The 72,089-nt window shown below is 35.1% G+C and overlaps 6 protein-coding genes across 10 annotated transcripts in view; 3 read left to right on the forward strand and 3 right to left on the reverse strand.

Moving 5' to 3' along the window:
• The first annotated feature begins 4,255 nt into the window (after nt 1–4,255).
• On the forward strand, nt 4,256–10,497 carry LOC130053258 (uncharacterized). The gene is made up of 3 exons (XM_056160164.1): nt 4,256–4,580; nt 5,075–5,333; nt 10,053–10,497. Exons 1-3 carry the CDS (start codon nt 4,538–4,540, stop codon nt 10,054–10,056), a joined length of 306 nt encoding a protein of 101 aa, XP_056016139.1. The 5' UTR covers nt 4,256–4,537; the 3' UTR covers nt 10,057–10,497.
• Nucleotides 10,498–13,693: 3,196 nt separating this feature from the next.
• LOC130053259 (uncharacterized) lies at nt 13,694–15,127 on the forward strand. The gene is made up of 3 exons (XM_056160165.1): nt 13,694–14,157; nt 14,667–14,895; nt 15,022–15,127. The coding sequence occupies exons 1-3, from the start codon at nt 14,115–14,117 to the stop codon at nt 15,104–15,106; spliced, it is 357 nt and encodes a 118-aa protein (XP_056016140.1). The 5' UTR covers nt 13,694–14,114; the 3' UTR covers nt 15,107–15,127.
• A 5,585-nt stretch (nt 15,128–20,712) lies between these two features.
• LOC130052876 (uncharacterized) lies at nt 20,713–22,132 on the reverse strand. Its single transcript, XM_056159025.1, has 2 exons — nt 22,031–22,132; nt 20,713–21,117 (listed from the first exon to the last, which is right to left on the reverse strand). The coding sequence occupies exons 1-2, from the start codon at nt 22,130–22,132 to the stop codon at nt 20,713–20,715; spliced, it is 507 nt and encodes a 168-aa protein (XP_056015000.1).
• Nucleotides 22,133–27,519: 5,387 nt separating this feature from the next.
• Nucleotides 27,520–42,753, forward strand: LOC125677446 (uncharacterized). 3 transcript variants are annotated; one of them, XM_056160167.1, is made up of 6 exons: nt 27,520–27,627; nt 28,117–28,380; nt 35,037–35,283; nt 35,436–36,384; nt 36,823–36,973; nt 37,513–42,753. In XM_056160167.1, the coding sequence occupies exons 4-6, from the start codon at nt 36,102–36,104 to the stop codon at nt 37,760–37,762; spliced, it is 684 nt and encodes a 227-aa protein (XP_056016142.1). In that variant the 5' UTR covers nt 27,520–27,627; nt 28,117–28,380; nt 35,037–35,283; nt 35,436–36,101; the 3' UTR covers nt 37,763–42,753. The 3 variants fall into 3 exon arrangements, with proteins under 3 accessions (XP_056016142.1, XP_048771470.2, XP_056016144.1); XM_056160169.1 differs by lacking the exons at nt 27,520–27,627; nt 28,117–28,380 and adding an exon at nt 34,095–34,258; XM_048915513.2 differs by lacking the exons at nt 36,823–36,973; nt 37,513–42,753 and having other exon boundaries at nt 35,436–35,692.
• LOC130053261 (putative nuclease HARBI1) lies at nt 37,384–42,626 on the reverse strand. Its single transcript, XM_056160166.1, has 3 exons — nt 41,893–42,626; nt 40,268–40,573; nt 37,384–37,640 (listed from the first exon to the last, which is right to left on the reverse strand). The coding sequence occupies exons 1-2, from the start codon at nt 42,624–42,626 to the stop codon at nt 40,285–40,287; spliced, it is 1,023 nt and encodes a 340-aa protein (XP_056016141.1). The 3' UTR covers nt 37,384–37,640; nt 40,268–40,284.
• Nucleotides 42,754–55,715: 12,962 nt separating the features above from the next.
• LOC125676693 (uncharacterized) overlaps nt 55,716–72,089 on the reverse strand; it is a 16,576-nt gene continuing 202 nt past the window's right edge. Inside the window, exons 1-4 of one of the 3 annotated variants that reach the window (XM_048914519.2) lie at nt 71,080–72,089; nt 61,998–62,066; nt 59,784–59,873; nt 55,716–56,448 (exon numbers count right to left, since the gene is read on the reverse strand). The exon at nt 71,080–72,089 is cut by the window's right edge and continues 202 nt beyond it. In XM_048914519.2, the coding sequence (XP_048770476.2) occupies nt 56,350–56,448; nt 59,784–59,873; nt 61,998–62,066; nt 71,080–72,066 (1,245 nt within the window). In that variant the 5' untranslated portion in view covers nt 72,067–72,089 and the 3' untranslated portion in view covers nt 55,716–56,349. Of the gene's footprint in view, nt 56,449–59,783; nt 59,874–61,997; nt 62,067–64,981; nt 66,176–71,079 lie in introns of those variants that run through there. The other 2 variants (XM_056160170.1, XM_056160171.1) reach the window with 2 other exon arrangements.

Consider the following 72,089-nt stretch of genomic DNA (forward strand, 5'->3'; position numbering starts at 1 on the left):
AGTATCACTTTTTAGTACATACGCTGAGCCTTTATCAAAAATATGTTGAAAATTATTTTAGTGTATTTAAGACATATCTGATTGTGTAAACCAGTGGCTGGTAAAAAAAAAAAAAAAAAAAACAGCTTCTGACAGACTCGGGCAACTGATTCCATAAAATTGTGGAGGATACCTTAAAAGATCGTTTATAATATTCAGTTCGAACTTTTGGTAAATATAAAATGCCACTATCGCTACTTCTTGTTGTTCTGGGACTAACTTGGCTGACAAAACTAAAAACGTTCATATATTCTGGTGTCATGCTATTAAGAATCCTAAAAGCAAGCACTAGTTTTCTATATACAAAATAATCATGAACATGAATCATGAACATATGAATGAAAATTCTTATTGTTAATAGATAATAGTCGTCGATATATTTAAATGTAGAATTGAAGGCCACCCACAGAAAGAGATTTTTTCTTCTCAAGTAGAAGTGCTTTTAAAAAAATTTGCTTCATAAGAATAATCAATAAGACAGCTAACAAAGGAGCACAATTCGGGCCCCTGGAAATTTCAAAATACTGTTGGTACACCTGATCACCAAAGACCACGAACAATTTGTCAATGAGGAACTCCAGCATATTTGTTATTCAACTTCAGAGTACTTGTGCGTGGAATCAGAGTGGCGTTTAACAAAGCAATTTTTGGATGACTGATCACTAGATGAAAGGTGAAGATAACGAACAGTGATTAATCTCATAACTCCTACAAACAATACAAAAAAGATAGTTGGGCAAACACGGACCCCTGGACACACTAGAGGTAGGATCAGATGCCTAGGAGGAGTAAGCATTCCCTGTCGACCGGTCACACCCACTGTGAGCCCTATATCCTGTTCAGGTAAACGGAGTTATCCGCAGTCAAAATCAGTGTACCAAGAACGGCTTAACAATCGGTATGAAACATGTCAGACAGCATTTAACCTAATGATAGGTTGTATTGACGAACTAGATATAAATATTTCCGTTTTCCATTTTTGTTGAACAATCAACTGTCTATAACGTCTAGTTTTTAATCTATCGAGAGGAATAGTTGTGTAAAGTGTTGAAAAGTCAGGTTTTGGTGTTTTTGATTTGAGAAAAGTTTTGCGTTTTCAAATTTACTAAAAGTTCTTTAGCATTCTTTCCAAATCCACATTTGATTTACACCACCTCTGGCATATGTAGACGTACAGTACGTTTGAATTTTCTCCTTCTCTAACGCCATCTCCATTATCACCTACATCACTCCATTATTAAATACATCACCATCTTCTGCACGTTCAACTTCACCACCGCCTTCACCACGCTCACTTACACCATATACTTCACCACGGTCACCAACATCACCGCCTTTACCACGCTCTCCTACACCATCGTTATAAGCACACTGACCTACACAATCGCCTTCACCACTCTCACATAAACCTCCGCTTTAAGAACGCTCACCCACACCATCCCCTTCACCACACTCACTTACACCATCGACTTCGTCACGGTCACCAACAGCACCGCCTTCATCACGCCCACTTTCACCACTGCATTCACCACCGTCACTAATGTCACCGCTTTCACCACGCTTATCCACACCACCGCTATAAGCAAACTGACATACATCACCGCCTTCACCACGCTCACCTACACCACCACCTTCACCACACTCACTTACACCACCGCCTTCACCACACTCACCTACACCACCACCTTCACCACGCTCACCTACACCACCACCTTCACCACACTCACCTACACCACCGCCTTCACCACGCTTACCCACACCACCGCTATAAGCAAACTGACATACACCACCGCCTTCACCACGCTCACTTACACCACCACCTTCACCACGCTCTCCTACACCACTGCCTTCACCACGCTCATTTACACCACTGCATTCACCACACTCACCTACACCACCACCTTCACCACACTCACCGAACGCCACCTGCTATCAGCAGACAAGGAACAACACATAAGAAAACAAAGGTACACAAAGTTTCAAGTTTACAACAGATGAATATCAGATGACCCTATGTACATTTTCCCCTGAAGGATGAGAGCAACTCTGACAACTTTTTTCTTCAACACCGTTTCATATTTTATTGGTTTTATAAAGGTGTCAATTATTCATATTTTCTGAAATCCTTGATTCCTTATGAACACCACTTGCACACTTATGAACACGAATTTGATAACATTACCACAAACACTTGACACAAGTTTGTTTTTTTCATACATGTTTAATAATGGTCATGTCTATATGGGAAAAACAACTTGTGTCAAGTGTTTTATATATAAACAAAGTGAATTCACAGAGGATGCAGTGTTAAAAACCTGAAGTAATGTGCATAGTCCTTTCAGATTGAACTTATGATAGTTTGCAGAAATTGGGGTAATCCGAAGACAAACATTTCAAATTCTAACGTTTGCTAAACTTAGATATGAAAATCACACTTGACACAAGTTTGTTTTTTATAAAAGCAATATAATGGCCATCTTTTGTGTTGAGTGTTTTATATATAAACGAAGTGAAATCGCAGAGGAGGTAGTGCTTAAACATTGAAGAAATATGCATACGCCTTTGAACTTATGATAATTTGCAGAAGACAAACATCTCAAATTCTTAAGTCTGCTAATCTTGGATATCAAAAATAGGTTGCATCAGTTTGAGACAATTTTCATACGATAATGGAAACATTCCTCTACTTTTTTTATTCTATTGATTCACGCACCCCCTTCCCCGAATTGAAATTTATGGGAAGACTGTTTAATGAATATAAATGGATGATCAGATCGATTGTATGTAACATAGATTGTATTCATGTTTTGGAGAGAGCATTTGCTTGAATATAATGTTGTGTTTCTAATCTTTCTATTCAATGTAATGCTGGCATATCTTTAAACTAATCATGACCTTAAGAAGGGACATTTTAAATTTCTCTTCCTACGAAGCGATCTCTTCTAGTTATCTCTGGAAATACAATAGAATGATCGGCGGGACCTCGGCGCTTATGGTCATTGAGCGTAGAAGAATCATTATCGTGTCACACGTGCTGTGACACAGGGCCTCGGGTTTTGCAGTGTCACCTAAAAGACCACCCATTTTTTGCCTCCTACGACAAGCAAGGTGTACGTGAAAACAAGTTGGTGTTGGGTTTGGTGGCTCTATCTTTAAAAACATTAACATCGTATTGTTAATTCATTGATTGATTAAATATTGATTAATGTTCCACTCGATAATATTTCACTCATACTGAGCCGTCAGCATTGCCGGTGAAGGACTGCAAAAGTTAGCCCTATGCTGGGCGCTTATGGCCATTGAACAGGGAGGGATCTTTATCGTGCCACACCTGCTGTGACACGGGACCTCGGTTTTTGCAGTCTCATCCGAAGGACCGCCCCATTTAGTCGCCCCTTACGACAAGCCAGGGGGTACTGAGGACCTATTCTAGCCCGGATCCTCACATAATTATTCGTATAGTTGACAGAAGGATTGGAACACGTGCTAGCTGAAAGAAGGTATGGAACACGTGCTTCTATGAATTCCTTATTGGCTTTGTATTTTTCAATCCGACACCTTACGAAAGTAGGATGTTAACGTTAGATATAAAAAGCACTAAAATGACCAATGCTACGAACACAGTGAAATGACAAATTTTCGGGATTACGAATATCCTGTCACAGTTTATATGTTGAAGATAACGAAGTGATAAATTCCATTACTCCTATAAGCAATACAAAATAAAGATTTGGGCAAACACTGACCCCTTGATATACCAGAGTCAAGGTTAGGTGCCTAAGAGTAGAAAGTATCTCCTGTCGACCGGTAACTCCCGCCGTGAGCCCTATATATTTATCAGGTGTTCGGAATTATCCGTAGTCAAAATCAATGTGCCAAGAACGGCTTAGCAATCGGCATGAAACACATCAGACAGCAACCCAGTGATAGGTTGTATTGGCAAACTAGATCATTATAACGACCATAGGATTTGCGAAATGCTGATTTCTAAGGAGACTGTTGGAACCCTTGCAAACCTCAAAAGCGCAAGAGCTAACTTCCTTAAAAAACGATTAGCAAATGAATCATGCACAGTATATATGAGATTGATCACTGTTCGTTATCGTCACCTTTCATATAATAGATAAGTATATTGTATATATTTTAAGTTTTACATAACATTAGTCATTCTACATTGGGCCCTTTTGTATATGCATGGAAATACGTGATTGTGGATGAAAGTTCACTGTGTTTAATACTAAATTGTGTCAATGTAAAAGAATGTATAAAAAAGACATGATGTTTGAATACATACTTTGCTGTAATTCACAAGTATCATATACAAAGTATTTTATTTTGTGCCATATTGCCCATTCAGATGTGATGGGTTTTCCAAAATATGGAAGACTACTTCCTGCTTTAGAATAGAACTTGTTGATTATTGGGAAATTGATATATAAAGACTATTGTCACAACTATATCAATGTGTCTTACCCATAAACAAAACTAGACAGAAAACATGTCTACCACATTCCTCCTCCTTTTGTGGATTATTTGTGCAAGTAAGTATCATTAGACATTTATCATTCCTTTATCTTTATTTGATTTTCCATACGTGTACTCATATGTTTATTATTTCATAATACATTCAAAGAAGACACCAACAACACGGACAACAAACAGGTGTTTCAGTATTGGGGGCGGGGGTGTTGTAAAAACAATTGCAAAATTATACAAATATTTATTCATATATGAAACTCCTGATATATATTCAATAATTTAAAAATTTACTGACCATAAATAACAAAATTATTGAATTAAAATAACAATATTATGGAATCTGAATAACAAGAAATCGAGATTCATCGGCGCATATAAATCAAAATATTCGAATACAAATATCAAGATTATTGAATATAAATCAACTTTTCGCATAAATAACAAAATTATTGAATAAAATCATGATTTTTGCTGATAAATCAAGATTTATGTAATATATGAACGTTTTACAAGCTATACTCAAACTCATGAAAGAAAAATGTATATATTTATACAGTTTTAGACATTGGCAGCGCAAAACAATGGTCACAAAGAAGAAGAAAATACAAAAATGTCCGGTACAATAGCTTTAACCGAGGTAAAGGCTTCCTTTACAGCAGTTACAGCAGCGACAGCGGCGACAACAGTCATGGCAGCGACAGCGACCGCGACCAATTTGGCAACGACAACCACAGCGCCGACGACGACAGAAGCGACGATAACGACAGAAATAATGGTGGTGACAGAGGCGACAAAAGCGGCATCGACAAGAAGAAGTAAGAAAGTTTTATTTAAGTTATATTCTAAACGTTTATTAGACGAAATACTTTTTAAAATTATATGTTCATGTCATTCCCCATTTCGTTATTTCTTCATCTATTTCTTTATTCATCTTTTTACAGATTGATAATTATTGCAGTGGTGGTGTTGTTTTTGTAATTATATATCCTCGCGGTGGTTTGTTGTATTTATTGAGGATTCTGCAGAAAACATTTTTTAAAAACTGTCAACAATACCTGGGGGGTTTTTTGTTTTTGTTTTTTTTTTTTGTTTTTTTTTTTTTTGTTATATTTTGTTTGGTTTTTTTTTTTTTTTTTTTTTTTTGTTTGTTTTTTTTTTTTTTGTTCTTGTGAAGTGGCTGGGGGTGCTGCAGTGATGAAGCTAACGGTTTCACTATGTTTCCGCACCATTTTTGATTATGAATACATATACAAAAAATAATTATTAAATTGTTGAAGGATTTTTACCGATACATTGACTATTCTATACACCATATAACGCCCGGATAAGAATACATTGCATTTCGTTAAGGTTCTGTATGATTACTTAAGATATGAATTATACAAACATTACAAAATAGATATATGTGTCAAAGAGTCATATAGAACAAACCATCGCAATGTTTTATAAAGTTTACTTTGACGGACATGTTCGGAAATGAAGTAACTTGCGAGGTTAAACAATGAAACAAAAACCTACATGATATCAGATGAACTGACAACAAACCCTAGACAATTAATTATAGATCGAGTACAAGAAGAAAATCAAATTTAATTTAGTGTTTGGTATGGTTGTAATTGTCTCAATAACGTAGGATAAACTAATCTCATGTTATATACTTGTTATTGAGAACCATTTCATACACAAACATATCTTTTTTATGTCTAGGCTCCAACTCAGTTTCACACTCTTCGCCAGAAATCAAACACTTTTACTAATTTCAAATACCCGGATTACTTTTCCAGCTAGTCTTCTATTGTGGCTAAAAAAAATACTAGGGATTCGCATGAAGTAAAGATGATCTACACAAGGCATTGTATGGTTCAGACAATTCCGAAAAAAGATATTTGAAAAACGCAATGGAGTGACAAAACTACAGATTGATATTTCAGAGAATGTCAGTCTTGATCCAAACATATATATATTGTTGAAATTCTACCAATTACGAAAGCCTAGTGAAACCAAATTGAAAGTGTTAAAAGGTAGAAAAGTTGTTATTACGAAATAAGTCCTAGTTATAACATAAAAGGTCGTTATGTTGATGCAATGAATAACTAAGACTGGCAGTTTTTATTATGGATTTAAAATCAAAATCAAATGATTCACTGAACATTGATATCTATGGCATGTCAAACGTTGCAATATTTGATTTTTTCCATTTGTATTGTATAATTTTCCATTTATATTCTATATTTTCCATTTGCATTATATAATTTTTCATTTGCATTGTATAAATTCCATTTGTATTGTATAATTTTCAATTTGTATTCTATATTTTCCATTTGTATTGTATAATTTTCCATTTATATTCTATATTTTCCATTTGCATTGTATAATTTTTCATTTGCATTGTATAAATTCCATTTGTATTGTATAATTTTCCATTTGTATTCTATATTTTCCATTTGTATTGTATAATTTTCCATTTGTATTCTATATTTTCCATTTGTATTATATAATTTTTTCGTTTGTATTGTATAATTTCCATTTGCATTGCAACATCTTTCATTTATATTGCATACGAGGGATTGTTTATTTTGATTTGTTACGAAGGATTTCATTAGTTTAGGTCCCACTTATATTTAGCCGTCACCAGCTGCAGGTGACGTACCACAAATAGACTTACTATACTACATGTACGCGCACAATGGCAGCAGTGGGTTTTTTTAACGTGTCAACGCCTGTCGCAACACGGGATGTCTGCTTTTAAGGTCACATTATCCGAAAGATCTGTGATTCTCACTTTTAGATAGCAATGCGTATGGGAAAATAATAACTGGTTTGATGCAGCCATGACACGAGTAGAACTCGAACATGCGACCTCACGGTTACGAACCAAAGGGTATATCACTGAACTACCGCGATCGGTTCCATATAAGGACTAGTAGTTGAACATACATGTAGCTAGCAATGTGGAATCTTGTGCCGGGAGACCCCCCCCCCTTCCTTCACAAATATGATATTTTATATATAGATGTCGAAAAAAAGCATGCATGTACGTTTTATTTTGTCAAAACGCACTTGTTCCGGAGGGGGGGATGGGGGGGTCCAGGAATTGTGGTTACGGGGGCGGCACTTTATGAGGCAGGGGGTCGCAGAGAGAGGGGGCGCCTTGAGGTGGCCCCCAGTGTGTCCAGGGGACGAAGCTTCTGGATTTTACAGATTTTATAGGGCTGGAAATATGTCATTTTTAATAATGTAAAATTAATAAAATGACGCAAATTTTAAGGGTTTCTAGAAAAATTAAGTTCTTTCAATAAAGTAATTCAAGAAATCAAAAGATTTTGTTAATCATTTCTCCGAGAATGGAAGAAATTATTGCTTCTTTTATCTTTTAAATACATTTTTCTAAACAAGATACCAAGATTTACCTTAAATTTAAATTGGGGGGGGGGGACAGGGCGGGTGCGCCCCTCTTAAATCCGCCACTGACTTCGCCCTCCCCCTGTAGGCCCCCACCCCCTCCGCCAAGGCTTTGCACTGGACTAAATAAGGATCTTAAGACAGTCCCCAGACATCCAGCAGTTTACTGCATCCTTTCGTTCAGAATTATCTAGATCAGCCAGTGGTTAAATAGGAGACTAGTTTGAATATGCTGATCACATTAGATGCATAAAAGCGATCAATTAATTGGGGGGGGGGTGTACGCCATTCCACTTAGCATTCCTGCGAAACGTGGCTCCTGAACTTTACCTCTTCAACATCTCGCGCATTACCAAATTCGATAAATGATAACTTAAGATTAATCTATTGAATAGTTGTAACAAGCCAAACTCGATGTTAACAATTGGTGGGGATCCAAGGGCCGAATTAAGTCCCCCGAATCTACTGAATTCTGACTAAATAAAAATGTGCACGCTTTTTTGGACAGTTCTATTTTTAAAAAAAATAATCAGGGGGGGGGTCGCCATTACTATAGCTAGCTACGTATTTTTAAAAATAACTAGTCCTGCATGGACCTGGTCGCGGTAGCTCAGTAATATATCGCTTGGTTTGTGGGCGAGAGGTCGTGAGTTCGAGAACCGTTACTGCCATTGCCGCATCAAAAATAAGACATAAACAAAGACAGTGATTGCTCCTTTGCCAAACACTCGGCATTTAAAAGTGAGAATCACGGGTCTTTCCGTAATGACCTTAAAAACAGATATTCCGTATCGCTGCACAGGCGTTGGCACGATAAAGAACCGTCATTGCTACGGCCCTGTGTGCTAAGCACGTCTACAGATGTGGTATATCAGTGTCGTTAACCAATGAAATCCTTCGTAACAAATCAAAATAAACATTCCCTGGATACAATACAAATGAAAAATTATACAATGCAAATGCAAAATATAGAATACAAATGGAAAATTATACAATACAAATGGAAATTATACAATGCAAATGAAAAATTATACAATGCAAATGGAAAATATAGAATACAAATGGAAAATTATACAATACAAATGGAAAAGATCAAATATTGCAACGTTTGACATGCCATAGATATCAACTGTTAGGGAAACTGAATATACATTGAAAAGAATGTGACATTTGGAAGAGTGAAGGAGTGACTGAGTTTGGCTATGGATGACTCCGTTTCTCTGATCAAGATATTGGGCTCACGGCGGATGTGACCGATCGACAGGGGATGCTTACTCCTCCTACACATATAATCCCACCTCTGGTGTGTCCAGGGGTCCGTGTTTGCCCAACTATATATTTTGTATTGCTTATGGGATTTATGATTTTAATCACTGTCATCTTCACCTTTCATTGATGCATTCTGATGAGTTAAAATCAAATAATTGGTTACTCGCACCATGATAAAGATACACAATGACAATGATCTACACCGATAGTGTATAGCGTAGTAAGTTCACTGAAAATGATAAAATGATACAAGTCCAATTATTGCCCCTGATCCTCGAAAACAACAGGAATTTGGGTCAGATTTCATAGATCAAAATGTGGCCATATGTCAACAGTGCCTGCTCTGGAGTAAGGTGGATGGAGAAATCCGACACATCCGGCAAAGTTGGCCCAATACCATGACAAACTGCCAATTGATTAATCAACTAACCTTAATTGAATTTTTGATCTGGAAAATGTGCACCTTCCCTGAGAATAGTATAATGACCTCCTTGAATGGCATTTGGTGCAGGGGTTTCAACACTCTCGTTTAAAGTCAGCATATCGCAAATTCTATTGTCGTTATAACGATCTAGTTTGCCAATACAACTTATCATTGGATCAAATGCTGTCTGAGGTGTTTTACATCGATTTTTAGACCGTTCTTGGCACACTAATTTAGATTACGGATAAATCCGTTTACCTGATCAAGATATAGGGCTCATGGTGGGTGTGACCGGTTGACAGAGTATGCTTACTCCTCCTAAACACCTGATCCCACCTCTGGGTTTTCCAAGGGTCTGTGTTTGCCCAACTCTCTATTTTGTATTGCTTGTGGGAGTTTTTAGATTAATCACTGTTCGTTGTTTTCACCTTTCATGCAGGTAATAACGGAATACTGGTACAGAAATATGAGAAGTTGACAATGGAGAAACGTGTGGGAAAACCAACTTGTGTCAAGTGTTTTATATTTAAACGGAGTGAGGTCGCAGAAGAGGCAGTGCTTAAAAACTGAAGAAATACCTATACGCCTTTGAGTGTGAACTTATCATCGTTCGCAGAAATGGGGGTAATCCGAAAACAAAAATTCTAAATTCTTAAGTCTGCTGATTTTAGATATGAAAATAACTTGCATCAGTTTGAGACAATTTTCATACGATAATTACAACATTTCTCCGCTTTTTATTCCACTGATTCATGAATCCCCTTCCCCGAATTGAAATTGATGGCTAGACTGTTTTATGAATATTAATGGATGATCATTTCAATTCCATGTAACATAAATTGTATTCATGTTTTGGAGAGAATGTGCTTGAATGTGATGTGATTTACCATTGTTCTGTTTTTAATTTTTTTTTTATTTAATGTAATGGTGGCATATTTTCAAAACAAAAAGTCCATGGCCCTTAAAAGGGTCGGTTTTAAACTACAATATAGTCTTCATAAGAGTTGATTTCTTCTAGTTTCCTCTAGAAATACTATATATATTTTCTTAGAAATCACTCTCATCCAAACAACTGCTTTGCATTGTCACCAAGGTGTATGCATACCGGCTCAATTCTGAAATTGTACTCTATGTATTTTCTGCACATCTCGGGGTCACATTTTCTTCCCAGATATGATAGATGAATTGGATACCTCATCTTCTGTCCAGGGTCCAATGGTACCAATAAGACCAAAACAATATTTTTTATATCTTGCGTCGTAAATTTGAGATTTTAATGACAAACAGTGTCGTGGTTTTTTCAGTATATTGTATCATTGACCATGACATTCGATGGTAATCAGTATAGTTTTTACTATGAGTGAGTTTTGGATGTGTATTGTTTAAGGTCTTGCTTGAGAATTTTTCTCTCATATGGAGAAAGGGTTGCAAAATTCAGTTATATGTTCAGTGCTTACGGCCTTTGAGCAGATTAATTTTTATCGTGCCACACCTACTGTGACAGGGGGCCTCGGGTTTTGCGGTCTCATCCGAAGGACCATCCCATTTAATCGCCTCTTACGACAAACAAGGGGTACGTGAAAGCGTGCTGGTGTTGGATTTGGTGGCTGTACATTTTACAAACATAAAGGTTGTATAGCTGAAAGAAGGAATGTAAAACGTGCTTCTATGAATTTCTTATTGGCTTTGTACATTTTTAGATCCGACACTTTTAGAAAGCAGGATGTTGCTGAATTTACCTATGTATCTAGTTTTATCTAAACTAGGGTACAAACAGGCATAACACTGAACATATATAATTTAAATTGCAAATACAGGACACCCCCCCCCCCCCGTTATAACACTTATGCAATTTTGGTCTTATAACAGAGGTGGCATTATATCGGGGGAAGGGGGTGTACAGCTCTCACAAGAAATCAAACTTTATCAACTACATCAATGTGCTATTAGATTTCAGTGTGTCCTCCATGCTCAGATTTCAAAACAATATTGCATATTTGAATTAGAACTCAGATGATTATCGTTTACGTAACTTATTATCGGCTCCAAACTTTGATATCTGGAGGACTAATTCATTATTACGGTGGATAATCGGTTAAGCCTGCTCACTGAAATTTTCCTGCCGTTGATTGGTGATAATTAGCGGGTGTGATTATAACGGTGATTACCAAATCGCACCTGTAAATAGGTTAGTGGATGGCGGTATGTGGGGGATGGCAATATAACGGGGTTTTATATAGCGAAGAAAACAGGACTTTGAACTTTTTCGCGATATGCAGGGGTGGAATTATAACGGGGGGGGGGGCGGGGGGGCGGGCAATATAGGGGGATCACTGTAGATATGTACAACACAGGGCGGCTGGGTTCCAATACACAAACAAAAGTCAATTCAGGTCAAATGTTACGTAATACTGCATGTACAATGACATGGAGAGAATAAGTGATCTTTATTCTGTCAATAACGATTACATAACAGCGTTTAAGAAATACTATCCTTATCGATCAAAACTGCATGAAATTGTGTAACAATACTAAACACTTTTATATTTCTATCTCTTTATATATTTCTACTTGTTCGCATGAAATACGCCGAAATTACTAACGGTCATAAAAGTCGTGATTTATTCATCAGCAGTTTTTCTAAACCAAAAAAAGCTACACAACATTGTTCCATCTTACAAAGCAATGGAGAATATGCAGAACGAAATGATTCTAAACATGAGCACCTTGTTCTTCATGGCATAAAAAACATGGTTTTGCAAGCACTGACCAATATCTATATGAAAAGGTCACATGACCTACAGGGTGTTACAAAACATTTTGTAAACTTGATGTAGATTAATAAGTCAATCTTCCACTCTTAACATTCTATCATCGATTTATCATGTTTGTAGACTGTAAAATGTAAGTAGCTTTCAAACGAATTTTCACACTTTTCTCGGACATGTTGCATACTTGCTACAAATCCAGATATATCCAATATTTACTTTCGTTTGATATATACATTTCTAGGTTTCCTAAATATACAATTGTGCTAATGAGCGCTTTCGGAAATAATATCCATATTTCAGTTCATCAATAGACGTTTTGCTTACTGTAACCAATGCTTACTTTCAAGCTCCAAATGATTGGAGTTCCCAATTCTCATACTGGAGCCTCAAATATATATTGTTTTAAGCCAGTGTCACCTTATCTATCGTATGACTACTTTCCTTCTACAAGTTTTTGTGATATGTCTTGCACTAGCCCAATCATTATGGAACATATAAAATTGCCCAGTTGATGAAACATTTTAAGGATTTTAACCTGGTATTTACTAAAACAGCTATCGGTAAGCTGTGGTCAAAATTTGAAAAACTTAGAATAATTCTATAATCAACGGAAGCAGAACAAGCACGTACATGTAGCATATATGTTTTAAGTGTGTGTATATGGGAGTAAGAATAACTTTTCTAAAATTTGTAATATTCTTGACAAGCAAAATTGAATGAATACATGAAGGGTAATAAAAAAAAGCACAACATTGTTTTCACAAAACTTTCATAATCCTAAATCTTTCGGGAGCTAGGTATCAAGCCAGAAGACAACTTGCCCAAGTTTCGACTTACATTCTAAATTCGGGGGGGGGGGGGGTCGTCCTCCAATAATACATGACCTGTTTTCATATTCTTATGAAGCAGAATTTTTTTTTGAAAAGTTTTACGTGAGAAGAAAAATATCTTGCTGTGGCCTTCAATTCAACATTTAGATATATCGACGATGTAATATCTATTAACAATAATAATTTTATTCATATGTCGATTCAATATATCCCAGTGAACTCAAATAAAAGACACCAAAGAGTCGTTCACTTCTCTTTCATACTTAGATATTCTAATGAAAGTAGATATTAACGCCAAACTAACAATTCAGCGTTATGACAAACGGCATGATTTGAACTTCTCCATCGTCAACTTCCCATATTTATGTTGCATATTCCATTATCACCTGCATATGGTGTTTAAATAGATCTATCTCAACTGATTCGATACGCAAGAGCATGTTCTGTGTTCGGTCAATTCGAAGCAGACTACTGACAAACAAGTTGATGGTGCAGGGGTACCTACAGTCTCGTTTAAAATCATCATTTCGCAAATTCTATGGTCGTTATAACGATCTAGTTTGCCAATACAACCTATCATTGGGTCAAATCAAATTTTATTTCGAGGTCACAGAGATACATTGAATAGATATTGATATCATTTATACAGGATGCCTTGTTTTCATCAAGCAGAATTGAATTTAAATCTGTTTTAGCTGGTAACAGTAATTGATCTTTGTACATGTGTATGAACATTCTGCCACGTAGACCTTTTACATGTTTTAGATTTTCCAAGTATAACTACTTCCTGTTTCAGAATAGAACTAGTTGATTATCAGGAAATTGATATAAAATGGTTCTTGTTACAACTCTTAGCAATGTGTCTTAACCTTTGAGGAGAAACAAAACTAAAGAAGAAACATGTGTATCAAATATCTCCTCCTTTTGTGGATTTTGTGTGCAAGTAAGTATCATTAGAAATTTCTAATTCCGTTCTCTGTGTTTGATTTTTCATACGTGTGTTCATATGTTTATTATTTTATAATACATTTAAAGAAGACACCAACATCACAGACAACAAACAAGTGTTTTAGTATTGAAGGGGGGGGGGTAAAAATTGCAAACTTATACAAATGTTGATTCATATACAAAACTCCTGATATATATCCGATAATCTTACAACTTAACACCCCTAAATAATACAATTATTGAATCTAAATAACAATATTATCTAATATAAATAATAAATTATCGAATCTGAATAACAAGAAATTTAGACTTATCGGTGCATATAGATAAAAAAAAAATCGAATACAAATATCAAAATTATGGAATATAAATCAAGTTTTTCGCATGAATAACAAAATTATTGAATAAAATCAAGATTTTTGCTTATAAATCAAGATTTGGATAATATTTGAACGTTTTACACGCTATACTCAAACTCACGAAAGACAAAATATATTTGTACAGTTTTAGAAATTGGCAGCGCAAAACAATTGCCACAAAGAAGAGGAATGAACAAACACATCCGGTACAAAAACTTCAACCGAGGTAAAGGCAACCGCGGCGACAGCAGTTACAACGGCGACAGCGACCAATTTGACAACGACAACCACAGCGCCGACGACGAAAGAAGCGACGACAACGACAAAAATGATGGTGGTGACGGAGACGACAAAAGCAGTATCGACAAGAAGAAGTAAGAAGCTTTTACTTAAGTTATATCCTAAATGTTTATTAGACGTAATATTTTTTACAAATATATGTTCATATCAATACCCATTTCGTTATTCCTTCATCTGTTTCTTCATTTATCTTTTTACAGATTGATAATTATTGCAGTGGTGGTGGGAGCTATTGTAATTATCATCGCGGTGGTTTGTTGTATTTATTGGGGATGCTGCAGGTAACATTAAAAACCTGTCAACAATTCCTGGGGTGTTTTTTCTGGGGGGGGGGGGTTTGGGGGGTTTTTTTTGTTTTTTTTTGTTTTGGTTTTTTTGTTTTGGTTTTTTTTTTTTTTTTTTGTTCTTGTAAAGTGGCTGAGGGTGCTGCAGTGATGAAGCTGTCGACCCTGTCGACTGGTCACACCCGTCTTGAACCCTATATCTTCATCAGGTAAACATAGTTATCCGTAGTCAAAATCGGTGTGCCAAGAACGGCCTACCTTTCAGTATGAAACACGTTAGACAGCGTTTGACCTAATGCTAGATTGTATTGGCAAACTAGATCGTTTTAACGATCATAGAATTTGCGAAATGCTGACTTTAAACGAGACTGTTGACATCCCTGCACCATCAACTTGTTTGTTAGTAGCTTACCTTGATTTAAAAGCTTATCATACGCAGAACAAGCTCTTGCGTATCAAATCAGTTGAGAGATGTAAACACCATATGCAGGTGATAATGAAATGTTGCTACATAATTATGGAAAGTGGATGATGGAGAACTGCAATAATCCCGTTTGCCATAAAGCTGAGTTATCTAATTTTGATAAAATATCTAAATATGAAGCAGAAGTGGACGACTCCGTGGTGTCCTTTATTTCGAGTTCACAGGGATATATCAAATCAACATATGAATGAAAATTCTTATTGTTAATAGATAATAGTCGTCGATATATTTAAATGTAGAATTGAAGGCCACAGAAAGAGATTTTATCTTCTCAAGTAGAAGAGTTTTTAAAATAAAGTTTGCTTCATAAGAATAAACAATAAGACAGCCAACAAAGGAGCACAATTCGGGCCCCTGGAAATTACAAAATACTGTTGGTAGACCTGATCACCAAAGACCACGAACAATTTGTCAATGAGGAACTCTAGCATATTTGTTATTCAACTTCAGAGTACTTGTGCGTGGAATCAGAGTGGCGTTTAACAAAGCAATTTTTTTGGATGATTGATCACTAGATGAAAGGTGAAGATAACGAATAGTGATCAATCTCATAACCCCTACAAGCAATACAAAAACGATAGTTGGGCAAACACGGATCCCTGGACACACTAGAGGTAGGATCAAGGGCCTAGGAGGAGCAACCATCCCCTGTCGACCGGTCACACCCACCGTGAGCCCTATATCCTGTTCAGGTAAACGGAGTTATCCGCAGTCAAAATCAGTGTGTCAAGAACGGCTTAACAATCGGTATGAAACACATCAGACAGCATTTGACCTAATGATAGGTTGTATTGACGAACTAGATATAAATATTTCCGTTTTCCATTTTTGTTGAAAAACCGACTGTCTATAACGTCTAGTCTTTAATCTACTGAGAGGAATGGTTGTGTAAAGTGTTGAAAAGTCACGTTTTGATGTTTTTGATTTGAGAAAAGTTTTGCGTTTTCAAAGAGCAAGGTACATTAAGGCCCAAATTTCGCCACAAAATTAGGATAAATTTAAAATGTGGTTTCACTTGGTTTAATCATTATGATTATGCACTAGGGCATTGGCCCTGATGATACATGTGGAAATTAGTGACGTAATATGTTCTGTGACGTCATTTTCCTTATCTCCGATTGACATATTTACCGAAATCGCCGAAATTAGCCGTTTTTATGCCTTTGAAACCATCTTAAAGATAGAGCACATGCAACAACCACAAAGATATTTTGTGTACAAATTAATCATGTTGAAAGTCAATAATGAGCAAAATATCGACTTGGTTGGTAAATGAGCAGACTATTAAATTTATCGTTTAACCATTTCCCGCGTTCATCTGTAATACAAATTTCAACGTTGATGGTGTTCCTATATACAAGCTTAATGAATAAATAATATGCATATGTACAGCATATTAAATTTTATAAGACTCTACGTAGTTTGCATTGAAGAAGATAGTGTGTGATCAGAGAATTGGAATCTTCGACACTGATATTTCCGATTCCAATTTTATGTCTGAGATAGATACGCAATGATATCAACGCAATTAATGTAACCCTGCTCTAAGAGTGAATGTTGGTAGTTGATAGATAAACGATGTAGTATCTAGATATCTAAATTAAAACTCATTTGTAAGCTAAAAGATAAAGTATACGCTTGTATTGTGTGTTCCAAGAGGACAAAACCCGGTGAACCCCGATCATTACATGTAAAAAAAAAAAAAAATAGATAAAAAACATTTCTTAAGAAAACATTTTAGTAGAAACGAACGACTTGACTGCATTAGCAATCAATGTCAACAGATCTACAACTCTAATCGTTTCATACTTATATTTTCGCAAGCATTCCGTATTACCATAAAGAGGGGTGGGATAAATCAAAATTCGCATGTAAAATTTATGGGAAAACTACATTCTCAAAACAAAAGAACGTGGGCCAAATTCCCCTGTTGGTACGTCGCTGTAATGATTATTTGTTTATAAAATCGCCTTACATTTATCGATAACAACGAACGTGTTCTGTGATATAGTCTTATTTAAAAATACATGATAGCTAGTCATTCGTAACTATTTTTCATCATTAAATCGTGGAACTGGTGTTGAAGTATTATAACGCGATTTTCACACATAAGGAGAACTTTCTTTTCCTTCATTTACACTCTAACAATCCCACTCACCGTCGGTCACTTAGCATTTAGTGGCATGTGCACAGAACACCGCTTAATGACTATATCCGAATTATGCGCGGAGGTCCGGACACCCCCTTCCCCTCTGGAATTAAAGTTGCATGTAATTTGTGCACAAAGTAATGAGGACTAAATCAGAGCACAATATTATCATTTGTATAAAACTGAAACGATTGTTTGATATCCTTTTCCCGATATACACTGTACATAATTACCGGTGATTAATGTAAACATTCTAACCAAGCAGTATTCTTGGTTTTTTTCAATTTAAATTTCACTAGAAATCTTTGTGGAATCAATGTAAGTTCTCAACAAAGCACAGGAATTTGAATACAGCGCGGTAATGATATATTAATTTTAGCAAAGCATGATATTTTGTAGCATTAAAGTTTGAACACTCGATATTTTCTTTGTTTAAACTTCAAATAATTCAAATAGCCGACGTTATAGAAATAAAGTAAAAGTATTGAACAATTTTTCAATGTGTTGTAATCGTACACTACCATTATTTGGAGACGGTAGTGAAATGAAGAATTCAAACATAACTCTCCGAAATTTCGCTGCATTTAGATAGATGAAGTACGTCAGTCGCGTGTCATTTACTACAGAAGAAAATCACATATTCCCAGATCCATGGAAATCGTGCAGCATGCAGAAAGTACCCTGAATGTGTGTCTGACAAAATCAAGTGACGAAGTCCTTGTACACAACGATGGCTTCGAAAAACGTGCCGGTCATGGTCACGGTCTGATGATATCGTGGCACTTTTGCACGATGATGAATATCTAATATGAATGTAAGATCGAATAAAACTTCATTGGCTGTTTTATAATAATTTAATTATTTACATATTGTTAAGTATAATATTTTCTACAATTTTACGTTCTGTAGTAATTTTGTTGAGATCGATTAGGTGAACAACGTGAACAAGCATACGATATGACTCCGAGTAAATTAAACGCCGAGTTTATCTGAAAAAAAAAATATTTGGTAAACAATGCGCACCCCTTTTTTACACCAAAAATCCTTGAAAAAAGTGCATATCATATTCGACAAAATACGGTTCTATGTTACACATCGACGTATTCTTCATGATATTCAAGCATACATATGATGGTTTGATGAGAGACTCAGGAAAAAGAGGCTAGATTTGGTCATAAAATTTTCATTTATTTGTCTCAAATGAAAAACTTGCATCTAGATTTTTTCCCCGGACTCCCATCCTCTTTAAGAGGGTACAAACCCCTCTCAAACTCTTCCCCTCGTCGCATCGCGACTCGGCCGTCTACTTTCAGCAGCCGGACTAGTCACAAATCAGCAGGACTAGTAAATTATAGATTCTAGTAGTCCTTTTCACTAGTATAGTGAAAAAACTTAGTGTCAAAAACTGATTAGATCTTACACCTTTCATTATTTTGACAATTGCTGGAAAATATAAATATCTTTGACTGACGGCATTATATATGCTGATGCACTGTCATAGTGATTGACTTTGGTACTGTTAATAGACAGTCTCTGCTTCATTCACCATTAGAAACTGGCCGAAAAGGAATTGTTGAATGATTTATTAGATAGGGAAACCAAAGTTGTTTTCATATCTCCGACTAAATCGGCATGTATCAAAAGGTAGAAGGGGAGGGGGTCAAAAATATACGATCCTCTCCCATGCGGACTTCGGACGTTTTTTGAGACAATGATATGATTTATGATTCAAACTTTTTTCCTTTGCGTAAATACTAATGCATTGAAAGATTTGTTATATAAAGATAAATGTCAGGAGCCTGTATATATTTTTGTTCAAATAAAGAGTGTAATTAATAGATGCAAGTGTATATGCTAAACCATTGAATATAATACCGACAAGATTATTTTTGTTAGGTTTATGATGGTGTCAGTGTCAACTCCTGTGTAGAACTTATCACATTGTTTGTAAATCTTATCACATCCTATAAGGTTCACATTCGGTCGCATTGCCATGTGTTGAATTTAAAAAAAAGTTCGTTTTATAATATTTCTTTTCACATATATTCTGAATGAATTTCATGTTCTTTTTACTACATATACATTCCAATGTAGCATTGGTTAGTGCGTGTTCCTTCGCTGAAAACATTTAGTGCGCTCGAAAAAAAAAAAAGAACAAAGTCTACATATACACACAAGAATAACTTAAGGTAACCACGCGCTACATACATATATGATATTCATTTAATTTAGAATAAAACAATGCAAATTGGATCCAAATGTAAATACAATGTTAAAATTGAATGAATATATATGGGTTGCTCTACAATTCTTAGATACAATTACACTAATCGTCCTTCAAATCACAGCATCCGCGGCATCGAATCATCTACAATTGATTAACACTTCGGAAAAAATCAATTAAACTTTTCAAATAAAAATCATAGTGCACATTTGTTTAATAAAACTTTGAGCATATGGCGACATGAATTGGATTATTTTCATATTGAGTTCATGACATAGCTTTCTTGTTCAAGACGTCGCATAAAGTAACGTCAAAATGGCACAACGTTATCGTAGACTATACTGCATTTACATATGTATTATACATAAGTAAAGCTTTTTACGAAGACATCATAACCATTTTATGGAAGTATACACCATATGAAAGAATTTTGGGGAATATCATTTAATTTGGACGCGGGACCAAATTTGGCCCCAAACGTACCTTGTCCTTTACTAAAAGTTCTTTAGCATTCTTTCCAAATCCACATTTGATTTACACCACCTCTGGCATATGTAGACGTACAGTACGTTTGAATTTTCTCCTTCTCTAACGCCATCTCCATTATCACCTACATCACTCCATTATTAAATACATCACCATCTTCTGCACGTTCAACTTCACCACCGCCTTCACCACGCTCACTTACACCATAGACTTCACCACGGTCACCAACACAATCGCCTTCACCAACTTCACCTACACCTCCGCTTAAGCACGCTCACCCACACCATCCCCTTCACCACACTCACTTACACCACCGACTTCGTCACGGTCACCAACATAACAACTTTCATCACGCCCACTTTCACCACCACATTCACCACCATCACTAATGCCACCGCTTTCACCACGCTTACCTACACCATGGCTATAAGCAAACTGACATACACCACCGCCTTCACCACGCTCACCTACACCACCACCTTCACCACGCTCATCTACACCACCACCTTCACCATGCTCACCTACACCACCACCTTCACCACGCTTACCCACACCACCGCTATAAGCAAACTGACATACACCATTGCCTTCACTATGCTCACCTACACCCCCACCTTCACCACGCTCACCTACACCACTGCCTTCACCACACTCACCGAACGCCACCTGCTATCAGCAGACAAGGAACAACACATAAGAAAACAAAGGTACACAAAGTTTCAAGTTTACAACAGATGAATATCAGATGACCCTATGTACATTTTCCCCTGAAGGATGAGAGCAACTCTGACAACTTTTTTCTTCAACACCGTTTCATATTTTATTGGTTTTATAAAGGTGTCAATTATTCATATGTCAAGTGTTTTATATATAAACAAAGTGAATTCACAGAGGATGCAGTGTTAAACACCTGAAGTAATGTGCATAGTCCTTTCAGATTGAACTTATGATAGTTTGCAGAAATTGGGGTAATCCGAAGACAAACATTTCAAATTCTAACGTTTGCTAAACTTAGATATGAAGATCACACTTGACACAAGTTTGTTTTTTATAAAAACAAAATAATGGCCATCTCTTGTGTTGAGTGTTTTATATATAAACGAAGTGAAATCGCAGAGGAGGTAGTGCTTAAACATTGAAGAAATATGCATACGCCTTTGCAGAAATGGGGGTACTCAGAAGACAAACATCTCAAATTCTTAAGTCTGCTAATCTTGGATATCAAAAATAGGTTGCATCAGTTTGAGACAATTTTCATACGATAATGGAAACATTCCTCTACCTTTTTATTCTATTGATTCCTGAACCCCCTTCCCCGAATTGAAATTCATGGGAAGACTGTTTAATGAATATAAATGGATGATCAGATCGATTGTATGTAACATGTATTCATGTCTTGGAGAGAGCAGTTGCTTGAATATAATGTTATTTTCTATTGTTGTGTTTCTAATCTTTCTATTCAATGTAATGCTGGCATATCTTTAAACTAATCATGACCTTAAGAAGTCCCTTTAAATTTGTCTTCCTACGAAGCGATCTCTTCTAGTTGTCTCTGGAAATACAATAGAATGATCGGCGGGACCTCGGCGCTTATGGTCATTGAGCGTAGAAGAATCATTATCGTGTCACACGTGCTGTGACACAGGGCCTCGGGTTTTGAGGTGTCATCCAAAAGACCACCCATTATTCGCCTCCTACGACAAGCAAGGTGTACGTGAAAACAAGTTGGTGTTGGGTTTGGTGGCTCTATCTTTAAAAACATTAACGTCGTATCGCTAATTCATTGATTGATTAATTATTGATTAATGTTCCACTCGATAATATTTCACTCATATGGAGCCGTCACCATTGCCGGTGAAGGACTGCAAAAGTTAGGCCGATGCTGGGCGCTTATGGCCATTGAGCAGGGAGGGATCTTTATCGTGCCACACCTGCTGTGACACGGGACCTTGGTTTTTTGCGATCTCATCCGAAGGACCGCCCCATTTAGTCGTCTCTTACGACAAGCCAGGGGGTACTGAGGACCTATTCTAGCCCGGATCCCCACACAGTTATTCTTATAGCTGACAGAAGGAATGGAACACGTGATAGCTGAAAGAAGGAATGGAACACGTGCTTCTATGAATTCCTTATTGGCTTTGTATTTTTCAATCCGACACCTTTCGAAAGTAGGATGTTAATGTTAGATAAAAAAAAAAAAGCACTAAAACGATCAATGCTACGAACACAGTGAATTGACAGAGAGGTATAGCGCTTTTGCTGACGAAACGGCCGACTCAGAAATTTAATGGGAAAACACCGGTTTCCAATAATAGACTGGCGTGTTATTTTTAAATATAAGGGCGAAGTTTTTAATGTTTCGTTAACCAAATAACAATTGCAGTTTAGCATTATTGACATTTATATAAGTCGTTGATTATTCAATAAACCATGTTCCTATGTGGAATGATGAACAGTACAATATTTTCATAGGTGCACTCACATCACACACACACACACACACACACACACACACACAACATTTTGCATATGACATTACTGTAATTCAAACTCACTGTCCGTTTCTAACATGGCTGCAGCATCTTTTATAGATTTCGTCAGATTATCTGCCTTTGGTTGGTAATTCGAGTGTTTAGCTTTGCTACATGAGCACAACATCCAACTGTGCATGCGCCGGCTTTACACTCGCAGTACCAACCAAGGACAGGATCATCTGACGAATCTAGATTAGTTTTAATCCATAGATTGTATTTTCTACTAGAAGTATGTCGGGACTGGATTTTTCCCCTAATGTAGTTTACTGAGGTTTTGTGAACTTTAATATCTATTTTGCCATCCCCTAAATGCTGATCAGCATAGTGTGGTGCTTGTGAAAGCTGATAAATGCCGAAGGTGAGAGATCGCAAGTATTCATCACTCAAATTGGGGAATGTAAAGTCCGCAATCTGATTAAAACCAGATCCTGAGATTTGCTCACTTAGATCGCTACACTAGGATCTGACGTAACCCCATATAGGGTCACGTCCGCATGACCTTTCGTTAAGCCAATCAAATTGACCCTGTCGATTTATACCAACGATAATTTTTCTCCCATGAACCTTTGCGTCATCATTTACGTTAGAGATGTAAAACAAAAAACAAAAACAAGATCGCTGCGCGTTTGACAGACGACTGCACACCTTTCAAAACATGCGATTTAAAGAACGTCTGTTTTCTCTGCGGGTTTTCTTTCATTCAAACGCTCAAAAATCCCGATGGAGTTCACAATTCAAGGAAAATGGCTGCGATTGTTTGATTTGAAAGAAAACATATCGCAGCTAGATTCGACGTCACAATGCACCGTTTACGTCGATTGGCGTTATATTCCTCGTGTTATTTAAGTAAACCATCTTGAAAACTATTCAATTCGTACCCGTCCCTATTCATACAAAAATCTGAATTCACAATTAATTTAATTTGGGTATATTTCATATTGTACGTTTTGTTGTTTGAAAGAACGGAATAGATTAGGCATTATTGCGAAAGTTTAAAATTCGTTATGCGAGAATATACAAATTTACAGTGTGGAATAAACTTCGTGGGAGAGAGATTACAGCAATTTGTTTACGAATTGCCAGGAACCGCCTAAATAGCCATCATTGTCTGTATGACGCAATCTGACTGGCTGGTAGTTCTCATGAATATTCCAAGCGAAAGGTCAATGCGGACATGACCCCCTATGGGGTTACGTCAGATCCTAGTGTAGCGATCTAAGTGAGCGGATCTCAGGATCTGGTTTCAATTAGATTGGTAAAGTCCGTGGAGTCAATGTCTGTCCATTTAGAAACGGGCCTTCTTAATGTGGCATCTGAAAGAACTTCGCTTTGCACTTCATTAGGAAGCAGGGAACGCTCGACCATTTTCCGAGCAATATCACAGTGAGCTTCACTCGACTGCTGTAACGGTGGTCTGAAACAGTTACATAAAGCTGCAACAATGCTGATATATTCCTTTGAGTGGGGAATATCTCGATTACAGACGACTCCACCAAGGAATTTCCAGCTCTTAAGACGCGAGTTCACGGACTCAACAGCCCATCTTATTTTTGTGACGAGCCGGGATTCATTACCAGCTTTAGCACAGAATTGTTTTTGTTTGGAACCAAGAAAAGCCGGGAATTTTGTTTGGAAACTAATGTTATTCAAGAAGTCAATAGAGTCTCGAAATCCTCTGTCAAGAATCAAAATGTCGTCCTTTTTAAACCAGGACAACATGTTCTCTTCGTTGGCTTTAACGACATATTTTAGAATTGAGGCATCATTATTTTTACCATTAGCAAAAAATGGCCCTAATATACTGATAATATAACCATCAGTATCCGTAATGACCATAGGCTTTACCAAAGGTCGATGTTTATGCATGCTAAAACAGTGGCGCTGAAAGTCATATTTGTGGCTCTTTTGGATATATATTTATGTTCCATCCATAATGGAAATGACAGAGTCTGACAAAAAGTGACTGAATATTTGAGTTGCATAATAAGTTGTGTGACATTCTACTATTTTTTCTCTTGAAATGTGATTGAATCCTAGATAGAAAGGAACGAAATCTGAGCAAAGGACACGTCTGGCTTGCTGTATATAGCGAGAAATCTGTCGCTGCTTCTTTCCAAAGAGTGTGCCAATCATTCTGAAAAAGAAGGATCATACTATATCGACTGTTATATATGTACATACTTTATTTTGTATTGTGTTTTGAGCCTTGAAAATACTCTTATCTGACTAGGACAATAATTTTAAGAACAAGTCCTCCAATATTTATACCTACCCTTGAGATAACCCTGTTCTAAGTTTCAGGAGCATAACGCCTATTGCTAATCTTGGAGATCGAATTTTTGAATTCTTTAATGTAGAAACAATCTTTACAAGGTGCTCAAATTGATGTTTCGTCAATCCTGTCATGTTGTACAGATCCACATCACTGTACCCGTCAAGGTCATCAAAACTTAGGCGCCTCTGTTTGGCTGATGTTTCCGTACATCATCTAATAGCTGTGTTACTTGAGATGCATGGAGTGTAGAACTTTTATTTCTGTTTTTTGTGTGTCTACATTTACACCCTTCTTCATCATTTTGCCAACCATGTGAAATCTACAGCATCTTGCGCCTTCACTTAGTAGCACCCCTTGATTTATGAAAACCTCTAAACGTGCGGGTGCCCCTATGCACACAAGAAGTTTGTTTCTGGCCCTGCATACAGCACATATATTGTGTGAATTGCCGGCAGATAGCATGGAGATAGTGACAGCTTCGTGATTGTTATTGAGAGCTTTTGATTGCCTCATTGTGCTGTAAAAACTCATCTTGCAAGGGTTACATAGCATGCCTTCTTTGTCAATGTTTTTATGTTTACTTTTGAAAAAGTCACACTGTTTAACATCTATTTTTCTCCCTTGGCCTTTTTTTACCTGTCTGTCACATGCTGTGCATTTGTGCCCCTGCATTTTGTATTTTCTGGTAGTTTTCTTTTAGCCTTTCGTCAGCAACATTATGGGTTTGAAATCCCGTGCACACAGGAACAGCTTAATGTAAACAAACTATCAATGCGGAACTGCTGTGATCTCAGAATAAATTCCCCTTTTTAAGGCGTAACTTAGAACATTGTCATCAAAATGAAACTAACTATTTGTTTTTAATATTTAGGTAATATAATGAATCACATTTATTAAACCCCCAGAAAACGAGGGGAAAATGAAAAGCAAAAGAAAAAAATAGATTGGAAAAATATAGTACTCGAACTCGGAATGTTTGCTTCAAATAAGATTACCAAGCACCTACACCATTAGGCCATGCCGTCATGGAATTTTACAGGTTTTACGGTAGACAGGTCACTACATCTTGAGGTAAAATTGAAAACGATTTTTTCCCCGTATTTTTGTCATTTTCAACATAAAGGCCACCTTAAACCAAGTTTTCTTAAATGAACTTACGTACAGTCATACTCAAATAAAACTATTTCAGTGTTTTGAATCTGGTTTAGGGTGGCTTTTGCAACAATTTGCAATTTTTAAGCCCATTACGTCACATCTACTATATACTCTATATATATACTCTATACAATCCCGGTGATGTTTATGCTTATCAAATAAAGACGCTTTCAACATATACATATCTTTATTGAGTAATTTGGGTTAATACAAGTATAAGCTAACATTGTATAGAAGAATATTTGTAAAAAATGGTATTCAAGAAAAAACTATATATGTAGGCGAAAATGCATACGAAGTGCGCTATACCTCTTTTCGGGATTACGAATATCCTGTTACAGTTTATATGTTGAAGATAACGAAGTGATAAATTCCATAACTCCTATAAGCAATACAAAATAAAGATTTGGGCAAACACTGACCCCTTGATATACCAGAGTCAGGGTTAGGTGCCTAAGAGGAGAAAGTATCCCCTGTCGACCGGTAACTCCCGTCGTGAGCCCTATATATTTATCAGGTGTTCGGAATTTTCCGTAGTCAAAATCAGTGTGCCAAGAACGACTTAGCATCGGCATGAAACACATCAGACAGCAACCCAATGATAGGTTGTATTGGCAAACTAGATCATTATAACGACCATAGGATTTGCGAAATGCTGATTTTTAAGGAGACTGTTGGAACCCCTGCAAACCTCAAAAGCGCAAGAGCTAACTTCCTTTAAAACAATTAGCAATTGAATCATGCACAGTATATATGAGATTGATCACTGTTCGTTATCGTCACCTTTCATATAATAGATAAGTATATTGTATATATTTTAAGTTTTACATAACATTAGTCATTTTACATTGGACCCTTTTGTACATGCATGAAAATACGTGATTATGGATGAAAGTTCACTGTGTTCAATACTAAAATGTGTCAATGTAAAAGAATGTATAAAAAAGACATGATGTTTGAATAAATACTTTGCTGTAATTCACAAGTATCATATAAAAATTATTTTATTTTGTGCCATATAGCCCATTTACATGTGATGGGTTTTCCAAAATATGGAAGACTACTTCCTGCTTTAGAATAGAACTTGTTGATTATTGGGAAATTGATATATAAAGACTATTGTCACAACTATATCAACGTGTCTTACCCATAAACAAAACTAGACAGAAAACATGTCTACCAAATTCTTCCTCCTGTTGTGGATTATTTGTGCAAGTAAGTATCATTAGACATTTATCATTCCTTTATCTTTATTTGATTTTCCATACGTGTACTCATATGTTTATTATTTCATAATACATTCAAAGAAGACACCAACAACACGGACAACAAACAGGTGTTTCAGTATTGGGTGGTGTTGTAAAAACAATTGCAAAATTATACAAATATTTATTCATATATGAAACTCCTGATATATATTCGATGATTTTAAACCTTACTGGTCATAAATAACAAAATTATTGAATTTAAAGAACAACATTATGGAATCTGAATAACAAGAAATCGAGATTCATCGGCGCATATAAATCAAAATATTCGAATACAAATATCAAGATTATTGAATATAAATTATCTTTTCGCATAAATAACAAAATTATTGAATAAAATCATGATTTTTGCTGATAAATCAAGATTTATGTAATATATGAACGTTTTACATGCTATACTCAAACTCATGAAAGAAATATATATATATATATACAGTTTTAGATATTGGCAGCGCAAAACAATGGTCACAAAGAAGAAGAAAATACACAAATGTCCGGTACAATAGCTTTAACCGAGGTAAAGGCTTCCTTTACAGCAGTTACAGCGGCGACAGCGGCGACAACAGTCATAGCAGCGACAGCGACAGCGACCGCGACCAATTTGGCAACGACAACCACAGCGCCGACGACGACAGAAGCGACGATAACGACAGAATAATGGTGGTGACAGAGGAGACAAAAGCGGCATCGACAAGAAGAAGTAAGAAAGTTTTATTTAAGTTATATTCTAAACGTTTATTAGACGTAATACTTTTTACAAATATATGTTCATATCATTACCCATTTCCTTATTTCTTCATCTGTTTCTTTATTTATCTTTTTACAGATTGATAATTATTGCAGTGGTGGTGTTGTTATTGTAATTATATATCATCGCGGTGGTTTGTTGTATTTATTGAGGATGCTGCAGAAAACATTAAAAAAAAAAAACTGTCAACAATACCTGGGTTTTTTTTTTTGGTTTTTATATTTTGTTTGGTTTTTTTTTATTATTATTATTATTATTTTGTTTCTGTGAAGTGGCTGGGGGTGCTGCAGTGATGAAGCTAACGGTTTCACTATTTTTCCGCACCATTTTTGATTATGAATACATAAACAAAAAAATAATTATTAAATCATTGAACGTTTTTTACCGATACATTGACTATTGTATACCCCATATAACGCCCGGATAAGAATACATTGCATTTCGTCAAGGTTCTGTATGATTACTTAGAATATGCATTATACAAACATTACAAAATAGATATATGTGTCAAAGAGTCATATAGAACAAACCATCGCAATGTTTTATAAAGTTTACTTCGACGGACAGGTTCGGAAATGAAGTAACTTGCGAGGTTAAACAATGAAACAAAAACTTACATGATATCAGATGAACTGACAACAAACCCTAGACAATTAATTATAGATCGAGTACAAGAAGAAAATTTAATTTAGTGCTTGGTATGGTTGTAATTGTCTCAATAACGTAGGATAAACTAATCTCATGTTATATACTTGTTAATGAGAACCATTTCATACACAAACATATCTTTTTTATGTCTAGGCTCCAACTCAGTTTCACACTCTTCGCCAGAAATCAAACACTTTTGCTAATTTCAAATACCCAGATTACTTTTTCCAGCTAGTCTTCTATTGTGGCTAAAAATACTAGGGATTCGCATGAAGTAAAGATGATCTACACAAGTCATTGTATGGTTCAGACAAGTCCGAAAAAATATATTTAAAAAACGCAATGGAGTGACAAAACTACAGATTGATATTTCAGAGAATGTCAGTCTTGATCCAAACATATGGATATCGTTAAAATTCTATCAATTACGAAAGCCTAGTGAAACCAAATTGAAAGTGTTAAAAAGGAGAAAAGTTGTTATTACGAAACAAGTCCTAGTTATAACAAAAAAGGTCGTTATGTTCATCCAATAAATAACTAAGACTGGCAGTTTTTATTATGGATTTATAATCAAAATCACATGATTCACTGAACATTGATCTCAACTGTTAGGGAAACTGAGTATACAATGAAAGGAATGTGACATTTGGAAGAGTGAAGGAGTGACTGAGTTTGGCTATGGATGGCTCCGTTTCTCTGATCAAGATATTGGGCTCACGGCGGATGTGACCGATCGACAGGGGATGCTTACTCCTCCTACACACATAATCCCACCTCTGATGTGTCTAGGGGTCCGTGTTTGCCAAACTATATATTTTGTATTGCTTATGGGATTTATGATATTAATCACTGTTTGTCATCTTCACCTTTCATTGATGCATTCTGATGAGTTAAAATCAAATAATTGGTTACTCTCACCATGATAAAGATACACAATGACAATGATCTATACCGATAGTGTATAGCGTAGTAAGTTCACTGAAAATGATAAAATGATAGAAGTCCAATTATTGCCCCTGATCCTCGAAAACAACAGGAATTTGGGTCAGATTTCATAGATCAAAATATGGCCATATGTCAACAGTGCCTGCTCTGGAGCAAGGTGGATGGAGAAATCCGCCACATCCGGCAAAGTTGGCCCAATACCATGACAAACTGCCAATTGATTAATCAACTAACCTTAATTGCATTTTTGATCTGGAAAATGTGCACCTTCCCTGAGAATAGTATAATGACCTCCTTGAATGGCATTTGGTGCAAGGGTTTCAACACTCGTTTAAAGTCAGCATATCGCAAATTCTATTGTCGTTATAACGATCTAGTTTGCCAATACAACCTATCATTGGGTCAAATGCTGTCTGAGGTGTTTTACATCGATTGTTAGACCGTTCTTGGCACACTAATTTAGATTACGGATAAATCCGTTTACCTGATCAAGATATAGGGATCATGTTGGGTGTGACCGGTTGACAAAGTATGCTTACTCCTCCTAAACACCTGATCCCACCTCTGGGTTTTTGAAGGTTCTGTGTTTGCCCAACTCTCTATTTTGCATTGCTTGTGGGAGTTTTTAGATTGATCACTATTCGTTGTCTTCACCTTTCATGCAGGTAATAACGGAATACTGCTACAGAAATATGAGAAGTTGACAATGGAGAAATGTGTGGGAAAACCAACTTGCGTCAAGTGTTTTATATTTAAACGGAGTGAGATCGCAGAATAGGCAGTGCTTAAAAACTGAAGAAATACCTATACGCCTTTGAGTGTGAACTTATCATCGTTCGCAGAAATGGGGAAATCCGAAAACAAAAAATTTAAATTCTTAAATCTGCTGATCTTAGATATGAAAATAACTTGCATCAGTTTGAGACAATTTTCATACGATAATTACAACATTTCTCCGCTTTTTATTCCACTGATTCATGAATCCCCTTCCCCGAATTGAAATTGATGGCTAGACTGTTTTATGAATATTAATGGATGATCATTTCAATTCCATGTAACATAAATTGTATTCATGTTTTGGAGAGAGAATGTGCTTGAATGTGATGTGATTTACCATTGTTCTGTTTTTAATTTTTTTTTTATTTAATGTAATGATGGCATATTTTCAAAACAAAAAGTCCATGGCCCTTAAAAGTGTCGGATTTAAACTACAATATAGTCTTCATAAGAGTTGATTTCTTCTAGTTTCCTCTAGAAATACTATATATCTTTTTCTTAGAAATCACTCTCATCCAAACAACTGCTTTGCATTGTCACCAAGGTGTATGCATACCGGCTCAATTTTGAAATTGTACTCTATGTATTTTCTGCACATCTCGGGGTCACATTTTCTTCCCAGATATAATAGATGCATTGTATAGCTCATCTTCTGTCCAGGGTCCAATGGTACCAATAAGACCAAAACAATGTTTTATATCTTGCGTCGTAGATTTGAGATTTTAATGACAAACAGTGTCGTGGTTTTTTCAGTATATTGTATCATTGACCATGACATTCGATGGTAATCAGTATAGTTTTTACTTGGAGTGAGTTTTGGATGTGCATTGTTTAACGTCTTGCTTGAGAATTTTTCTTTCATATGGAGAAAGGGTTGCAAAATTCAGTTATATGTTCAGTGCTTACGGCCTTTGAGCAGATTAATTTTTATCGTGCCACACCTACTGTGACAGGGGGCCTCGGGTTTTGCGGTCTCATCCGAAGGACCATCCCATTTAATCGCCTCTTACGACAAGCAAGGTGTACGTGAAAGCGTGCTGGTGTTGGATTTGGTGGCTGTACATTTTAACACATAAAGGTTGTATAGGTGAAAGAAGGAATGTAACACGTGCTTCTATGAATTTCTTATTGGTTTGTACATTTTTAGATCCGACACTTTTAGAAAGTAGGATGTTGCTGGATTTACCTATGTATCTGGTTTTAATCTAAACTAGGGTCCAAACAGGCATATCACTGAACATATATAATTTAAATTGCAAATACAGGAACACACAACCCCCCCCCCTTCAGGTCAAATGTTACATAATGCTGCATGTACAATGACATGGACGGAAATAAGTTATCTTTACTCTGTCAATAACGATTACATAACAGCGTTTAAGAATAATTTCCTTATCGATCAAAAATGCATGAACTTGTGTAACAATACTAAAACATTTTTATATTTCTATCTCTTTATACATTTCTACTTGTTCGCATGAAATACGCCGAAATTATTAACGGTCATAAAAGTCGTGATTTATTCATCGGCAGTTTTTCTAAACCAAACAAAAGCTACATAACATCGTTCCATCAAACAAAGCAATTGAGAATATGCAGAACGAAATGATTATAAACGTGAGCACATTGTTCCTCAAGGTATAAAAAACATGGTTTTGCAAGCACTGACCAATATCTATATGAAAAGGTCACATGACCTACAGGGTGTTACAAAACATTTTGTAAACTTGATGTAGATTAATAAGTCAATCTTCCACTCTTAACATTCTATCATCGATTTATCATGTTTGTAGACTGTAAAATGTAAGCAGCTTTCAAACGAATTTTCACACTTTTCTCGGACATGTTGCATACTTGCTACAAATCCAGATATATCCAATATTTACTTTCGTTTGATATATACATTTCTAGGTTTCCTAAATATACAATTGTGCTAATGAGTGCTTTCGGAAATAATATCCATATTTTAGTTCATCAATAGACGTTTTGCTTACTGTAACCAATGGAAATACTACTTACTTTCAAGCTCCAAATGATTGGAGTTCCCAATTCTCATACTGGAGCCTCAAATATCTATTGTTTTAAGCCAGTGTCACCTTATCTATCGTATGGCTACTTTCCTTCTACAAGTTTTTGTGATATGTCTTGCACTAGCCCAATCATTATGGAACATATAAAATTGCCCAGTTGATGAAAAATTTTAAGGATTGTAACCTGGTATGTACTAAAACAGCTATCGGTAAGCTGTGGTCAAAATTTGAAAAACTTAGAATAATTCTATAATCAACGGAAGCAGAACAAGCACGTACATGTAGCATATTTTTTTAAAGTGTGTATATATGGGAGTAAGAATAACTTTTCTAAAATTCGTAATATTCTTGACAAGCAAAATTGAATGAATACATGAAGGGTAATAAAAAAAAAGCACAACATTGTTTTCACAAAACTTTCATAATCCTAAATCTTTCGGGAGCTAGGTATCAAGCCAGAAGACAACTTGCCCAAGTTTCGACTTACATTCTAAATTCGGGGGGGGGGGGGTCGTCCTCCAATAATACATGACCTGTTTTCATATTCCTATGAAGCAGACTTTTTTTGAAATGTTTTACGTGAGAAGAAAAATATCTTGCTGTGGCCTTCAATTCAACATTTAGATATATCGACGATACAATATCTGTTAACAATAATAATTTTATTCATATGTCGATTCAATATATCCCAGTGAACTCAAATAAAAAACACCAAAGAGTCGTTCACTTCTCTTTCATACTTAGATATTCTAATGAAAGTAGATATTAACGCCAAACTAACAATTCAACGTTATGACAAACGGCATGATTTGAACTTCTCCATCGTCAACTTCCCATATTTATGTTGCATATTCCATTATCAGCTGCATATGGTGTTTATATAGATCTATCTCAACTGATTCGATACGCAAGAGCTTGTTCTGTGTTTGGTCAGTTCGAAGCAGACTACTAACAAACAAGTTGATGGTGCAGGGGTACCTACAGTCTCGTTTAAAATCATCATTTCGCAAATTCTATGGTCGTTATAACGATCTAGTTTGCCAATGCAACCTATCATTTGGTCAAATCAAATTTTATTTCGAGGCACAGAGATACATTGAATAGATATTGATATCATTTATACAGGATGCTTTGTTTTCATCAAGCAGAATGTAGTTTAAATCTGTTTTAGCTGGTAACAGTAATTGATCTTTGTATATGTGTATGAACATTCTGCCACGTACACCTTTTACATGTATATAGATTTTCCATGTATGACTACTTCCTGTTTTAGAATAGAACTACATATATGTAGTTGATTATTAGGAAATTGATATAAAATGGTTCTTGTTACAACTCTTAGCAATGTGTCTTAACCTTTAAGGAGAAATAAAACTAAATAAGAAACATGTGTATCAAATATATCCTCCTTTTGTGGATTTTGTGTGCAAGTAAGTATCATCAGAAATTTCTAATTCCGTTCTCTGTGTTTGATTTTTCATACGTATGTTCATATGTTTATCATTTTATAATACATTTAAAGAAGACACCATCATCATGGATACCAAACAAGTGTTCCAGTATGGCGTGTAAAACGTTGCAATATTATACAAATGTTGCTTCATATACAAAACTATTGAATAATATTCGAAAAACGTGTTGTTCATATGCAAAAATCTTGATTTACAGTCGATGATCCTCATAATCATGTGCAAAAACTGATTTATATTCAATAATCTTGATATTCATAATCAAAACATTTGATTTATATGCAAAAATCTTGATTTATAAGTGATGAATCTTCATTTGTATTTGATGAACGTATCATTAATGTTCGATAAAGTTGTTATCACATTCGATATGTCTTGATTTATATTCGATATTCTTTATATCTATACGTAAAAGTTTGCTTGATGTGCGATAACTAGATCATTACGTATCAATCGAAATTTATCTAATATAGATAACAAATTTATCGAATCTAAATAGCAAGGTTATCGAACATAAATAACAAAATTATTGAATCTCAATAACAACATTATCGAATATAAACTTTTTCCATATAGATCTTAAGATTATGGAATACAATATTGCTTTTCGCATGTTCATAAAGATTGACCACTGTTCGGTATCTTCACCTTTCATTCGTAATATATTCCAACGTTTAACAAGTTGTACGTCTCAACGTATTATGTGGTTAAAACTCATGACAGAAAAATATATTGATAGTTTTAGAAATTGACAGCGCAAAAGGATTGTCACAAAGAATCAGAAGAAACAAGAAAGCCCGATACAACAATTACAGTGGCGGCAACGGATACAGCGGCGGCAACGGATACAGTGGTGACAACTACTACAGCGGCGGCAACGAATACAGTGGTGCCAACGCCTACAGTGGCGGCGACGACCGCGACGGCGACCGCAGCAAGGACGACGACGACAGCGATGTCGAAAGGATATTCGAAAAGAGGAAGAAGTAAGGAGGTTTTCTTTAAGTTACATTCTATTTAGGAATCAGAAGAAATACTTTAGAATTCTATATTGATTTCATTACCCATTTCTTTATATTATTTTTTCATTTATTTCTTCATTTCTTTACTTGTCTTATTCTTCATTTATCTTTTACAGATTGATAATTATTGCAGTGATAGTGGGTATTATTGTAATTACCATCATGGTGGTTTGTTGTATTTATTGGGGATGCTGCAATGATCAACAGAAAAAGAACTGTCGAAATTGCCTTTCGTGTTGTTGTGAAGTGACTGAAAGTGCTGGAGAAGCGTATCAAGTGAATCAAGTTTAACCTTGCATTGCAAACGTTCTCTGATATTATTTTTAAATGTATGGTTTATGTTGATTTCTGTGAACAAAAGTTTTGAGGGTTATTTTTTATTTTCATACACACGCATACATGTTATATCATGAAATACAGAGTTAGTTTCAGATCATGAAAGTTCAATCTCATAACTCCTATAAGCAATACAAAATAGAGAGATTGGGCAAACACGGACCCCTGGATATACCAGAGGTGGGATCTGGGCCGGGATTCATAAAGATTCTAAGAAAATTCTTAGATCTCATACTTAAGTAGTAAAAAAATTCTTAGCTAAGAAAAATACTTAAGTATTAATTCATAAAAATGTTAAGCATAATTCTTAACTAAGTTTCAATCTTAGAAAAATGAAACACTTAAGTAGAAATTCTATGGCAACGCGAACGATTTCCCGGAATTTTTACCGCACTCTCCAGCAAAAGAGGTAAAAAGTTGAGGATAGTGATGTCAACAACAACATCATGGAATCCAAGCAGACGAAAAGAAAGCCTAATTGGAATGCTGATGAAACGCTTGCCTTGGCTTCGTTAGTAGAAGAGAACAAGCATATCCTGAGGGGGAAATTAGGGCCCACTTTAACCTCCGAGATGAAGCACCGCACTTGGCAAAGTATTGCCGAAAGACTAGCCGCGATGGGGGTGGGTCCAGCTAGGACAGCGGTGGAAGTGGAGAAGAAGTGGCACAACGTCTTCTCCAAATCTAAATCTGAAATCTCAGATCACAGAAGAGTTGTGACTGGGACAGGTTGGTTATTATTGATAGAACTTAGATACTTAAACTGTCTATATATATAAATATGTGCGTGTGTACATGCACACTTGTTGAACTTGCGTAAAGCTTTATTTAAATCTGTCAACATTGGTATATACCAAAGAAAAGCGGTCTTCTTATGCATCGAATTTGACTATAAATATCATTATGAAGTAGGTAAAGCACTTAGCAAACTGTTGCCTTATGACTTGACTACTTCCGTGCTTGTCTGAATATTGTTTACGTTTCCAAGGTGAGAAAAGGGGGATAACTCCAATGAAAATATTTTGAGGTGCCCCACAGGATATCAACATTACTATAAATGTACTAATCTTTAACAGTTTGGAACAATATTTACTACATGTATTTTCACTCACAGTAATTTACTATGGCATCTAGGAATATTCTTTATAGTATATGAATATATTTTAGGCGGGGGCCCACCACCAAAACCTCTCAGCGCAGTTGCCACAACAGTGTGTGGTGTGGTAGGAGAGGATAATGCTTGCCTCAGTGGGATTGATGGTGGGATTGACTCCTCTCTCTTGCAGATATTAAACATTGGAGAAGGGAGTCAACCAGTGTGAGTAAATACAAGAAAATTTGTCTACATATTCACTTATATTGTATTGTATGTAGTTATCTGTCATAATTCATCATCATCATTAATTATTATATGTACATGAATGCAGTGATTCATGCACTGCAAGGATAGATGAAATTACTTGAAATCTGTCATGATAGAATTGTTCTTTGTATCTTTGTAATTCCATTTATATGAATGGATTATTATTATTATCTTTTTATTAACATCTAAATAATTATAATAAAAAACAATTATTAAAATAATCATTAAATTCATCATATAATCAACCTCAGTCATGTTGTGTATATTCAAATGTTAGAATTTGGGGTAAATTAGCTTCAATTTTTTCAATGACAGAATTGTCTTTTCTGTATTAATTCGATTTGTATAGAATATGAACATCAACATAAAAAAGAATAACATTCATTGTAATAAACATTCAATGCAATCATATAATTTAATAATTCAAAAGAGCTGCAGAAGATATAGAAAGGAGAATACTAAGTAAGCATTTAATTAATCTCTTTTCATCACAGGGGAATCAATGTCTTTGAGGGACCTCCTGGTATGGATCCCCTCATTCTCAACTCTAGCCCTCTAGTCGCCGCATCTGTACAAGAGCCTTCACTACCATTAACATCCATGACTACAAGTTTGCAGGCCTCTGAAAATAGAAGCAGTCAGCCTGATTTGAAAAGGAGAATCGAGGAGCTAATTTGCAGGAAGTTGGAACTGGAAGTCCAGTATATGGAATTAAAGATAAAAAAACTAAAGCAAGAGGAATGAATTTTATTAGCTCACCTGAGCCGAAGGCTCAAGTGAGCTTTTCTGATCAAAATTTGTCCGTTGTATGTCGTCGTCGTAAACTTTTCACATTTTTCATCTTCCTCTCAAGAACCACTGGGCCAATTTCAACCAAACTTGCCACAAAGCATTCTTAGGTGAAGGGCTTTCAGGTTTGTTCAAATGAAGGGCCATGTCCCTTTCAAAGGGGAGACAATCACAAAAATGCAAAAATAGAGTGGGGTCATTTAAAAATCTTCTCAAGAACCATTGGGTCAGAAAAGCTGAAATTTTCATGAAAGCTTCCTGACATAGTGCAGATTTAAGTTTGTTCAAATCATGGCCCCCAGGGATTGGATGGGGCCACAATAAGGGATCAAAGTTTTACATACTAATATGTAGGATAAATCTTTAAAAATCTTCTCAAGAACCACTGAACTAGAAAAGCTGAGATTTACATGAAAGCTTCCCGACATAATGCAATGTGGCCCCTGGGCCTCTTGTTTATATTTAAAAGCATTTTAATTGATGTACTATATGTACATGTTCTTATCTCATCTGAGTGAAAGGTTCAAGTGACCTTTTAAATCTGATCAAACTCTGTCCATTGTCTGTTGGCACACAGTTGGGCCACATGAATAGATCATTTTTTTTATACATGGGAAATATTTTGTAAATCTTTTCAAGAACAACAAGGCCATGGTTAGTAATATTAACAAGCAAGCAATCTATTGTAGTGCAGAATCATATAACAGCTGTAGGACCATCAAGGAACCTGGGTTTAAGGGTGGGCTAGAATCTATGATAAAATTTTACATAGAACATGGATATATTATAAACAAAGAATTTTTTTTTTAAATCCTCTCCAGCAAGATCATTAAATTCAGTTGTCACCCTCTGGGGCTATAGGTATAAACTCTAATTTACCATACCATTTGTAATACCATTGATTATTAACTACATGTTTTCTTTCTTTCACATTAAATAGACATGTAAATATGATGCCGTAACTGATAAAACATTTAGATTTCATACTATTATTGTATATGATATCTGAAAGACATAGAAATTCAGTATACTTTACCAGACATTGTTGTGTTTGTCATAATAGATATTAATAATTAATAAGTTAAGTTTTTTATGTTTCATATTTCAACATTAATAAGTAGATACTCAATAGATGAAATTAATGATATGTGTGTTAAAATTTTCACTTTCCATATAAAGTAGTTGTTGGCTTTTAACTTTTCACATTTTCATTTTCCTTACTAGAATGACTAGGCCAATTTCAACCAAAATTGGCACAATACATCCTTGGGCATTTTCCCCCTCAAGAACCCCATAGCTAAATTGCATGGTCAAAATGTAATACATTTGTAAGACAGTGTGGTGTTTTCCTAAGTAGATATATTATTTCATTACTATATGAAACATATTATTATTTAAAAAAGCTGTAATTTAAGTAGCTCATAAAGATTATCACATGCCTTTATTTTTAACCTGCTTTAATTTATGTATAATTTGATAATTTGTACATATCTCTAAGTTATTCATATATTATAGAATCATTATGGTCATTAATCTCATCTATGTACATGTATATAATGTATTTGCTGAATATTCAGATGGTATGCATTTTGTATGATAGTGGATGACTAAGAGTAATGAAAATTTACATCAGTTTGAATGTACATTTAAAATATGAATTATCATGATAAATTAAAATTTAGTAGTTTAAAAATTTATGTGTGGATTTTGGAGTGTTCGATTAGTATTCAACTACAATGTATTTTCATTTTTTTTTTTTTATAATTTCCTTCTGTGGATAAGTGGTCAATATATGGTAATATATGATTATTTGTATATAGATTAATATTTATTAAAGGTTCTGTGTCACACATAGGTATGCTTTGCATTGCATTGATTTGATATTTGTTATTATTTTATGTTTTTTGCATTCTGTTAAGTTTTTTAATATTCATATGAAGTTTATTCAGTCTATGATTTTTAAAGTAATAGTCGAGTAAGATAAATCTATTTATCAATTATATACCATATAGTAAATCAGTAGCCAAATTTGAAGTTCATTTATAATCTATCATTTCTAAGCACTGTTAAAGTAAAGATGTTGATTGTAAATTGTGCTTGGCAAATGAGTTTTTTTGTTGTTGATTTTTTATCTTTTATATATGTATGTATGTATGTATGTATGTGTGTGTGTATGTTTGTTTGTAAATGTTATATATATGTTCAGAGCTGGAAAAAATATAAATTAACTCATGTGTTAAACATTGATTGGTGTTGTTGTTTAATGTATACCACCACAACCCACACAAGCATCATTACATCATTATTTAGATTCAAATTGGTTAAAATGGTATACCCCAAGGTCATAATGAGGTTTAAAAATTTATAGGGAAGTACATGTATATCTCATCATTTTCATTATTTTGTACTTTAATGATCCACTCTTCAACTTCTAGTTACATACATGCAGTCAATACATACACAACTCCCAATGCAACTCAAAAGTGAGTCTCTGCAAACTGTTGTCGGTATCTCAGACCATCATTGCCATTGTTGTTAAATATGTGTGGTACATGTACATTAACTTGTTGATCTTCACCATCATCTTCATGATCTTGTGGGCATGGAATGCATCGATCTTTGCAAATGTTATGCAAAATGGCACAGGACAAAATAACCTGACATGCCTTCTCAGGTGACAAGCGGATTTCACCATGTAGTACATGAAATCGCCTCTTCAGTTGTCCGATACCCCTTTCCACCACAGATCTTGTTTTCTTGTGAGCTCTATAAATCAGTATGGTAAAATCTGATTGGTTTGCTTATTTAAAAAAATTGGTTGTTGTACACATAATAAATCACATGAATACAACAATCAAGTTATATATGTTAATATTGATATCATTATGTGTAGAGAGAGAAGGGGGGGGGGGCATGTTTTAAGTATGACCAATTGTTATTTGAGAAGCATAATATCTTGGATGCGAATTACAAAAAAAAATCATTCAGAAGACTTCTATAGTAAATCCCCATTGTAGGCATTAATTGTTAATATTAAATTAAACAAAAAAAAAAAAAAAAAAAAAAAACACTGCCTGGAATGACAAAACTTTCATAAAAGCATGTTTCATATGAATTATTGTAGTAAAAAAAATCTTCCACCCGCCCCAATAGTCAATGCTCATCTATTTTCAAATTGTTAAAAAAGAAGAAGAAAAGAAAAGAAAATTCCCCACATCTCGTTATGCTATATGTTTATATGTTTATATCGAAATAATTTCTAAGTTTGAATTTTATGTTTAAAAAAATATTGGTTATCAATATATATTCTGGTACTGTGTTACCTGAGTATGTGATAGTCAGGTGCATGTGACATGTACCACCCTCCCCCTTTTATTTACAAAATAATTAATAATGTACCCTTTATTTACATGTCAGTGAAATAAAACAATCAAAGTAGATATATATTTTATTATTTTATAGATTACATGCAAGAAAAGGAATTTAAATTCTAAGAATTGCAATAATCAAAAAGAGTCAATTAAGCTGAAATTGCACAGTCTAAAGAATTGACAGCTGTTTACATCACATTTATGTGACATTATATTCTGAATTTGACGTTACCTAACTAATATTATCCATATCCATGATGCAGTGTCTGCATTTGATTTCAATTCATGAAAGTGCCAGTATATATATTTTATAATTTATATGTTGAAACACTTTTACATACTTATTTTGTCAATCCCACAAGTCCCCCCCCCCCATTTTTTAAACAATACATGCAAGAAAGAGGAGAAAATTTACAATAAATGTAAATTGGAATAATAATACTAATACTACTAATAGTAATAAAACCAAATATTGAAGTGGTTTTTATTTAGTTTCATGTTTACACCCCTCCATTTGGAAACTGTTGGATCCACCCGATTGTTTCTCAAATAGGGGGCGCTAAGTTTCGAACTAATTTTACACCAATCAGAATTTGTTTATACCAAGAGGGAAATATGGATGTGAGAAAAGCAAAGACTTGTTTATCATGTTTATTTAGAATATTTAAAGGTGTGCATGTGTCTTGTGTATGAAAGAAGATTTTAAATCTTTACCTGTTGTAATTCAACTGCGATGGTTGGTTTGGTCTCAGAAAAGGAGTCAATAACCAACGTTTGGAGGGATATCCGCTGTCGCCAAGCAAATGTGTGTGAATGGGGATGTGATTATTTTCGAACAGGACTCTCAAACCACTTTCGTTAAGGATTCGGGAATCGTGAGTGGAGCCTGGCCATTTAGCAACAACATCAATGATTCTATATTTTGCATCAAAAACAACTTGTGTGTTAATACTGTGGTAGTTATGTCTATTGACGAATTCATTTTCATATTCGTGTGGTGCAATTATTTGAATGTGGGTACCATCGATGGCGCCTACTATCCCTGGGAAGCCCGCGATTGCGTGAAAAGACTCTTGGTTTCTTCTAATCTCTGCTGCGCTAGATGGAAATTGTACAAACCGACTGATCATAAGAGGGGAGGTAAGGCTTGCCAGTGTTACGGTAATGGCCCGTGAGACAGTTGGCTGAGAAACACCCATGTCATCGCCGTTGCACAGCTGCATTTTGCCCGTAGCTAGAAACCTCAAAGTAAGAAGAACTTTCTGAAGAGAGGATAATGCCATATTACGCCGAGAGCCACTAGATATTTGATCACGAATAAGTGATTCCACAAAAAGGATTCCACCTGAATCAAGCCGAAAACGTTCGATAAGTTCACGATCACTGTACTGCTGTAAACAGTCTTTTCTCTCTCTAAAATTCCTTCTGTGAACTATGTTGGCAGCCATTTTATTTGTGAACTTAAGAAATTCTGAAAACTTAAGTCTGCTACAGACTACACTTACTTTTAAGAATTGTTTAAGAATTTTCTAAGAATTAAGTTGTTTTATGAATAAAACTTAAGATAAATACTCATTCTTAGCGTTACTTAAGTTTTATTTATTGATTTAAGAAATTTCTTATACTTAAGCATAACTTAAACATCTTTATGAATCCCGGCCCAGGTGCCTAGGAGGAGTAAGCATCCCCTGTCATCGAAGTTTCTAGATTTTATCGAAGTTAATCAACATAAAACCCACTGAAAAGGGTGAATATGAAATATTTTTCCATACGGCATCATTCCTTGCACATTGGATCCGTTCCAGGCAAAAACAACAAACATCTATGTCATTCCATCGTATATTTACGTCGCACTAAACATATATGATGTACTTGATGTGGGAGAAAAGAAAAATGTAACAAAATGAAAAATCGCCCCTTACCAACGTTAATCAAGATAATACATAATGCAGAAAATTTAAGTGATCAATGCAATTTAATATACTGCAAATTTCTATTCCAAACATGTTTGGAAATAGTCTTTCAAATACATGTAAAGAAACTTTCATGTATTAAAAAGTTTTCCAGTTACATGTATCCAGCTACCGTGATGTCAGCTGTCTTACAATGTTAACCCGGCAACTTTATGACAAACGGGATGATTTCATCTTCTCCATCGTCAACTTTCCATATTTATGAAGGAATATTTTAACCAACTCGGCATTAATTTCACATTATTGATCGTACTTTTACTCAACTGACTTTCAAACGAAATTCTTTAAAACAATGCTTCACGTTTAGGCATGTCTAATATCCCATTGCTTATAGGAGTTTGATCACTGTTCGCTATCTTCGCCTTTCATTTAATGGGATGGGTGAATTAAAGGCACAGACAACGAACAGCAATCAACCTCATAACTCCCAATACAAAATAGATAGTTGGGCAAACACGGACCCCTGGACACACAAGAGGTGGGATCAGGTGTCTAGGAGGAGTAAACATTCCCTGTCGAATGATTACACCCGCGGTGAGCTCTTTATCTTGAGCATGTAAACCGCGTAATCCTAATCAAAATTAGTGTGCCAAGAACGATCTAACAATCGATATAAAACTTCTTAGACAGCATTTGACCCAATGGTAGGTTGTGTTGGCAAACTAGATCATTATAACGACCATAGAATTTGCGAAATGCTGATTTTAAACGAAAGTGTTGTGACAAAGACTGGGGTGATATTGTACAGACTTGTACTTATGCATATACTGCAGTAGTCACCCCTGTCATGTTCTCTCCTTCTCATGTTTTCTCTCTGGAAATTTTTCAATTTGCTCTCTGGTATATCCAGGGGCCCGTGTTTGCCCAACTATCTATTTTGCATTGCTCTTTGCAGGTATGAGACTGATCATCGTTACTTATCTTTATCTTTCATGAATGCAATAGTCTTAATAACAAGAAATTTATGTTCTCTACGTTTTTGTTTTTTTTTATATATATATAATCTTGAACTGAGAGAGAGAGAGAGAGAGAGAGAGAGAGAGAGGATCCCCATGGTTTGTGGTTGGGTATGATTGTTGACCAAAGAGTTGATAGGAAACACGCAGTGAGTTGAATTAAATTCATATATGTGCCATTCCATCAAATTTTACAATTTTCTGAAACTTCTGTCACCTGATCCAGTTCTTATCCACATTACATCACAAGGCGTTATAACACCTATCCTAGGATACACAAAATTTATTATATGAGTGACATCCACCGGATAAATTCGTAAATATGCAATATATATATATATATATATCATATTTTTCTGAAAGGTAGATTCACAGATATGTGATCAGTACATGTGTTTCAACTATCATATAAAAATATTTTCTTCCTATACTCTGAAATTAAAATAAACCTATGCTAGAGTTCCTCATTGACAATATCTTCGTGGTCTTGGGTGATCAGGTCTTCCAACAGTCTGTTGGAATTCCCATGGGCACGAATTGTGCTCCTTTGTTAGCTGACCTGTTGTTATATTCATATGAAGCAGAATTTATTCAAAAACATTTACTTGAGAAGAAAAAATCTCTTGTTGTGACCTTCAATTCGACATTGAGATATATTGACGACGTTTTGTCTATTAACAATAATAACTTCCATTCATATGTTGATTCGATATATCCCTGTGATCTCAAAATAAAAGACACCACAGAGTCGTCCACTTCTGCTTCATATTTTGATATTTTATTCAAAGTAGACATTAACGGCAAACTGACAACTCAACTGTATGACAAACGGAGTGATTTCAGCTTCTCCATCGTCAACTTCCCATATTTATGTAGCAATATTCCATTATCACCTGCATAGGGAGTTTATATCTCTCAACTGATTCGATAGGCAAGAGCTTGTTCTGCATATAGTGAGTTTTTAAATCGAGTCAAGCTATTAACAAACAAGTTGATGGTACAGGGGTTTCAACAATCTTGATTGAAGTCAGCATTTTGTAAATGTTATGGTCGTTATAACGATCTAGTTCGTCAATACAACCTATCATTGGGTCATATGCTGTCTGGCGTCTGACGTGTTTCATACCGATTGTTAGGCCGTTCTTGGCACACTGATTTTGACTACGGATAGCTCCGTTTACCTGTTAAGGATATAGGGCTCAGGGCGGGTATTACCGGTCGACAGGGGATGCTTAGTCCTCCTAGGCACCTGATCCCATTTCTGGTGTGTCCAGGGGTCCGTGTTTGCCCAACTACAAGTTTATTTATTTTGCAATGCTTATAGGAGTTATGAGATTGATCACTGTTCGTTATTTTCACCTTTCATACTCAGAGTTATGTGTAGTTCATTATCAATCATTATCTATATGGATTTTGGTTTGTGTGTAGATATATATATATATATATATATATATATATATATATATATATATACAAGGTGAAGATAACGAACAGTGACCAATCCCACAACTCCCACAAGCAATACAAAATAGATAACTGGGCAAACACGGACCCCTGGACACACCAGAGGTGGGACCAGGTGCCCAGGAGGAGCAGGCATCCCCTGTTGACCGGTCACACCCGCCGTGAGCCCCATATCCTGATCAGGTGAACGGAGTTATCCGCAGTCAAAATCAGTGTGCCAAGAACGATATATAATATTTGCATCTGGAATTAAGATGATCAGAAACATATTTTGAAAACAATTTATTTACATCGTAATAGCAATAAAACAATGCATTGCATTCATTTCAACCTTGGATATCATAATTCAACTATGGCAGTAAGAAATTCACAAAAATTATCTTCTATTTTCTAAACAATGAATTCCACAGTGATGGGTCTACGAAAAAAATTTCATTGTAAAGGTTGTGTTTGCCAGCTTTGACATCACCTAAATACAGTACAAAATCCCACCACTGCACATTTGCAACTGCAATTTCAGTCTGAATTTGTGTGTACTAATGTGATGTCTCTTTTAATCCCATACACCCATTCTCATTTTTTGAACATGATAATTTTCATTGAAAATCTACAGTGAAATTTCTGAAATTGTATGGATATTTAATTTTGACTACTCCTCTCCCAAAACATTAACATTGGAAAATTCCATATGGTGATGCACCCAAATGACGTTTACTGAAATCAATGATAAAACGCGAAGTTTTCAATTCAAAGCTGACATGAATTAATAAATTCGTACACCTTTCTCATCTTATCCGTCATATTTCTCTCAGGTAGCCTAATTTATCCTACCCGTATATACCCCAAATGTGATTGTCACACCTGAATGATTTTTCTAAGTGGACTCGATTAGTGCACATCTCCGATAGAAATATATAGGGAATGCGAAACAAATAAAATCACATTTTAAAACATTATGTTTTGCTCAAAATTACAAAATATTTATTGTATACCAATGCAATATTCCGAAAGTTTAGTTAATTTAGAAAAAAAATGCAAAAAAAAAAGCTTTTCTTGCATACTTGCAAGTGCATGCAAGTATTTGCAGTTTCTTATGAAATAAATGCGGAGAAATCATTTGCCAGTTACATACTGATAGAATGGAATAAGCAAAGAGCATGAAATATATTATTTATATCAATTCTTGCAAAATACGGATCCATGCCATATGCATAATATATAATGCACATGGAATATTCGCCAAAAAAAATTATCAAATACGGACGTCTATTCAACAGGTATCGGAGATGTGCACTTACCGAAAATATTAGATTCTTTTTATTCTGATAAATCCACGAAACAAAATGCTAAACTCCATTTGTATCTCGTTAGAACTTTACAACACGTTGTCATTCCATTATACAGACTGCGACACACTTCACCCGTGCCAATCAGGGTGTCTTCAATCAGGGGAGATGTCAGAGTCGAAATTTTTTCCTGTATAGAATGCTTGTCTGGTCGAGGTTTTGCAGTTTAAAAAATCGGGAATCTAATCATATACACTGAGCATTTGGTTGGATATATTCCGTGCTCAATTCAAAATTTATCGATGATCATATACAAACTTGGATATACAAATAAGGGAATAATAATCGAAAATATACATCTGTTTGAAAATGCGGGTATTACATTTGCAATCCATAATAAACAGTTGATTACACAAAGACACATATAAAAGGAAATGTATAAACGAAAATCTAGTTTTATTGTCTCTTTGGGAACCACATAATTATTTACGGTCTCTGTATGTCCATATCTATTGATTGAGCAGGAGAGAGAGAGAGAGAGAGAGAGAGAGAGAGAGAGAGAGACTGTCCTACTTCGATGTTCAGTATATCATTTCACAGAAGGAAAGAAATTGATCACTGATATAATGGTAAGCTTACAAGCATTAAAAATTTCCAACTATTTAAAAATTTGTGATTGACAATATATTGAAAACTTACAGGAGTTGATGCTTATAATTGAATTCATTACAAATTTTAAAAAAATATTAGTTTAAATTGTGCATGTAGAAAATACTGACTTTGTGTGTTAGAATAATGGAAAAAAGTAAATTGTCAAAGAAGTGGGGAGAGCAGACCAGCCCAGCCTCTCTGCCCACCCCAACCCCCTATAATTCCAATGTTATATATTACAATAGTTTTGATTGGACAAAAATAAAGCTGAACAAGAGTTTATACATCAATAAATCCGAAAACGCAATGTATTCATACACGCCTGAAAACAAATAACATAGTGCGAGGAAACTATTCAAATTTTTGCAATCGTTAATAAAGTGAATAAATTGGAATTATAAGAATCAAACATTCTTCTAGAAGAATTTATCGATGTGTAAACTCTGGACATTTTACTCACAAACTTAACATAAAAGTGCTTCGCACTTTTATTCAGTTTGTGAGTAAAATGTTCGGAGTTTACACATCGATAAATTCTTCAAAAAGAATGTTTAATCCTATAGTATACGTGCCTGAAACAACATATCAATTCGTGTTGAAAGAAAGGTGCATATCTGCATTTCATTAAATTCCAAAGGAGCTCTAATTTATGTGTTCCACTATTAATTATTTTGTATGCAAGATTCGTTCCCGAATTTAGAATCATGCTTTCAGTCAGAGGAGAAATGAATTCATTTTGAAGTACATGTACATCTTGTTTGAATGTAAATGTTGGGTTCCTTCTTTTAATTTCATCAGACTCATTAGAATCCCCTCCCCCAAACTATGCAGCTTTGTTTCTATTGATATCTAAATCGGTATATGAATCCGGATATAAATTATATAATGTTTTTTCGTGGTCATATAGATATCGATACTAGAAAATGTTTATACTCTTGCCTTTTGCATATCCTACTAATGCATTACAGTAGAATGACACTGTATCATATCAAATAAAACCTCAACACGAATTTTACTGATTTATGAATACTAACATCTTATCGAATACATTTGAATTTGAAATTTCGACGTACAGCGGTATGTCTATTTTCAGAATATACCCATGGCACCAAGTCTACGAAATGAAAATAATCATTATGGCATGTTACAGAAACGTTAAAACACACATATGCTATAGTCCTGCAATGCATGCATGCGATTTTTCTGAATACATATATTTATGTATTCGTGAATAAAGCTCCTACGCTTAAAACTAGCTTGGCCTTTATGCATTTTGTTTTGTGATTTTGGTTTACCATTCCTTACACTGTGTAAAATAAGGAAAACTTGGTAAAGGGTGCAATTCTACACCATACAGTTAGTATGCATGCATGTGTTTAAAAGCAAAATGTACATGTAATAACCAGACATGTATCGTCATTTTTCAGGGGGGGACAACAGGAAGAAAAAAATGGAAAATTGGATTCTTCAAAATTTCTTGCCATTCAAAATTATAATTAAAAAAGATGAACGAAAACAGCAATAAAATAAAACAAAAACCCAAACAAACCAAGATGTTTTATCCGATGTTCAAAGTCCTAATGTGGGAGTGAAGGATTAAAAGAGTCTTTTACTTTGACTGCCTCAATACTTTCCCCCTACACTTCATTTTCTTCCATCGTTGGGGGTGGGATGGGGTGGTTAGAGTCCTCTGCTATGAGTGCCTCATAATATCTTCATTTTCTTAATTGGTGGTGGTGTTTGTCTTCTACTATTATATCAGAACTTTCAAGCTGGGGTCAAGATGGGGGAGGGGGTTGTCATCCAATATATCTTTTATTTGCATTACAAAATAACGGCCTCTCATCTCTTGTCGGCGCTGGTTCGAATCCCGCTCGCGCCGGTAAGTGAGAAAGTTACCCAGTTTACTTTCAAAAGATCGGTGGTCTCTTCCCAGGTACACTGTATCTGGTTTCTCTCTTCCACCAACAAAAACTGGGCGCCACCAGATAACTGGAAAATTGTTGAGTGTGGCAGAAAACATAAAAAAAAAAATAACAAAAAATGGATATTGTTATTAAAGGTGGGGGACAGACACTCTTGTCCCCTCCCCTTGATTCTATGTGCTTGATAACGACGCATAAAATGATAAACTCAATTATTACATTTTGCATTAGTACACTTTGCGTCGAGTTCAACGCAGAATGTAATAACGCAAAATGGCATAGATATATAAGATCTATTGAGCGCCGAATTAACATAAAATGAAGTAATTGAAAATAACATTATTTAAAGATATGTTGAATTTTTTTTTATTATTGCGTGATTTAGATGAATCAAATAAATCTGTATTATCAATTAATGAGAGTAATATTGAGTTACTGTTCTCTTATATTGAATTAACGATATCATTTGTCTTAATAAGAGCGCGATTATTACAAGATCATCGTTTGAATCAATATCTCTCTCTCTCTCTCTCTCTCTCTCTCTCTCTCATTTCATCTCATACACTCGTACAGTGTTGTATACGCAAATTATCTATGCACAAACAATTTATGTACCTAAATGGTTTCCTGATTTATAAATCTGCAATACTCTGACCAGTAAATCATTCGTACGGTATAAGGATTCATGTACAATACAGGGTAAATATTCTACTCTGATACTTCCCCTGATTGAAGATAGCTGATCGAAACGGGCTAAGTGTGTCGCAGTCTGTACAATGGACAATGTTGTTTACTGTTTGAATACAAATGGAATGTATCGTTTTGTTCCATGAATTATGCTAATAAAGGGAGTTTTACTACTACTTTGAGTATTTTCGACAAGTGTACACGTACATCTGCGATACCTTACAGATATTACGAGTAGACCCAGGTAAATAGTCGTCTGCATTCGATGCTTTTTCATGGGGAGTATATATGACCATGTCTTCTTTATACGTACAGAAGCATTTATGTATTTGCATTTTGTTTGAAGTAAGCGTGAATGGTATAGATGTTATACCCTTTGCTTATTCCATTTCATCAATAAATCTAGATAATAGATGAAATATTTCTCCGCGTTTTTGTATAGTTTTGACAGATTTATTGCAAATATACGCACATTCACGTAAAGAAAAGGCATTCTATATTTATTTATCCAAAGCTTTTATAATGATTTACTACTGTACGATATGTTTATTGTAATTTTGAGTACTGGGTGGTGTTTCAAAACGTGATTTCATTTCTTGTTGATGTCCTATAAATTATTGTCGGAGATGCACGTGTTACCTGTCGAAGCTAACTGGACAGGTAAATCGAAGACACTGATGTGAAGTGAAGCGTAGCAAAACTAGTCCCCTTATATACCATGCAAACCCTGATACATATAACAATAGAATATCCAACTAATATGGCGGATTAGCAGAGAAATATGGCGGACATATAGAATTATACTATATTTATTAATTCATGTCAGCTTTAACACCTTTGTTTTCTGCAACATAAGTTGTTGGTTTTTTTTTCATATTAATTTCTAGATTCTCTTTCCTTACCATGGATTGTGGTAGGTGTTGAAAGTGATGTACAGTCATTGCTAAAAATCTGGTTTGCTAGATAATTATTGGGGTCATTTTCTTTATAATGACAAGCATTGTGTAAGATAGAAGAAGTAATTCTACCATATCTGTATTTGTACCAGTTAACTTACTCTGACTGGTGGTCAGTTAATCTATTGATTTCATTACAATCATTTTCATCCATGCATGTTGATAGGTACTCAAATATGGATATAATTTCATTGGGATCAAAGTTTGAAATAAGTTGTTTTGACGTTTTCGGTCCTCTTTCTTCACTGTTATAATTGGCAGTAGTGTCAATAACTTCAATAATATGATTGCCATAACCTTTAACTAGATCTAAAAGGAGAACATCAATATCACGATTATTTCTCCTGCGCAAATGGTAGAATGTGTGCCTGTTCAGTTGACTGTTCAATTTTATCCATCATTTGGGTTGGACTAAGCGAGGATTATCCCACTTTCATTTTCTGTCGGTACGTGTTTCAGTGTTTCTATTAACATGCCCTTCTCACCACTGAACAATAAGACCACAACATGTTTACATCCACCTTCATCTCTGAATCATCTATCTAAAATTAACCTTGATTAAAATGCTTCAAATATTCTCTTACGTAATCTATCGCTATGCATCATCTGCATTCCTTACGAGTATTGCTTTCTTGACATGTTTACTACAATGGTGTCTGGTTTCATAAGTTTTCTTATACTGATGATTTGCACTGTACAATTAGAATGCTAAAGTACTTACATACATTATGTAATCTTGTGGGCATGATAAGTCAATATATAATTATTGAATGTGTTAATGATAAACTATAATGATCCTTGACATCGGTTTTATTTTCTTTGAGGACATTACGAAAATCTATAAAATGAAGGAAATTGTTTGGTGTGAAAATTAATCGTTATATTAATTTTCATATTGAACATTACTTACCCAGTGCAATCACATCTAACAGAGGTACAACTCCCATCAGTACAATTAAAACAATTAATCAGGCACCATGTCCTATATAGATCAGCTGACTGTGAAGTCTCTCTAACACACAGCGATTTTACATATAGATGGTTGTGAGTTAACTCATGACAATGAACAGAGTGGATGTGATTAGATTTATACAATTTGTAACCTCGTTCAGACTTGTTATTTTGAAGATGAGCAGGAGACCACTCGGCATTGCTTTTAGATACCAAATAAACAAATACATCAGCTTCAGCAAAAACTGGATTTCTTTTAAACATCAGACCATTTATCCAAGTCCTGAAAGTATGCAGTTGGAAATTGATTTCATACAACTTTTCCGACAAAGAAAGCTTCTGTTTTCATCTGTAGTTTTCAACACCGATAATATTAAATCGGCAGATTTTAGGGAAATCCCGAAGCTAGTGAACTTTATAGTCATTAACAGTCATTCTCCGTTTGATAAGAAATTGTTTAAACTGTAGTTTTACTAGAGAATCTATGTTTCAAGACAGGGTTATATTAGTGCGTTGTCATTGTTTTCATTAATGACATATCCCACTTCCGCTTTGACGTGTGTGTTACACGCGCCTCCTTAAATGGAGATTTCCTATCTCGAAACCGGCGCATTGGTATGACACATGAGAAGTTGAAGATAGCTTCCGGTAATAGTGACTCCAATAAGCAATACAAAATAGACAGTTTACCAAACATGAACCCTTGGATATACCAGAGTTGGGATCCTAGGAGGTCACATCCGCAGTGAGCCCTATATTTTGATCAGGTAGGCGGAGTAATCCGTAGACAAAATCAGTGTACCAAGAACGGCCTCACAATTGGCATGAAACAGGTCAGACAGCATTGACACAATGATAGGTTGTATTGGCACACTAGATCAGTATAACAACCATAGAATTTGCTAAATACTGACTCTAAACAAGACTATCAAAACCCCTGTAACGATTAACTTGTTTATCAGTACCCTTCCTCCATTTAGAATCTGGTCATACGCAGAACATACCCTCCTGTACTGTAAATTCCGAAATATATGCGAGTAATTCATCATCGCATAATTTCACGGGAAGCATCACTCGCGAAATAATATTACTTACTCTTATTTTCATATTGCTAAAATACATGTGAATACCCTTGATCAACAGAGCACTCGCGAAATTCTGTTCTCGTGATCTGACGTCTATGAATCATTCGCGATATCAAGTACTCGCGTAAATCACAAAATCTATAGTAATCAACCCAGTGATAGCTTCTATTGGCAAATTAGTTCATTATAACCACCATAAAAATTGCTAAGTGTTGACTTTAAATGAGCTGTTAAAAGCCTTATTGCACCACTTATTTCTAGATAGACTGCTTCAATTTAATAATTGCTCATACGTAGAACATGCTCTTGGGTATCGAATAAGTTTAGAGACATAGACACCATATGCAGGAATAGAGCTTCACAGACATAGGAAGTTGACGATGGAGAAGGTGAATCTTGTTTGTCATAAAGTGGTTTTGTTTGTTTACCCCTGGCATCTATGTTTAATCAAATATCCAATTATTAAGCAGATGCGAAAGACTTTGTAGGGTCTTTTATTTCGAGTTCATTGAGATAAATGGAATTGACATTGGAATGAAAATTATTATTGTTAATAGATAAAACGTCCTTGATATATCTATATGTCGAGTTGAAGGTCAGTGCAAGATATATTCCCAAGAAGCTTTTTGATAAATTTTGCATCATTAAAAATACAAAACCAGATCATCTAAAAATGCAGCACAATTTTTTTTTGTATGGGGAATTTCAACAGATTGTTGGAATACCTGATCCCCAAAGACTCCATAAATATCGTCAATTAGGATATCCAGCATTTTTTGAATATCAACTTCAGAGTACTTCTGAGTAGAATCAGAGTGGTCTTTAACAACGTATTTTTGATGTCTGGTCACAAGGTATGAATATGTCTGTGGTCCAATTGCATTGATGAAAGAGCTATATTTGATGTTGAAATGTATTGTGAGGAACCATCGTATAAGCGTTGAAACGACATATGTTTCAATGCTGTTTATCTGGAAATAGTTGTATTATTTTCGGAAAGTTCTTAGAAATCTTTACAATCCGCATTTTCTTGAAACCACCTCTTGCATATGTTGTGCTACAATGCGTCTACCGTTTAACCTTCAAAGCAGTTAATTTTATCATGAGCAGTAGAGGTAGGAGCTTGGTACAGCATCTTTATGGGTCCTGCAATGAATTTCTTTTTGAAAGGTTTTAGCAGTTTTTGGAATCCGGAATAGGTATGGTAATTCATATTCATTCCTCCTATTAAGTGGAATATCAAATGTGTTTAAATCTGAATAACAATTTTGAAGAATTTCGCCTTTGAAAAGAGAACATGTAGTATAAGTGGGTTTTTTTACCAGGTGTTGAATTGAACACAAGTTCGTTTAAAAATGAAAATGATTATTGTTAATATATAATTCGTCCTCGACATATCTAAACGTCGAGTTGAAGGTCAAAGGAAGAACATTGTTCTTAAATATAGAAGCTTTGGAATAAATTCTACCTCCAAAGAATACAAAACCAGGTCATCTATAACAGAACAGTCCATACGAATTCCAAGAGACCGTTGAAAGAATTCATATCTGGCGTGCTCAGTCATCCAGGTAATAAGTTTGTAAAACACCCTTATCATTTTACGAAAGGTACCACAAAAATTAAATTAAAGCGATGGTGGAGTTCCTCATTGCTGCTATCTAAGTAGTCTTTAGAGATCAGGTCTCACTTTTTGCAATTTGCTTACGGCACCTATAGTAACGAAAATGGAGTCATGGAATTAGAAAAATCAAATCTAACATTGATCAAATCTACACCTCAAAAAAAATGCATCGAATTATATTGATGTCCTACAGTAGATGCACGTTCATTTCTGATTTTTTTGCGTGTTAGATATGATATAGGAATACACAACACTGTCCTTGATAAATGAAAATGATTAAGAGAATCATTAAGTGACTGATTGATCTCCCTTGAATATAAAAGACAAAGACACATGCTTTAGCTAGAAGTACAACATGGTAAAGATGTTTCGTTCCACAAAATTGCCTAGTAAGAAACCAAATTATCAAACAAACATGGTGTGAAAGAATAAACAAACTCATCATAAACAGAATGATTTCCCAACTCGGTGTTCGGTGTTTGAGTTGTTGGTAATTCTTAGAAGCACATGTGTTAATTATTCAACGTCAATATATTGAATGGCGCTTGACGAGTAATTATGAAAACAACACAGTGACTTTAATTAGTTGATATAGTTTTAGAGAGACTCGCCCACAACGAAATAAATAGACTATATTCGTTACAAAATAATGTGAAAATTTAACCATGGGTGATGATAGGCAAGTTATTAAAATTCTCTAAGTTCTGTGATTAGCTGATGGGCTTCCTATGAAGGCTTTAACCACTAGATATCACGCATACGTGCACGTGCGCTGAAGGTTCGTGCGTCCCTGTGTTACGGTGTAACATGATACCCCCGGTAATAAATCAGACAGATGAAACCCTTCCACATGCAAGTTTAAATTCTTGAACATCACACCGTTGATTTAAGCCCAAACTGTAACTTTTTCTGGTAACTCTTGAATAGAATCAAGGTAACTGGATGCTACAAAACAAGCTAAACTGAGATTACAACAATGTTACTACTTTGTAAATTTAATTTTCGTCCATAAAGCAAGTTTGCTATCTAATTTGATCTAAATTCAAAGTCAATTCTGATATGAAACAAATAATCAACAAACCAGACAGATGTCCACATACATTTGTATATAATTTGCGTTATCAATGATAGAAGATTAATGAGCAATTCTATCATAGCAAACAATATAAAATTCTTCCATAATCGCTGTAATTTGTGCAACCATTTGTAACTGGTTTGTAAAACGACTATCGTTTCAATATTATATACAAACACAGTGTCCAAAAAATCACATGGCCTTTTCTTGTTCAGTCACGTGGTACATTTATGTATCACAATAAATTGATAATGTAACGATCATTTGATGCATTGTTCCGTCTGGATTGAGTGGCTGTTTATCATACAGTGCAGTTACAGTTGTTGACGTGCGTGATGTTACAACTTCCGGCCTGGATTTATCATACAATGCAGTTACATCTGTTGACGTGCGTGATGTTACAGCTTCCGGCTTGGATTTATCATACAGTGCAGTTACAGTTGTTGACGTGCGTGATGTTACAGCTTCCGGCTTGGATTTATCATACAGTGCAATTACAGCTGTTGACGTGCGTGATGTTACAACTTCCGGTCTGGATTTATCATACAGTGCAGTTACAGTTGTTGACATGCGTGATGTTACAGCTTCCGGCTTGGATTTGGAGGACGACCACGGTGTAGGTGACCACTGTTCCAAATATCTATCAACCAAAACAAAGCACGTGTAATTTAAAACCTCAACACGTTTGTAAGGCGCTGTTCATGCAAAGTTACATATTTAAGTACATTTCATGCACCTGTAAATTTATGTTTTTATTACTGGCAGATACTGTGAGGTGAAGATAACGAACAGTGATCAATGTCATAACTCCTATAAGCAATACAAAATAGATAGTTGGGCAAACACGGACCCCTGGACACATCAAAGGTGGGATCAGGTGCCTAGGAGGAGTAAGCATCCCCTGTTGTCCGGTCACACCCGCCGTGAGCCCTATATCCTGATCAGGTAAACGGAGTTATCCGCAGTCAAAATCAGTGTGCTAAGAATGGCTTAACAATCGGTATGAAACACGTCAGACAGCATTTGACCCAATGCGATGTTGTACTGACGAAGTTTATCATTATAACGACCATAGAATTTGCGAAATGTTGACTTCAATCGAGACTGTTGAAATCCCTGTACCATCAACTTGTTAGTCAGTAGCTTACCTCGATTTAAAAACTGACTATACGCAGAACAAGCTCTTGCATATCGAATCAGTTGAGATATATAAACACCATATGCAGGTCATAATGGAATATTGCTATATAGATATGGGAAGTTGACGATGGAGAAGCTGAAATCACTCCGTTTGTCATACAGTTGATTTGTCAGTTTGCCGTTAATGTCTACTTTCAATCTAAGTATGAAGCAGAAGTGGACGACTCTGTGGTGTCCTTTATTTCGAGCTCACAGGGATACATGTATATCAAATCGACATATGACTGAAAGCTATCATTGTTAATAGACAAAACGTCATCGATATATCTAAAAGTTGAATTGAAGGCCACAGTGAAAGATTTTTTCTTCTCACGTAGAAGTTTTTGAATAAATTCTTCTTCATGTGAATATAAAAACAGGTCAGCTAACAAAGGAGCACAATTCGTGCCCATGGGAATTCCAACAGACTGTTGGAAGACCTGATCACCAAAGACCACGAAGATATTGTCAATGAGGAACTCTAGCATATTTTTTATTTCAACGTCAGAGTACTTGTGCGTGGAATCAAAGTGGTGTTTAACAAAGTAAGTTTTTGAATGACTGATCACTAGATATGAATATTTCCCGTTTTTGTTGAAGAAGCAACTGTCTATGATGTCAAAAAGTCTAGTCTTTAATTTATCGTGAGGAATGGTCGTGTATAGTGTTAAAAAGTCATAGGTTTTAATGTTATTGATTTGGGAAAAATTCTGCGATTTCAAGTTTGGTAAAAGTTCTTTAAATTTTTTTAGAATCCACATTTCATTAACACCACTTCTGGCATATGTAGTCGCACAGTACGTTTGAAGTTTCTCCTTCACAGCTGTTAACATTTTCGTGAGGAGCAAAGATAGGGGCTTGGTAGAGCACTTACTGGATCCAGCAATGTATTTTTGTAAGGGTTTTTATGTAGTTTAGGAATCCACTATAGGTACGGTAACTCATATTCATTCGACCCATTGACTGGAATATTAAATGTGTCTAAAACTGAAGCACGATGTATGAATGCCACAAATCCACGTTTCCTAGTGACGCCCTATGACTGATAAGTCAATTTACAAGAGATAAAATAACCTTCCATCTATCTATATATGCAGAGAGAGAGAGAGAGAGAGAGAGAGAGAGAGCATTGAAACTATACTTTATTTCTCACCCTTCAAAGTACAAGTTCATGACACACTTTTAAGAGTACGTTATGGTTGCTCAAGATTTGCGGAACATATCCAGGTGGGAAGAATTTATTCTGTTTATGTAAGAATTGTATCTGAAAATCATAGATAGAGTTATTTCATAATATACATTGTGTATAACACAATATGGAAATAGAAGGTGTTCTGTAAATTAAATTGATGAAACGGTTCGTACGTGCATACCAAATATATCCAATATTCGTGTAAATATCGTTTCTTGGTACATCAACACACGGGATGATTTCAGCTTCTCCATGATCAGCTTCCCATTTTTATGTAGCAATATTCCATCATCACTCTATATGGTGTTTATATCTCTCAACGTATTCGATACGCAAGAGCTTGTTATGCGTATGGTCAGTTTTTAAATCGAGGCAAGCTACTGACAAACAAGTTGATGGTACAGGGGATTCAACAGTCTCGATAGAAGTCAGCATTTCGCAAATTCTATGGTCATTATAACGATCTAGTCCGTCAATACAACCTATCATTGGGTCAAATGCGGTCTGACGTGTTTCATACTGATTGTTAGACCGTTCTTAGCACACTGGTTTTAACTACGGATGACTCCGTTTATTTTATCAGGATATGGGCTCACGGCGGGTGTGAATGGTCGACAGGGGATGCTTCCTAGGCACCTGATCCCACCTCTGGTGTGTCCAGAGGTCCAGCACAGCTATCTATTTTGTGTTGCTTGTGGGATTTGGGAGATTGATCGCAGTTCGTTATCTTCACCTTTCATCAACGTATTAGCACATTACGTAGTTAGGATGTCATAATTTTGAAATATGGCACTGTATTATAAATGTATCATACGATACCATCAACAGACTTAACACTACATGCACTATACATCTCCTAAGGTATTGAAGAGAGGATTTGGGAGATAAGGTTACGAGATGTACTTTCAATTCTACAATAACACTTGTTATATCAAAAAGAATGATTTGTTTGCTGCCATAAAATCATAAAAAGATGTTTTCCTGGTGGAATACTGTGTGAGCGTACTTACTGCAATGTAATCTTCTGTGTCAATGCATATTAATTTACCACGTTTTCTTCTTAAAATTGGTTTGTCAAAATAATGTATACCTTTATAATAAACAGCTTTTTGAAGAGCATTTTAATTTACAGAGTGCATCATCTTCATGATTATGAGATTGATCACTGTTCGTTATCTTCACCTTACATGTATGTGTATCATGTCCATCTATAGTATATGTTTGTATCATCTTTACTATCTAGTGTCACTTCATTAACTTAATATTCAACTATTCATTACACTTGCATAAATGCACCCAAATCCATTATATAAATCTATTCACATTTCCAAGCAATTATTACCCTATTCAAATTGTACAAAATAACAAAGATCATATGTTCATTACACCACTGTCAACAATTTTATAGAACTTATTATTGAGACCAAGATGTATCGGAGTTAATTAATCATATTCGTATATATAAATAGAACTCGCTTTGAAGCATACTCAGCTATTTGTTGCTTTTGTGCAGATTACAGTATGTTATAACGCATGTCAAAAGTTTACTCTCTGTCATAAAAGTGGCTTTCGTCCATCTTTGTTAAAATAAAGGTGTATTTTACCATGAGAAAAGTTGAACCATCCATAGTGAAGAGACCACAAACATTGATTCCTATTGTCTGATCGGACAGTTGGGATATAAACATCTGTAGCTGCAAGAAAATAGCAAAACGATTTTCATTTATCTATTATAGTATCATCCTGTTTGTTGCTTTCTTCGTTTCCTTTACATCCATTCGAGAACTATTCACCCATGTTGGGGCGTCACTATATGTAGATGAAAGGTCATAAAATGATATACATACATGGTGGTCCACAAAATATACTGTTGTTTCGTCAATAGAAATTAAATGTGGAAATATTCCTATCTTGTGATTAGTCATCCAAAACAGTACTACTCTAATTATATGCACAAACACTCTAAAGTTGATATTAGAATTACAATGGAGTTCCTAATGGACAATGATTTCGTGGTATTTGGTGATCAGTCTGTTGGGTTCTATTTGTGATGCTTCATTAAATAGCCTGTTTTTGTATTTTTACGAGGCAGAATTTATTCAAGGGCCTCTATATGTACGTATGTAAAACATGAAAAGAGGATCTTGCTATGGCCTACAATTGGACATTAAGATATGTTGATGACCTTTAATTTATTAACAATATTCACTTTCATCTATATGTCGATTCGATATGTCCCAGTAAACTCGGGGGGGGGGGGGGGGGAGGGAAGGGGGGGTACACAGAATCTTCCATATCAGCTTCACATTTGGATATTTTATTGAAACTAGAATTTTCCAAATTAGTTTTAGAGAAAACAGGTAACAATAAAATGACTTATCGAGGGGTAAAAACATTCCTATAGTGTTGTGCTCGCATTTAAATATCGGATAGTTATGGCCATTTAATAAAAAAATTAGTTAGCTAACATCAACATTTAATTGAAATGTTTGTGCATTGTATGTTACGTCAGTTGTTTGGTCTTTGAAAAGACTTTGGCTTTTCGTCTTTTTGTCTGTAATAGACGTTTTAACAAATCATTATCTAAATTGCATCATAGGCACTCAACCATGGTTTATGAAATATTGAATAAAACTTTTAAAATGATCACCCATTAGCACTTATCATTCCTTTTGTTGAGTAAAACGCAAATCGTGCCACATGGTTAAGGTGGGTACCTGTACATTGAATTCGATATATGCATATAAAGAGTATGGTGTTCTGATCAGGTAACTCACTCCTTAGGATGAAGAAGCAAAGGAGTGAAAATGCCAAGGTCAAATATCGCTGCATCGTTTTCACAACTTCTTCAACTCACTTTCGCACTATCGGTTTTTCCCTCTGGCAGTTTTGCCCCTTCTCCTTCGCTATTTTGCAATCGAAAGTTGAAAGTTATGGATACCCGTGCATGAAACTAGAAAAGGGAGCTTATTCGTCCATCTCGTGTGGGCATATTTTCGATATTTAGTTCACGGCGTATGATTATTCACTACTGTCATTATGTTAAGCGCTCTGTAAAACATAAACTGTCTTGTCAAGTGTTAATTTACTGTTATTTTGACATTGCATATGTTTCCAGTTTCACGATGATAATATGTGTTACAGTAATTTAGATACGTTATCATAATTCTGACCTTGAAATCTTTGCACTTCCCTGGTATGTACGAGCGTATAAAAGCAAACGAATTAATTGTGCGTACAGCGGCTTTGCAAACGTGCAAACTTAAGATAGTCCTAAACCATCAGCAGAAATCATCTTTTTCAGGTAAATCGAACTACTATTATTTCATTCTAGAATATGTCCTCAGTACTCCCTTGTTTGTCGTAAGAGGCGACTAAAAGGGATGGTCCTTCGGATGAGACCGCAAAAACCGAGGCCCCGTGTCACAGCAGGTGTGGCACGACATAGATCCCTCCCTTCTCAAAGGTCATGAGCGCTGAGCGTAGGCTTAAATTTTGCAGTCCCTCACCGGCAATGGTGACGTTTCCATATGAGTGAAAGATTCTCGAGAGGGACATTCAACAATATACAATCAACCAACACAACCATGGGCGTTTACTTTGACGCCCTCGGGTGTTTACTTTAACAACCTCGGGTGTTTACTTTAACGCCCTCGTGCGTTCTCTCTATTACATCGTCGCTCGATCAGAACAGCGCTTTTCGTATAGCATCATCATTCTATACATTTTAACAATTTTTAGTATTTTGCATTTTGAGAAAAGAAATCTGCATTGTTAGACAGAAGCAATTTATTTTTACAAAACAAAATAATACCTACTTGGTACTGTGCCTCTGAAGACAAATTCTTAAGGCTTAGGGCAAAAAGACCTCCAAGAGCACCATGCGCCTGAATACATAAAAAAATGAAGGCATTCAATACATAAAAGAACAGAAATTATTTGTCAATTAAAATAATTCATAAATCTTTTTCAGCTTCTCTTTGGAAACTACTAATACTCTAGAATCATATCCACATTAAGAGCTTTTCTTTACTTGAACATGAACCATCGATCGCACTAAACGACTTGATCACAAAACAATAATGAATAGTAAAAATTATGTGAATGATTTTCTTCTCTCAACACAATGAATATATAAAAACCCTATTGGGAATTTGTCATATGATCATAAAATTTAGGTCATCTATCGGACCCTGTACCATATTTATATAGGAGTGGAGAACGACAGAAATTTTCAGAAGTGCTCGTTTTCAGTTAGAGACAGGAAGAAACAATCAGCTGTTGACCAAAATCATAATGTACAATAAAAGAGCAATATTTTTTATCTTTATAGCGAGCGAAGCTCGCGACGCGACGAGCTTGCTCCAATGATTACACATATGAGTCACGTGATTTACTCTTTATCATTTGAAAAAAGATGAGTAATATGATTACGGTGTGACCGTTGGGGCGAGCGCAGCATATCTGAATACATTTTCAAAAAATTTATATTGAAAACAAGGAAAACTGATTAGGATTACTGTCTTGCTCTTCTCGCCAATGTAGGAACCAGTTTAGCGGGAAATGCAACGAGCGTGTTGTGACGTAGCCTGGTAGTTGTGACGTGACTGTTTACATTTCTTTAGACAATATTTTAAAAAGAAAAAGAAAGGGGTAAAATATGATTGTCATCCTTTCCTTTCAAATAAGAAAGGTTTGTAATACTTCAAAGATTTTTTTAATTATTATTTTACGAATCGAACCATCCACCATTTTGTACGAGGGACTTCTGGGATTGGCGTCAAAAAAAAATTCTTGTTAGAGGTTGAGATTTAGCTCGGATTATTTCCCGCGCTCTAGTCATTAGAGCTCGCAGTACGAGCCAGCGCTCCGCGCTGGCTCGCTGCGCTCGCTATCACCCATAATGCTTCTGGAAAAATGTCGCCGTCACTGCGGTATACTTCATTGAGAATCCCGTAATTAAATTAATTAGATTGTTTAGAAAGTACCATAAACGTTTTAAATTCCAGACAAGATTTCTCATAGCTTCAAACGTTTTGTGTTTGCTTGGTTTGAAAGAAGAAGAAAATTGCAGCTAATATGACGTCACGATGTGACTGTTTACATCCACCGCATGATATTTCCCGCGTTAAATAAAGAGGCGGATAAAATGTCTATAAGTCGTGTTGCAAGATGTTAATGGGCTTCGCTCGTCTCAACGGTCACACCGTACAACATATTAAGTCGGACGTGTGTAAACAAGCCAAACTATTTCAAAAGTCTTTTTTTAAAACAAAATGGATACGGAATCTTCAAAATGTAAACGTTATTATGGAACAAGAATATGCGCACGGTACATGTATTGCAATGTCCATCAATTCATTGTGTTGACATCACAATGTAAATCTCAATTACACAAAAGTAAGCGTTTAAAAGGAGCGAAATATTTTCAGTATAAACCGATGATATGATGATATATGAATCCCCTCACTTGTAACTAAAAATAGCTAGAAATAACTACTCGTAGATACCAATGTATTCGATGTCGACATATCGGTTGGCATTTTTTCATTAAAGATACAATTATATCAAGAAAAATTATAAACAAGATGTGTTTGTGAAACACAGATACCCCCGATAATGGCCAATTCCAACGATGGCCAAGGTCACAAGGACAAATATCTTGGTATCAGTAGAAAGATCTTGTCACCAGAAATGATCGTATGCAATATGAAAACTCTAATATTTACCATTTAGAAGTTATGACCAATGTCATTTTTTTAAAAGTAGGTCAAAAAGTTGAATACCCACGGAAAGGTATTGTCACAAGGAACACTCATGTGAAATATCAAAGCTCTAGCACTTACTGTTCAAAAGTTGTTAGCAAGATTAAAGTTTCAGACAGAATTACATATTTACAGAATGACAGACAGGACAAAAACAATATGCCCCCGATCTTCGATCTCATGGGCATAAAAATACGGAGTAATGTCCTTTTTAATGTATTAGAAGTCATTCGACATTTCAAGAAGGATAACTCCAGGTTAAAGAATTTGTTTGACTCGATGATCTTTTATCAACATTTGGCCGCTCATATCCCCCTTCTTCCAGTGAGCAGCAACCTTTTATACTATCACAACAGTGATTGATGAGAACCTTTACTCATGTTACTAAGTTTTGTGAAAGTATGTAGCATTTCCATAATTAGGTTGAAATTCCGAACATTTTAAATGCATACAGGACTTATAGTAGTGGCAAAAGCAACTCCGCAGAAACCACTAATTGCTATTAGATTGTCAGATGCACTGTTTGGCTTATAAGTCCAATTCTAACTATGATTGCAATTAGTTGTTCATATCGATATGTTTACTTTCTTTAATTTTGGATTGACAAACATTGGGGAAACTTAAATCGGTGAGACTAGTAATAGAAAACCATTTGCTTGGACTTCAATTTTCAATCGTACATTATCGACAGTCTAAGCTATGGCATGAAACTTTGATAATTCATTTTTGATATTGTGATAGAACACTTACATATAAGTTCAGTAAATACTACTTTACACTTCAAACTCGTGTCATAATATCCTAAACGAACTCAGACATCTCCATATGAGTGAAATATTCTCGAGAGGGACGTAAACCAATATTCAATCAATCAATCAACCTAAACGAACTCAAGTTTACACATTTACGTGAATACAACCATTTGTCATTTTGTCTTCCACATTTGTCCCGAGTATCAAATCGACCAAACTAAAGTTGTAAAAATGTTTCAAAATATATTCTGTGATTTATTTATAATCCTAGTAATCAATGATTACCTGTGAATGTAGTTTTGCTCCAATTGATGTCATTAAAATCATTCCTAGTAATTGCATTACAAGGATAGCAATAAGTAGCATGACGTCAAACGTTCCCAGGGTGCTGTATACGATACCGTACACAGTAAAACAGGTGCTCGGAAGCAGCGTCATATACGTCAGCAGCACGTTCAGCGCTATAACACTGTTTGCTTTCTGAAGTAACCCCGAGACTGCGTGGTGTTGTTGTCTCATTCTTTGGATTTCTGTGGGAGACACGTGCCTCTTTTTCCTCGTGGCATCAACCTTTCTTGTCATTTCTTGAAATTCTTGAATGATCATATGTGAAAGGAGATAAACAACTACCAATTCCGAATCATAGAAGAGAGACCAGTACTGTGTTACAACTATCTCAACCACAGACACTACATCGAAAATATATCCATCCTCGTAACGAAATGGAAGCAGACGATTTATTAGAAGTCCGGATTCTTCTAGAATACGAGAACTTGTGAGGGTAATAATACTTACCCCAATAATGACAACACTTACAGACAACACAACAGACATCCCTGCGACAACGCTTCGCAGTTTTCTTACGTCTGATGTAAACCCATACACAGACTGAAACCTTGAGAATCGCAAAAGAATACCAGGAAGGCGTGTCCTTGTCGTGACCATAAGAAACGGAAACAGTAAGGTGTTGCTAATGTACATAACTGCAATAACGATTCGACCCATTAATTGGTCAGAAAAATCGCCATTGTCTATAAAACCAACTATAATTCTAATGTCAATATACACATATGCCAGCACGAAAATCACGTTGAATACAAGTTTCCCTATTGCAGTTCGAGTTTTGAGTTTATTTCCATTGTGTTCGTAAATCCCACAAACTTTCAGAAATAACAAGGGATAATATAAGATTTCTTCCACTGTAAGGAGATCTTGACTTTCATTTTGTGATGTTGTCGATACGACATCTAAATCTGGGGTGCAAGCCATCATAAAAATCAGCTTCAAACAGCCGGACAGACAGCTACACGTGTAATGAGGACGTCCCGAATAATCCAGCCGCAATTCGTCCAATGCAATCAACTTTTTAGACCATTACTAGATCAAGTTTCAAAACCTTTTAATGCTAATGATGTTTGACATCAAAACAGTTTTTGATTGCATAAATGGGTTGACATAAGCACAATGTGTTACAATGCAATATAGTATAATATGATTTTTGCGTCATGGAAGATAAAAGAAAATATTTGTCAAGCACTTAATGATCTGATATTCTGGGTGTTTTCACGATAACTACATTAAACAAGATGCATTACCAAATTGTTTTCTAGTGTCGAAAGATTTATTGATCTAAAAATATAATTAATGCCTAAATTCTAACTGGGAGGAACAATACGCTTTCTACTATATTGATATCAAATGATATTTAGCAAACACATTGATTTCTAATTACTCAGTATAAGAACAGAGAAAATTCAAGTCTACACGTTCATCCAATGAATAACTGCGAACGATAGTATTGTTTTTCCGCCCTACCTGTTGGTAAATTTTTAAAAGTTTTTATATTCAAATGATTTTTATGACATTATAGATATTTACATGAATTTTCATAAAAACTAGATTTATTTGACAAAATAAAGAGAGATAACTCTATAATTTGGGTTAAATAAAATCACTTATTTCACAATAGAGGTCGATGGAAAACGGATATATTTTTTAATTTAACCCCCCCCCCCCCCTAATAAAACACAAATTCCTTTTTATAGAAATGATAAATTGTTATTCAGCAAATCAGTAACAAAATTTTGTTATTTCACGGTGGGGACATACATGTATGTTTACAGACCAAAACAGAGCGAAAATGTTCACTCACATTTTTAAGGTTATATAAATTTCCAAAAATGAAGATTAACCATTTTTTTACCCAATGATCTAAAGTAATTCATCAAAGTAAATGGATATTTACTTATTCCAATATGCAGTTAAAAATATATGACTCTTTAAAGACTGATTTCAAGGAGCAGTGGCGATCCGGGTTAGAATAGGTCCTCAGTACCCCCTTGCTTGTCGTAAGAGGCGACTAAATGGGGCGGTTCTTCGGATGAGACTGCAAAAACCAAAGTCCCATGTCACAGCGGGTGTGGCACGATATGGATCTCTCCCAGCTCAAGGTCATAAGCGCCGAGCATAGACCTAAATGTTGCAGCTCTCACTGGCAGTGGTGACGTCTCCATATGAGTTGAATATTCTTGAGAGGGACGGTAAATAAAATACAATCAATCAAGCAGATTTTTGTACCCCTAATAAAATTAAGGAGTTGTGATTAAGAGCAATCAATTAATTGATACTGGTATTAAAGTTAATAATCAATTACTAATGGATTCTACTTTGCATTTTAAAAAATCTTGACAAAATTGCAAAGCTTTTTTTTCTATTTTCAGAATATACGAGTTGAAAATAAAGGCGGGACTCCAGAGTTAACGTGCGAGGTTCTTTTCGTCGTCGATTAAATCATCAACCAGCGATTTCGATCTCGCAGTCAACCGTTACCCGGATGTTGTGAATTTAATAGGATAAGAATCATATCCTTTTCTAATGATTCCCTGCACAATGCAGTTCCTCGCGTCAATTGGAAATGAGTAGGTCTAATGTACCAGCTAAACACAAAATCGATCATGACGAGAGATGTGACAACACGGTTCATAATACAAATAAGGCGGATCTGATAACGGAGATTGTTTTATGCCACAGAAAAAGAGACGCAAAATATCTGCATGATTTTTCAAAAATAGTGATCACGTTTGTCGCGATCCAGTTTCTCGTTTTAACTGCATGGTTTACATAACTTGTGATGCGAAACAGTTTGTGACCGTCTCTCTTTTCCCAGTGCTTAGTGGCGAGATCAAAAGTTTGAAATGTTTAACAAAAAACACAGTTTTCATCAAGACCCCCCCCCCTTTTTTTAAGACTAAATATGATAAATGTTGATACTAATCGATTAACAAGAAAAACATAGGATTATAAATAACATTCTGTACCTTTTCTACTGTTTATTCACAAATGAAAATGAACATTAAAAGTACCAACTGTTTATCTAAATGTAATGTTATTATGTGGTTTTTAATTAACTTGTCTTTTGTCTTTTTCCACTAACGTGTAATGGATGTCTATGGCGTGTAAAACGTTGAACTATTATACTAATCTTGTTATTCATATTCGAAAACTTCTAATTTATATTCTAAAGCATATCATTCATATTCGAAAAGTTGTTATTCATATTCGATAATTTTATGATTCCTATTCAAAAACATGTTATTCTTATTCTAAAACGTGTAATTCATATTCAAAAACATGTCATTCTTATTCAATAAATTGTTATTCATATTCTAAACTTTTCATTCATATTCAAAAACATGTGATTCATATTCGATAATCTTATCATTCATATTCAAAAACATGTGATTCTTATTCGATAATCTTATCATTCATATTCAAAAACATGTGATTCTTATTCAATAAATTGTTATTCATATTCTAAACTTTTCATTCATATTCAAAAACATGTGATTCATATTCGATAATCTTATCATTCATATTCAAAAACATGTGATTCATATTCGATAATCTTATCATTCATATTCAAAAACATGTGATTTATATGTCGGATGTCAGGACTTATCCCCATTTCTTACATTTGTAGCTATTTAAATTAGATTTTTATCCGACATCAATCTTTTGAGCTCGCCCCTAAGGGCTAGTTTAACATATGCACGCACATGAGGAAAATCAGCCATTTTAATTACTTACTATGACACAGAAAGTGATCAAGATTGATATATATATATATATATATCCAATAATAAAAGTCAAGAAACACAAAACTCGAATAACATTTCACTGTTAGCGCTTTCGGCTTTAATGCCTCTTCAGACAGTCTGTCTGAAGAGGCATTAAAGCCGAAAGCGCTAACAGTGAAATGTTATTCGAGTTTTGTGTTTCTTGACTTTTATTATTGGATGTATTTACTGTATCAAATACTGAATTCTTTATTTACAAACTATATATATATATATATATATATATATATATATATATATATATATATATATATATATAAACACGACTGAAGAAGACCGGTAACGGTCGAAATATTTCAACAAAGTGTTTAGAGTTTTTTCTGTATTTTACCTCCAAAAAAGATACTTTATATAAATATATATATATAGTGACCATGATCAATTTAATTAATTCTTGATTGGATCTAAATATAAAATTCACTACAATATGCCAATATTGAAATGTTTAATCATTACATCACAGATTGGGGTGCATGTATAGTGTACAATCCGTCAAATATTCGAAACACAATTTTTTTTCAAAAAAATATGTCAATGTCACGTAAGGATTATTGTATAAAATTTCAGGATACCTACATCGTGTGATTAAGTAAAGATTTTTTACCAATTGTGTGATCTTCATTACACTACGTGTAATTTCAGGGTCTTCTTATTATATTTCATTTATTTATTTTGTTGCCTTTAAAACAACTTTCGTTTCAGCGCTAAATGTAAACCTAATCTCACAAAAAGTTCTATTCAAATTGTGAAATACTGTTGTGGTCGGTCCTCTTGTTTGGTAGCTTTTCTCCCCGAAAAATTGGGCATACAGAAAAATTAAAAGGCTTTAATTAATACCGTAAGTCACAGGCAATTGCATCGCTTGGGGTCGAATTTACTACTCTTTGTATAGTAAATTTGACCCCAAGCGATGCAATTGCCTGTGCCATAAGTTAGATGTAATAGCTTACAAAGCTGTGAATTTTCGATTGAGAAAAATATCTTTAAGAAATATTTTACTTTTGCCCTCCACTTTTAGCGAAAAGCGGGGAATATTTATTTGAGTGTGTAAAATCCGGATGCAATTTTTTGTTCTCTTTGAGTCTTTGCATTGCGATGTCGCTGTACAATGCCTGATATACAATGTACCTCATGTATATGATAGAAAAGACCACTAATGATCTTGGGCTGAAAACCTTTAACATAAAGGTCACTTATCATTTGATAAAACCGGGTGTTTTGTTTGCAAACAAGAGATTTTAAATTCCAGAAATTCCAAATTTCTAATAAAACATGCTTAAAAGATTCAGATAGAACTTCTATTTTTTTAATGAAAAATAATTTACAATTTTTAAATATACGACTAAATTCTTCAGAAAAACATGTCAGCTAGAAAAAAAGATATATCGGACAAATGTATTTTAAAAAGAAATTGAAATAAAATGGACATAATTAAGAAATATTGCGATTTTTCAAATCTAAACCAAGCCCAATCGGAATTATAGAAAACAAAAGTAGTCATAGAGTACATTATAATCAGAAAACTATACATTTCCTTGCTGTAAAATATTTTACAAATTATATGAATTTATAAATGAAACTGATTTCTTGATATCAATTTCGATCGGGAACGGTATTTTTCTCTGGTTTAGTTCAAATTAAAATGTAGCAATATTTCTGAAACTTGGTGATTTCATTTCAATTTCTTCTTAGAATATACTTTTCTAATATATCTCTTTCTAAATGTCATGTTTCTTGAAGGTTTTAGCAAAAGATTGAAAAAGATATTTACGAAAAACCATTATAATTTTTTTAAAGATATGTTCTGTCTAAAAACTTTTACATTAAGAACATTTACACGAGTCTTCTTTGGAAGTTTTATTAGAAATTCATATCATGCATCAAATCAAAGCAAAGTTTGGATTTTAAAATGTCTTATTTGCAAACAAAACACCATTTTTATTATTCGGGAAAAAATCATTAAAAAATCATATAAGATAATTGAGAGCTTGTATTCCCCTTTCGATGGTGAAATCATGCGTCGTATGAGGTTCGTAATCGAGCCATTAAATAAATTTCAGTGTATACTTAGCCACCTTGAGAAAGTAGTGATTTTCAAATTATAAAGACATACCTTACCATGTTTATCAGATATAAAGCCAAACTCTGAATGTATCAATTAATTATCAAATGTTGACCCCAAAAGCGCAAAATTATTTTTCTAGAACTTTAGAAAGCCATTTTACCATGTGATTTGAAAGCAATTACCTGTGAATTTATTTTCGCTCCAATTGCAGTCATTAGAATCATTCCTAGTATTTGCATTATAAGCATGAGAGCAAGTAAGATTATGTCAAAAATTCCAAAATTGCTGTACACGATTCCATAGACCGTGAAGCAGATTCCCGGAAGTAGCATCATGTACACAAGCAGCACGGTCAGTTGCATCAGACTGTTTGCCGTTAAAAGTAGTTCCGTCACTCTGTAGTGCTCTTGTCTAAGACTCCGAATGTCCCGTGCAGACAGATCGTCTTTGTCTCTAGCGATATTAACCTTTCTAGTCACTCTTTCAAACTCTTTAATGATTATATGTGAAAACACGAACACGACTAGTAATTCTAAGTCTATTATAAGCGTGCAATAATTCATGACAAATGTTTCAATCACAGATATCAGATCAAAAACATATCCATCTCTATATCGATATGGCAGCAGACGACTGATGATGAGTCCAGATTCATCTAATATACGCGAACTTGTCAAGGGTATCATGCTTGATAATGTAATCAAAATACTTCCCAGCGTTATATTAAAAGTCCACTTGACAACGTTCCGCAGCTTTCTTACATCTGTCGCAAACCCATACTCGTTTTGAAACGACCTGAATCTGGATAGAATGCGCGGGAGATTACTCGTGGTGATTACGACAAAAGCAGGAAACAATAAGGTGTCGCTGATGAATACATGTGTAAAAACAATTCTACCCATCAGTTTGTCGGAAAAATCTCCATTGCTTACGATGCCAAATATATTTCTGATGATAATGCAGACAAATAATAACATAGTAATCGCGTTTAAAATCAGTTTTCCAGCGATTTTACGAGTGATTTTGAATTCATTTCCCTGATATTCCATGTACATTCCGCTCCATTTTAGAATCACTATAGGCGGGTGTAAGATTTGTTCCACGGTAAGTGAATCCTTTCTTTCGTTTTCTGACGATGTTGACGCGATGCTTTGCACGCGAGCCATCATGTATTATGGATTGAGTCTAACTC

The sequence above is a fragment of the Ostrea edulis genome, chromosome 3 (assembly GCF_947568905.1).
Source record: "Ostrea edulis chromosome 3, xbOstEdul1.1, whole genome shotgun sequence".
NCBI classification, from domain to species: Eukaryota; Metazoa; Mollusca; class Bivalvia; order Ostreida; family Ostreidae; genus Ostrea; species Ostrea edulis.

Excerpts from the sequence above, each read along its gene's own strand:
- LOC130053258 (XM_056160164.1), top strand. The coding sequence starts at position 4,538 with ATGTCTACCACATTCCTCCTCCTTTTGTGGATTATTTGTGCAA. Across the intron at positions 4,581-5,074 it reads TTTGTGGATTATTTGTGCAA|TTTTAGACATTGGCAGCGCA; the intron begins GTAAGTATCATT and ends ATATTTATACAG.
- LOC130053259 (XM_056160165.1), top strand. The coding sequence starts at position 14,115 with ATGTGTATCAAATATCTCCTCCTTTTGTGGATTTTGTGTGCAA. Across the intron at positions 14,158-14,666 it reads TTTGTGGATTTTGTGTGCAA|TTTTAGAAATTGGCAGCGCA; the intron begins GTAAGTATCATT and ends ATATTTGTACAG. Across the intron at positions 14,896-15,021 it reads AGCAGTATCGACAAGAAGAA|ATTGATAATTATTGCAGTGG; the intron begins GTAAGAAGCTTT and ends ATCTTTTTACAG.
- LOC130052876 (XM_056159025.1), bottom strand. The coding sequence starts at position 22,132 with ATGGGTGGTCTTTTGGATGACACCTCAAAACCCGAGGCCCTGTGTCAC. Across the intron at positions 21,118-22,030 it reads CAATGACCATAAGCGCCGAG|CAGGTGGCGTTCGGTGAGTG; the intron begins GTCCCGCCGATC and ends GTCTGCTGATAG.
- LOC125677446 (XM_048915513.2), top strand. The coding sequence starts at position 27,585 with ATGTCTACCAAATTCTTCCTCCTGTTGTGGATTATTTGTGCAA. Across the intron at positions 27,628-28,116 it reads GTTGTGGATTATTTGTGCAA|TTTTAGATATTGGCAGCGCA; the intron begins GTAAGTATCATT and ends ATATATATACAG. Across the intron at positions 35,284-35,435 it reads ATATTCGAAAAGAGGAAGAA|ATTGATAATTATTGCAGTGA; the intron begins GTAAGGAGGTTT and ends TATCTTTTACAG.
- LOC130053261 (XM_056160166.1), bottom strand. The coding sequence starts at position 42,626 with ATGGCTGCCAACATAGTTCACAGAAGGAATTTTAGAGAGAGAAAAGAC. Across the intron at positions 40,574-41,892 it reads TCGCAGTTGAATTACAACAG|AGCTCACAAGAAAACAAGAT; the intron begins GTAAAGATTTAA and ends ACTGATTTATAG.